The following is a 64,888-nucleotide window of genomic DNA, read 5'->3' on the forward strand; positions in this document are numbered from 1 at the left end:
GGAACTAGCTGCGAAATAACACGGAGACATCACCACGCGCTTTGCACAACAATCAATCAGTGCACAGTTTCTAGACAACCAATCCATGCTCAGAATAATCTCCAAGTTGGCCATCGGTAATCCTATCAGATCCACCGAGAACTCACGGTCGTCCCACTGAAACGCTACATCGCGATGTACAGTGGTAGAATCACATATTTCTCCGGTGGCGGTAGTCACCCGCAATGGTGGAGAAAGCACAGACATGGGCAACTCAAGCCCCAAGGCAATTGAGGTAGCAACAAACGAATGCGTAGCCCCGAAATCAAACAATGCATCAACAGCAATACCACCAATAGACAAAGTACCTCTAACAAGGTTCGGAGCGCGGTCCGACTGCTGCCTATCCAAGGTGTACACACGCCGAACAGAAGGTGGCACCGCAGGTGCCGAAGTAGAAGCCACCGGAACCATCTGCAAAGGAACTGTCTGAACAGCTGCAGCTCTCGCCGTCGATGAGGGACAGTCTCTAGAGAAGTGGCCCTCCTTGCCACACTAGAAATAGTTCAACTGACCCGAAGCACAACGACCAGCATAGTCCTTTCCGCACCCCGCACATCTCGGAGTGGAGGGAGGCCTAGCAGAACTCCCCTGCTGTGAAGCAGCCCTCTTGAATAGACCAGGCGCCTGTCTAGTCGCCAGCTCTTTACCTTTGCCCTTCCCAGCAAACTTCCTGTCCTTCCACGAAGAAAGAGCAGGAGTGGAACTAACAGTCCCCTTGGTCTCGTCGACCTTGGCCCTCTTGGCCTTGCTCGCAATGCAGACATCCTCAATATCCTTACACTGCTGAACCAGTGTACCGAAAATCCCTCGAAGCAGCTCCAGCAATATGCTCAGCAATCACCTTACTAAGTCCTCTGCGAAACTTTGCAGCCAGAAACATCAGAGTAGGAAGAACCATCCAAAAGTGCACAAACTTCACAAGCTCATTAAACTTGGCCAGGTACTCGTCAACAGACATCGAGCCCTGAACCAATCTATCAAATTCCCCCTGCTTCCTCTCCTGTGCATCGTAGGGAAAGTACTTGCCCAAAAAGAATTCCTCGAAGAATGGCCACGTCATGACATGACCCTGCATCTCATAAGCACGAGAGGTGTTCGTCCACCACTCATGGGCATCGCCCTCCAGCATGTAAGTCGAGACATCAGCTTCTGCGGGTCTGTACACTGCATAACCCGAAATATCTTGTCCAGCGCCTGTAGCCATCTCGCTGCAGCAACAGGATCCAAAGACCCATCAAACACAGGTGGCTTATGCTTCCAGAAAGCATTCAGCCGACGATCAATCACATCATGATCTTCAGCAGGCCCCACAAGGGTCTCTATCGTCTCGGCGACATGAGTAGCACTGCCAATGTGACTCAGGCTCTCATCCTGAACACTAGGTGGTGGAGGCGGCAGCGGCGGTGGCGGTGGAAACTAACCTACAGCAGGACTAGCCCTCATCTCCTCCAACATGACTCTCATCATCGTCATGTTCGCCATCCTGTTCTCCTCGAGGACATCCTCAGTGGTCCTACGGTTCGCTTCACGAACCTCTTCTGCGGCTATCCGGTTCGCCTCGCGAACAGCGTCCATCATTGCCGCGTTGGCCAATCTAGTGGCCTCCTGATCGACTAACCTAGCTGCCTGCATCTCAGCCGATGCAGTCAGGATAGGATCGAGTTGATCCTCAGAAGTCTCTCGTGTTCTCCCGGACCTTACCATGACTCTGCACAAGTTACACAAATTATGAGTTGATCAGGCTCACACAATGTGATCACATATGCATTATCAGAATAAAATTTGACAGAGTAAACACACAAGATAGACGCAACCAAACATCCTAGCTATTGCAATACATACAGGCTTTTCCCTCGAACCATTGATCTGATACCATAAATGTAACACCCCGTATATATCCGGTAATGTTATCATACTATCGTATTAAGCTGCACTTAATTAAAAATGTGGAATATCTTTTTCTTTTCAATTATGATGTCATTATCATTACCAGCTTGCTTATTGAATCGATTAATAAAATATTGCCTGTATGTAGATTGCAAAAGACAGCTAACTGAAATACCTCATAACATAAATAATATAAGTATGTCTCTAGACACGGAACTACAACACGTAGATCGGTCCAACTAGCAGTTTATACAACTCCAACTATAAGTACTAACATCAGTGACATGGACAATCCCCATGCTCACACAAATAAGGCAACAAAGTCCACATCGTCTCAACAACATCAACATAATAAAAGTAAGCTAATATATCAAATTAGCAGATATAACCAATATCCAACATGTCAGCATAAATAACATCAATATCATCAACTAAGCTCTGGCCTTTTGCCGCCAGAGACATCAGCCCCCAAATTACCTGAACCTGAAATAAACGCCCCAAACGTGGGGTGAGATCTCTAAACAAGAAATCTCAATAAGACAAGGGGTCCTCAAGGATCTTCCACCCCAAGCTCACTTACATGTGCAATATAAGTTCAAAAGCAGTTCATCAATATCATTTCTAAAACAGTGCAATGCAATAGATAATCATGACATGTGTGTCAATACTATTCTATTGGCCAGAGAAATACATGATTTATATACGCCAAATACCCACACATAGTGCAAGACGCCACTTGCATCCACCCCGGATCACCGTTTTGTATGATGCCACATACTCAGGCTTACCGTCAAGATGGAACAACACATGCATATTAAAAGCCATTACACATAAAGCTCAACAGCATTCCAAATATATCAAAGCATGTAACACGGCATGCATATAACCATTCCTCCATGGGGCACGGTGGAACTACACAATGGCTAAACCGAGGACACGAAAGCTTACCTTGCAAGCTAACACTACAAGCCAAGAGTCCAACCAATCCTTTAAGTCCAAACACAGCAGAATCACAATCTGATATGGACCAATAATAAATCAATAAACATGCACTACAAGCGTCCATCATAAAGACAACGCCTTTCTTATACGTTTTACGTCTTGAGGCTTCACACAAAGCCATAAGCCCTTAATCACTTGATTCTGACTTAGTCCAATTAATACAGAAGTTCAACTTCCTCAATCTAGGGTCCACAAACCCCCAAACATCAGTTCAGGATGAACAGTAAACTACTGTTCCTCGCAAACCCAGAATATCCAGATATATGTCGGGAGCATATCCGGATATCAATATCCAGATATCTCACTGGCAATATCCAGATATCAATATCCGGATATCCAGATCCCCATATCCGGATATCCATATCCAGATATCCATATCCGGATATTTCACAATCAAATATCCAGATATTTTGCGACAGAATTCAGTTTCTGCATTTCGCGAAGATATCCTTCCAAGGTTCTATTTTTACCGATTACAGAAGCCTAAACATGCATTTCTAGGTGTGTTTAACCTTACCCACCCTTAAGTTGTCAACTTAGCTCATTACATGCATCAAGGTTCCATTTTTAAGCATTAAACTCATTATCAAAGGTTGGTACAACATACCCAAGCTTCAAACTCAGAACAAAAGGCTCTTGGAGCTCACTTGACACTCCCAAGGTTCAGACTTCCACTGCTCACGAAAATGCTACCAAAGCTTGGCCCTTTCCTCACAAAGGAAGCTTCTTGGTGCCTCCACACACAAGACAAAGGCCCTAACCTCACAACTCAGAAGACTCAGCACCTTAACCTCACAAGGCAGCTCACTCAACTCAGAAAAGAAGGCTTAACATTCACCCCAAGACTCAACCACACTCAACCAAGGTGTTTAGATGAAGAAATTATGAAGAGAGGTGATGTCTTTGGAGGTTTCTAAGTAAAAATGAAAATGACCAAGAGAGGGGAAGGTGGCAGCAGCCAACTCACGCATACAAGGCTGGAGGATCAGCCTAGGGTTGTGTGCAACCCTCTATATATAGTCACTTAAGCAATAAACACACAGTATTAACTTTAATTGCTACGCTTAGCATTTTAATCCCAAACTCAGGATTCTTAACCTACTCAATTTTACAAGAATTATCATATTTTTCTTATATTTTTCGGAGCACCTTTCCGGTACGGGCTTTTCCATAGCCAGTATCAGTTCTTGCACCAGTTCTCATTATTTTAACTTGAAACTCGTTTTACAAGTCCTATATATTGTTTTAGGAATATTTATGCACTTATTATAATTTGCTGGGATACTTTGTCGGTACGCACTTATACCGACTAGCAGAACCGATATCTGCACTTTTCGTCAGGAAAGCGACTTTCAGCATTATTACTCACTTACTATAATTATTAGAGTCTTATAATAATTATTAGGGTCAATTATGGAATTATCTCATTAAATTCATAATTAACTGATTAATTTCCTTAATTAACGGTGCGAGTTCTTACACTGGAGATCAGGATTCCACTGAAGTTGAAGACCGTAGATCATTGATTCTTCATCTTCTTCTTCTTCTTTTTCTTTATTGCTTTTATGAATTCTTTTTATTCTTTTAATTTGTTTAAGTCAGCTATGTCTGGCTAGTTTGTTTTGAAGTTGGGATCACGGACCCAATGTGAATCCTTTATATTTCCTATATTGTTTTTATAATTTAATTAGTTAGTTTGTTTTATTCTACCTGATTTAATTTTTCATATCCTGTTTAGAACTGATCACTCTAAATTATAGGACTTTGAGGGTTAGAATTCACAATAGACATATTGGGGTTTTAATTTGGACAAGGGTATAATAACAATTTGTGTATGATCTAGACATAAGCTTACATAGATTGCAGACTCATAATTCATTTGCTTAATGCTTAATTCAAGAGGGATTACTAAGACATTAGAATTCTGATTGGGTTAAAGGGTTGAAATCACTAAGACATTAGGGTTCAACTATTTTATAGGGAAATAATGAATTGTCTGAACAAACGAATTAATTAATTATAAAATACAATATAGGAATATAAGGGAGGATCGGAGGTGAAGTGCATCCTGGCTACAGTCTTTTTACAATTCCAATCAATTTCATATTTTCTTGATATTCTTGACATTCTTGATTTTCTTGCATGCTTTTTAAATATTATTGTTTTTAAATTTATGTTTTAAACTTCCAACCATCAATTACTTTCACAACCAAAATCAATTTTATTTTCCAACTTAAGGGGAATAGTTAAACTAGTACTTGGTGCATTAATCATCGTGGGAACGATACTCTACTTGTCACTTTATTACTTGGAAGGATCGGTATACTTGTCATAATCGCAACACTCACCTCCCTAGTTTCCCAATCTACATGATGTTTTTCATGTGTCACAGCTGCGTTGTTATATTTTGGATGAATCACATGTGGTGATACCAGATGATAAATACGGGAGAATCTGAAGACTCCCGTAGGTCCTGTTGATAAACTTGACCACAGTGAAAAAAGACTGAGAAGTAAAATCATTCTAATGCTAAAGATTCAATGGGAAGGACGCACACTTGAGGAGGCTACTTGGGAGCGGGGGGATGTGATTCTCCAGCTATATCATGAGTTAACAGACATGTATGATTTAATTTTGCGGACAAAATTTCAAAAATGAGGGGTGAATATAACACCTCGTAGATTTAGAACATATAGTTATAGTTAATATAAGGATTAAAGGGAAGGATTAGTGAAAATCCTGAATTTAACAAAGGATAAAACGGTAATTTAACAAATATGTAACCCTAAACAGTAAAATGTTAGTAGAAGGTGTCAAATGGGAAAAACAACCCTGAAAATGGATTCAGAACAAAAATTTGAGTGATTAGGCAAGTTTTTGAAAATTTGATGAATAGTATTTTTACCGGGTAAAAATACAACAGTACAGTTGCACCAAAAAATGTGCCGAGTGAAAATTGAGCTCTAGGTTTGAATATAAGTTTGAAAAGATACATAGGACTACGAATTATAATTATTGATGAAATTTGACCTAAATTAGGATTTTTGGGAAAAACGTGCCAGCAGTGCACATATCGGGTTAAAATAGTGATTTCATCGAATGATCGAAAAACTCTGAATTCATCTGTCCAGGGAAAATTAAAGGACTTTGGTGAATGTTAAATTTTGGATTTTATGGATAGTTTATAAATTATTTGGAGATTAGTGGTTTAATGGGAGATTTGAAACAATTTGAATTGGGTGATGTGTCAAGTGAGACCCACCTAACTTAAACAACTAAGGCCACATGTCCATTTCACTAATCCAGCTCCATCTTCCTTCCCTTCTCCCTTCAAAACCCGTGGCCATTGTGCAAGAAAGGGGGCAAAAATTGGTTGCTTGATTTCTCCGCCAATCTTCCACCAAAATCATGAAAACTTTATATGAAATTGTAAGTAAACCACATAACAAATCTAACCCACGCCTCCTTAGCTCTTGAAACCCTCTAGATTTTGAGAAATTTCATACCCATGGCTACGAAATTTTGAGGAGTTTGGTGTTCTTGGAGTTGATTGCTTGAGCAATTGCTTGGGTACTGTTTGTAGGAGTCTTGTGCCTCGATTCTTGGTAAGTTTCACCACTTATTGTTGGTTGATCGGTTTATTTAGCTAAGTCTAGAATTGATGTATTTATTGCATTTCGAGTATTTTATTTGTAGTTATATTTGGAGAATTGTAATAAAAGTATGATAGACCTTGTGTAATCTATAAAGCATGTATGCAATGGAAGGACAATAGGCCTATTGTAGGTTATGATTTATATGTCAAATGATATGAATGCATGAATTGAAATTATGTGATTGAAATGAGTTTTAAGTTGTAAATGAAGTTAAGTAATTGATTATAAAGCTAATGATAATGATGTAAAAATGTTGTGGGTTGTAAGAGCACCAAGATTTGTTGATCCTTGTGTGCCACCCTTGTCAATTAGGTACATTTTGAAGAATTAGAACACACTTTAGTAAACTGGGATAAGTTAAATAAACAAAGGAGATGTTATCTAATTTTCAAATAAATAAGCAGTTTTTAGGCCAACTTTGAAAGAGCATATCTTTCTCTACAGATGTCCAATTGGACGAGCCATATACCATTTTAATGGTTGAGATGTCAGGTATGTTGTATCAAAATTTGGTACCATTAGGAGCAGTGTAGCGTCTTGTAGGTTCGAATGTGTGAGGACTGCCCATATTGGTCGGGTGCAGGGGCTTTTCGGGTCCCCTGCTTGCAAAAATTGTTTCTTCCTTAATTCTTACTCAAATTAGGATTATGATACATCAAATTAAAGCTCAAGGTATATAGTATTCTGTATAAAAATTTGAGAGCAATTGGTTGAGTAAATTGTCCAAAATTGCAAAAATAGTGAAGGAGATTTGACACTCTATTTGGGGTTGGCTGACAACTTTGCTTATCCAACTTCAAACGGTTATAACCGAAGTTAGAGAACTCCAATTGAGGTGCGTGATACGTTATTGGAAAGATAATTGAGTCTAGTTTAATATACTAGAAGATGAGAATTTCATAATGTGTAGAGCACTCACAATAATGGAAAGACAAAAGCATACTCAGTTATAGGAAAACCATAAAAGTGAGAATTATGCTAAGTGAGTTTATGGTAACCCCTTAGTAACTTAAAATAAGTAATGTATGATAGCTAAACATGTATTATATTAATTTCGCGTATAGATTTCAGTTATGATCACAGTTTATATCATTAAGTTTTATGTTATTTTCAAATGCTTACGTAATGAAAAGGAAAAAGTTTACTCGTATTTTTAAACAAACGGTTGTGATTATAACTGCGCTTAATATCAAAATTAATGTTAACAATACTGGTGTATAACGGGCTGTTACACATATAGTCAAATAGAACATGGTCAAATATAAAAAAAAAAAACTATTTAGAAATCAAGCCTTAGGCTTTTTTTTTACATATCATGCATATAAGCCTACAAACTGACATATATTATATTATTTATTTTAAATAAAATAAATTCATTATTATTTAATTATTTTGAATAATAAAGTAATATTATTTTAATTATTGAATGTCTAATAGGCTTAAACAGGCTAACAGGTTTAGGCAAAAACTTTTGATTTTTAAATATATACCAGACCAGACGTATAATTTGGACCTACACAAACTAACAGATCAAGGCAGGTCTAAAGTATTTTACACAGGTCTGATCTATTTAAGCCAAAATCTAAGCCAGTCCAACCTATTTAATCCCTTAGGTACGAAGCCTCTCCCCCACTCCACATTGTAGATTGAGATGATTTTCGAAACTGACGGTTCTTTAATAAAAAAAATATCATGGCGAGATTAAAATCTTAATGGCTAGAAATAAATAAATACAGTAGGCTAATACAATTAGTCGTTACTATTTAGAAGTTTAAGTTAAAAAATTTCAATCTTTTTTTTTTCCAGTAAAGCGCAGTTGATAGATAACTAATTTTTTTAAATATGCTGATAGGGGTTTGATCCATAGTCGTGTGTATGAAGAAAGTTTTGTTGGAAGAGATTTATCTATAGCTGGTCTTCAGATGTCGGCTGGAGAATACCTTAGAAAAAAAAAATCAATGTGTTTCACAAAAAATAAAATAAAAAATTCAATGTTAAAATTGATGTATCATGGGCTTTCCTTACTGGCATTAAGCAGGGACATTATGTGGCTTCGGAATATGGTTGTTAAGTTATGATATGTGAGCATATGAACATAACTCTTCAGATGCAGGGGCTCCTATAGGGCAAGGCTGAAAAATTAAAGTTCGTACCTTAGGTTTGAACTTGTTTTTGATCTTATAATTTTTTTTAATGTTATATTAAGTGAGGAAGAATATTTTTACTACCAAAATTTTTTACTATTAACTTACTACCTATCTAATCACCATTGAATCAAAGAGAGAGAATGTTAAAAAGTTTTTGAAAAAAGAGAAAATGTTGATCCAATGGTAATTAGATAGGTAGTAAGTTGGTAGTAGAAGATTTTAGTAGTAAGAATATTCCTCCTCATATTAAGTATATACTGTATCATATATTTTAGAAAACAACATTATATTTTTGAATGGTAATATTTAATTTAGGGCCTTATATATTTTTATTTTCTTGATATTAATGAATCTTTTTTATTTTTTTCTTCCTTCTTATTAATTGGTTTCCAGGTAGTAATTTTTTCTTATATTTTTTATTTTTTCACTCTCATTTTATCCCTTTACTATTCATTATCAATTTTCATCCTTTTGAATTCTCATTTATTTCATTTTTGATGGTATTCTTTATCATGAACATAAAGTTATACAGACTATAAACTTTTATCAATAAAAATATTTTTTTTTAAATGAAAACTTTAGCATCTATTCCCTTGTTACGTTCTTTTTTTATTCTCAAATTACAAGATTGATTTTTGAAGAAATTTTAATTGCAGTTACACACTTACACAAATATAGGATAGAATATTTTACTTTTTTTTTTTTTATGCCAACTCTACATACTACTCTACATATTTATTATAAAAGAATATTTGGAATGAAATAGGACATATATTTCTTAATAAATATGTCGTTCATAAGAAGAAACATGACTAAAATATTGATAATAAAAAGAAATTTTAAGAACTTAATTAATAATATTACATATATGTACAAGTTAGAAAATAAAGTTTTATGATAAATACTTCCAGGAGCCTCATGTTCTGGCTGATGGTTATGCTGCTAGTTTTTCTAGCTTGGGCTAATATTTTGAACTTCCCTCCTTTCTTTCTTATATACCAAACATATTATGTCAATATAGTCAAATTCATAAATACGATTAATTACGAAAATTGTCCCACCTTAATGGTATTTTTAAAATATTGTGGTGTGGGCACATTAAATGCCAGGTTAAAAGGCATTAACAGTGAAAATGACATAATGAATTAATGTGATTTGAAATGATCGTTGCTGCATAAAATTTGAGTATCGCCTCCCACCACTGTGGAACTCGTTTTTTTCTTTTCCCCAACTAGATGGGTCAAAGAGCCAGCACAGAAGAGCAGCGATAAAAGGCTTCAAAATTTTCTCTTTAAACCAAAATACCTAGTTGTGCTGACAATATGAAGGTCTATTGCTCATTTTTCGAAAACACAAAGGGCCAATATGGAACTGTGAATTGGGCACTAAAGGGCATTTTTAATAGCAGACAGATCACAGAAAGCTATAAACTACAATAAGTTCGTAAGTAGTGTTGTGTCACACATTTCGTGGAAATTAAAACTTCTTGCAAAATGAGAGTCTCAATGTTTGGTCATTGTCTCACTAATTACTAAAACAAAAATTGATTATCGTCTTAAAGTTTGTATACAGGGTTTTTTTTTCTCCAAGCTCTTAATTAAGACAAACAAAAAGTCAAAAACCTGCAGTGTGTCTGTTTAATTTTCGGGAAAGGGTGGGGGAAAATCAACAATTTTTTGTGTGGCTAAATCAATTGATTTTAAAAAAGTAATAAGATTACAACAATGTTCCATGTTCTAAACCAGTTGGATAGTTTTGGATTTTTATGACGGAGAAAAAAGGAAAATTAAACTTTTGGTACCAATAAGTTATTATTATTATTATGTGATGCTTATTTTTAATATGAACTTTTTTTAATCGATCCTTATACATAAATCATTTTCAATTTGGTTATGTCATTTCATTTGTAAATGGCATTATGTACTCGTCTTCCTTGTATAACAAAAAATGACATGATAATAAGTTTTATGGTTAAATTATATTTTTGTTTTTTCGGTAAGTTTCATTTGATTATTAGACGAAAAAATATTGATATATCTGTGGTTGAAGATGCATGAAAAAGCAATATTAGAAGTTGATCTAGAAGTTATATAATACTATCATCAAACACTACTTGAAAATAGGCAAATAGCAACGAGTTTTTTGCGACAAAAAAAAAATCAAACGAAACTTGTGATGGAAATTATGGCGGATTAAGTTTTGCGATGGTATTGGGCCCTTTTTCTCGTCACGAAAAAAACAGACGCACACACAGTCACATTGTCGTCGCAAAATGCGATGGATTAATTTTCCGTCGCAAAAAAGGAAAATTTGCAACAAGTATTTGTGATGGGTTGTTTTACGACAAGCGTATTCATCACAAAAATAGGGAGCACATTTTGCGACGTGTGTCCAATTTTATCTGTTATAATTTGCGGTTGTTATTCTGACGATATTTCCAATTACACTTTGCAATGGATTCTACAACAGTATATTGTGGTAATTTGTGATGGTACTAACTTCCATCGCAAATTTTAAAATATAATGACATGCATATAGTTATGCACAAAGTGCCAGTGTCAATCTCTAGCATAATATGATATGCAATTAAAATAAATGGATCACATAAATTACATAGAGAAGATGACTGATATGCAATTAGCAACATATATAATACCGATCAAAGTAGAATGAAGCAGCAACAAATGAAGAAATCTTTCATAAATAATCTTACATGTATCTTCTACAAATGAGACATAGACAATTGACAAGATCCTTGGTAATGGTACTTCATCTTTAAGAGTATAGTTCTAGGTTGACTTCAAAAATGCAAAAGGAATAGGGAATTTAGGAAGGTGTGTAGCTATATGCGGGGGACGACATATATTAATAAGCGAAGTAGGCGAAAAAGCTATCCTAGCAACATATATTTTGAAAATTATGCATAAGTAGTATGACACAACCATAGATTTGAGCTCAACAAATAACTTGAAGACATCAAACTTTCATGATATGGAGTTTAGATATTGGTGAAGGAGCAGGCACTATACCAAATAAGTGATCCATCCATTTAACTTGGTAGCAGAAGCTCGATAGCAGTCTTCAACAAGTCATCATAATTTGATTAACAACACAATCTCCTATGTCGATGGTCGCATGATAACCTAACATAATATATATTATCAGTGGAACCTCTGAAGTAATCATTCTCAGCATATCCTACAACATGAATGGGAATATCAATAGTCTCTTCACATGAGGTTAAAGAGTTGGTCTAGTACCATTTCGGTTGATACCATGATGTGTCATTTCCATCTAATGCCCCCGATAAGTCACGGTATCACAAAGAATAGGCAGATGCTTGAAATTGACACAATGATATAGAAAGAAATGACAACATGCAATTCGTTCACTCTTAATATAATTTTTTCATCAGGCATGTCATAACAAGACATCACAAAATCAACATCCTCATCAATTACTGCAATGATTAGGTCTTCTGTACCTGAAGCCACACTTTTAGTGAGACTTCTTCATTAAGGATTTCATGGTAAAACTTCACAGAAATAAGATTCTCATCAATTAATGCACTAATTTGGTCATTTGTACCTCCAGCCGCATTCTTAAGAGTTATAAATTTCTTAATATTTGCAATGGAAGAGGTATTCCATCACAACTTGTGACGCAATTGCAACAAAATTGAGAATTTGCGAGGGTGCATAAACCCATCGCAATTTGTGACGAAAATTTTCGTCTCAATATAGAAATAAAATTAAAGGCTTTTTAAAATTTAAAAATATTCGAATTTAGAGGGATGTTGTCCACCGATGCTTTACAACGGATATTTTCGTCACAAATACAACAACATTTTTGAAATTTAAAAATTCAAAAAAGTGCCAAATGCTGTGATGAAATTATTATTTGTCGCAAACTACAACGGAATTTGGGAGGATAGTTGGGTTTGTTGAACGGCTGTTAGGAAATTGAATGATCATTAATAGACTACTTGCGTCGGGTTTTGTTACGAAAAAAGATGGAACGTTTACCATCAAAAAGTGAAACGACTTGCGACCATTTTTTGCGATGAAAATTGATGATTTTTCCATCACAATTGGTAAGTTATGTTGAAAAAAATAACTTTTCACTTTCATCTCTCACTTTTTTTTTACCCTATATGTTTTGCCCTTTTCTTTAACGGTCTTTCTGTGTGTGTGTGTGTGTGTGTGTGTGCATTTGTTCTCATCACCGCCGGTCGTTCTTCCCATCATATTGTCTCTCACGGGCGGCATTTCTTGCAATCACCCACGACTGTTCTTCTCATCATTTCTTCTCTTCAATTCTAAAGGCGTTTCTTCTAGATTTCACCGACGATCGTTCTCGTTCAGTTTTGCCATCACTGACGATCTCCGGCTCCAATCATTACATTTCCAATGGTCTCATAATCAACAGTCGAAGCTCTAATCCTTACTTTTCCATTGCCGATCCCCAAAGCTACAGTTCCATTGAGAAGGTCAATTTTGTTACATCTTCCTCTCTATTCTTATCTTTGATACTATTCCCGAACATTATCGTTGCTCGCAATGAGCTTACTATTGCTAGACAGGTATAAAATTTGAGGTTAAGAACTTATTGTCTTCCCTTGGAAGCTAACTGAACCGCTAAATTTGGTGATTTCCTAAATTTAGGGGAAATGGAACTAGTAACAAATGATCCCTTAATTTGCGATATAGATAGCTTTTGTAAAATAGAGTATAGATTAAAATTGATTCTTGCTATATGACGGTTATTATAATTATGCGTTGAATATGGTCCACTGTTTCTTTATTTTTTAATTTTGTTATCTCTATTTTTTTACCTTGGTTACTTGTAAAAAAATTTGGCCAAGTGATATTTAGGGGTGTGCATGGGTCGAATTGAACTGAATTTTTTGAAGAGCTGAACTGAATTAGTTGAAACAGTTCAGTTTAGATTGAAAACAATTCAGTTTGGTTGGAAATCGGTTCAGTTCGGTTTAAAAATTGTTCGGTTCGTTTTGAAATCGGTTCGGGTCGAACCTATTCTGAAAAAAAAGAAAAAGAAATAAAATTAAAGAAATAAAAAGATAAAATGATTCGGTTCAGTTCAGTTAAAACTGGTTCGGTTCGAAAACGGTTCGGTTCAAAAGCAGTTCGGTTCTTGAACTTGTTCTTTAAAAACCAATTTGTTTCATGAACTAGTTTTCAAAAATCGATTATTTTAAGAGCAGTTCGGTTCAATTCACAATTCATGTATTTAAGTTGTTGTTTTGGTTCATATATTTAAGTTCACAAAACATTAAGTTTCATCATGAAAATGTTAACTATATTGATACTTCTAAAAGGAAGTTTTTTTTCCTCTGTTTTCATGCTTGATTGACTCTCCATTTATCTAACTAGTTTTTTCCCTCAACTTAAGAAAAATTGCTTTAATTTACCATGTTGATCCTTACTTTTTTTTCAATATGCAGCCTATGATTATGCTATTTTAGTTAATAGGCAGGACATCCTGATTCATGCTTACTTTTTATGTCTTATTTTTTAGTCTTTAGTCATGCCATTTTATTGTTGAACCTCCTCCCCCCCCCCTCCCAATTAAATTGGGTGCTCATATTCTCTTAGAAGTATCCATTATGTAGTTACACTAATTACTTTATCATCAATGTTTATATTATGGTTAGACCCACTTCTTGCTATGTAAAACCCAAAAAATAAAAGTACTTTATAATACAATAAGTTAATAATTATAATAAATTATAAATTAGTAGTAATAATAATAATAATGTGTGTGTGATATATATTATTAGGACTAATGATAAATTGTGATTAATTGAATTATTAATTGATTGGTCATTTATGCAATAAATGTTTGATTGATAATGTGATTAGATATGATGAGTTAGTCATAGTCAGCCTTGAGTTAATAATGAATTAGTTATGAGTCAGCAATATAATAAGCTATAAGAAATTAAGAAGAAAAAGAAAATAATTGTATGAAGTCCATATCTGAACCTAAGACTTTAGCTATAAATAGAGGCCTAACCTAACCCTAGCCATCCCTTAGTATTTCTCTTCTTCACCTTTTCTTACCTCAAAATTTTATTTTACTTAATTTATTTTTATTTTATTACTATTTTTAATTTGTTACCAATTGCTTCTCTGCTCAAATCATTATTTCCCCTTTGGTTACAACCGCTTCTTTGCTCAAATCACTTTCCATTCTAGAGTTAGCAAACACGAAGACCAGGTAATCCTAGTACTTAGAAATAGGTTAATTATATGAATATTATTGAGAACATCATTGAGTTTAATTTTTAGGTTAATTATATTTTAATTATACAATTATTTATATTAAGTATTTGATCTGGAAATTATGGTAATTGATTTGAAAATTGTACTCTTGGATAATTGATTTAGAATTATACTCTTGAATATTTAATTTTGAAATTATGATATTCCTGGATTTGGAAATTATGATGGATTTGGAAAATGATATTCTTGGATAATTGAATTTGGGAATTATATTCTTTGTAAAATTAACTTTCCAAATATATGATTATGCGTGATTAATTAGTAGTAATCTTAATCCCTAGGTGTTGTAGGTTTATTGTGTATGACATTTTATTGGGTGTGTCCTAATCCTCTAGGAATAATAGATTAATTTTTTTATATGAAATTTTGTCTAATGTAATCTTGACTGTAACACCCTCCCTTGTATGCATCCAAGAGAGTTGTTTGCTAAGCGGATTAGAGTTCTTTAATCATATTTTAGAGACTGAAAATCACTTTTACAATGCCAATTAAAATAATTTTATTTTTGAAATCGGGTTCGTCACAAAAATCCGAGTATACTTTCAAAATTTCTCAACTACTGAAAATATAACTTTCCTGGCAGACCTTGCTGTCTTTAAAAATTCGTATAGAATTCACTTCAACGATTCAAAAAAATATTCTTTGTAATATAGAAACTAGACATCCGGGGCTTCGCGTTCATATAAGATAATAGTAATTTGAAGTTCGTTTGCCCCTCGAAACATAACTCGCAAAATAAGAGAGAAAGTAGTGGAAATATCACAAATGTCCTGGCTGGTAAAATTCATAATAAATCGATCTTTCAGAATTTCTTTGCAAGGTTTATATATAATGAAACTAGACACCTGGGGCTACGCGTGCATATAAATTATAAGAAAATCGGAGGTCCATAGCCCCAGTACGACAACTTACAAAGTGCTCGCAAAGACTTTTCAAAACTCAGCATTTAGATAACATGTCAAAATCCTTTTCGCAAACGTTTCAACATCTGTTTCCAAAATACTTGCTGGTAATAAAATCGTAATGCAATAATGAAATCATAGTTCACAGTAATAAAAGCTTCTCAATTTCATACAGTCATCCATAAAATATCACATCAATAGCAGCATGCCCAAACAGTAGAAGCCAACAGCAAATATCCAAGTCCTCAAAAGCTTTTACGTCGTCCTGCCATTTTGTAAAAATAGCAGCCCCAAAGGGGTGAGAGAAAATCCCAATAGTGTGGCAACAAAACCATAATGCAACAATATTAACTAGGCACAAAATCATAAATAGTCACTTCAAACATTTAATCCTTTTCATCATATATCATAACGCGTATATAACGCCCTTTTTTCCTTTACGCTCATAGCACCGTCGTGCGCGTAGCATCACAGTGGGTATTCCTAATGGCTCCCATGAAGGTGAATCCCACTGTGGAACCTATGCGGACTGAAGCCAAGTGTCCCATCTCCTGGTACCAGACATGCCTATATGATGCATGCTCAGTCACATGTTCTCAATACAAATATATATATTCAAGATGTCATGAATCAAGTATACATGCCATGTTATGCAATCGCACTCAACAGAAAAATGTATTATGATGTAAAATGCATGCATATATCATATCATCCTTTCATATTCTTACCATTGGCTCATCATCATCATAACATACATAGGACAAATGTGAGCAACACATCACAATTCCATACACTAGCCAATAGTCACATTAGGTAATACCGCCTACACATACCTTGTGAGTCCAAGCATTATTCCGACAGCCAAATATCAATCAAACAATCCAATGAGCTAGGATCTTGCGCACCTAATCAAATAGATATATATATATTCAATCAGAATTTATTTCATGACACCATATACATCACATAGAGTTCCCCGAGGTTTAGAAGTCTTTGCACCTAATTAAATCAATTACCAAACAGAATTTCGTTTTATTATTTCCTATACAACAAATGTAATTTCCACGCTGCCAATTCCTAAAGTTCCAACTGAAATGCCAAGCTTCAAATACTAAATTAATTCCTTACTTGATTGCTTTAATTTTTCCTCCATTGTTAATTAGTATCGAACTTCAAATTCCTTATGCATGTACCCTGGTTTTATGACCATCTCCTAGAGGCTACTAATTTATCATGTACCTCAATTGCCTATACGGTTTAGGGGTCATTAAGTGGCCTAATTCAAGCTGTCTACCCCTGCTATGGTACATAGACAGTTTGGTGTCAACCAGATATAATGCTTCCATTTGCTTATTATGTTACTGCCTACGTTTTATCCTAACATTCGTTAACAAGTGACAAAACTTCCAAGGAACCTACACATGCAGATTTGGTTTTAGGCTAGTAACTAGGTGCATAAAGTTTATTTACTAACATGACCCCTTTTCCTCAAGCTCAAGGGTACTTTATTAGACCTTTACATGTTGTCTACAAAATTATCAATACAATCAAGATAAAATTCCTTAATCTAGTTCCCTAATTGCTAATACTTGAAATTTTCCAAGAGTTCACCAACCAATTCACGTTATCATTTCTAAGATAGAATTTCCAGCAAGCCATTATCCAATTCAAGTTATTATATCCCAAAACAGAATTTTAGTCTATTCTTTGTCCAGAATTCAAGTGCATAAGATTTGTTTATTTCCATAGCATTTCCTATAGGGCGTATAAAGGCAGGGACAAGGTCTTACACAAGCTATACCTACAATTTTAACATCAGTAACGTTTAATCAGCCTTCATTACCCAAGGACCGGTTTCAACCATATTAAGGGATTAGGTTCCCAAGTTCCTTAAACATCAACTTCTACTTACAGAATAATTTCAAGGCCGTCCAAACAGAATTTAAAACATGCAGTGTTGTGTAATTATCTTTCTAATAACAGGGCAGCCAAACAATTTTAAGTGGCTAAATCCTAGTTCACAAAATTCTGATTGGGATTAACATGTACCACTCCTAGAACAGTTTATGGACAGAATCAATGTAAGAGAAATTACCAAAATGCAATGTCCTCCTTGTTAACCGTGAGTGAACCGAAAGGTGAATGGAGGATGATGCAGAGTTATTATAGGTGTTCCTCCTCCAAGCAGCTTGCGGTTTTGAGGGGGAAGGAGGCTGAGTTTGGTCTAGAAATAAAATGATAGGAGTGCAGCCTTGAAGTTCCACCAATATCGCACAAGGTTGATGAGGCTGGCTTCAAGTCAGCGAATAGAAGAATGAGGAATGAGAGAATATGGCTCTTGTGTTGTTGTGTCTCACGGTCAAGAGGACAACAGGGGCTGAGTTACGTTCAAAGGGAATAGGAAAGAGAAGGCAGTGTTTTACTCCTTCAATCAGCGCATAGAGGAGTGATGTGTGAACCCAAAATTCTGATTCAATAATGCAAGCAAAGAGAAAGGAACCAAATAATGATAATGCAGCCTTTGCCCTCATTGGGCGCAGGGTAAAGTGGCCGCCCTTGGGCCAATAAGATCTCATGCAAGGAGATCTCTCTCTATCTATTGGGTGAAAGGGGTGGTTTGCTTGGGATACTATTACAAGTAGTCTGAATTCTTTACTCCACACCATGCGTATGACACGAGATAAAAATTTGGATAAAGGTTGTCATGGGTTTCTCTTTGACCAATAAAGATTAGGTATGCAGGAAGATTTTACTTGAGTAATTGGTGATGAGACTTAATGAATATAGAGCTGGACATAATTTTTCTAAGACTTGGGCCATCGCCCTCTTGGGCTAGTTGGACCCTAATAACTAAGCCACATTATTTCATGTAATTGACTAAATGTCATCTAGAATTTCATGACATGTTGCACTTTAACTATTTTCCTAATACTTATTACTTCATGTAAGGTTCACTTGTCACATAAAATATGTATATATATTAATTATTAACTCATGTTCCCACTAGGTAGTAATTAGAATTCCTACCTAAGTTATAATTAATAATGATCCTACCCCTTTGTACTAGTGCCATGAATCTTTTAAAGTATTCACAAATGCTCGCCTATGATAAACACAAAATAATTTTCCTACTTAAATTAATCCCAGTCTACACAAATTAAATTCGAACATTAAATCATGTTTCACATTCTTAATTATAATTTATACAAGTTCCTAATTATGCGGGATGTTACACTCTCCCCACCAAGTTTGAAGTTTGTCCCCAAACTTCGTCCTACCATCTCTGCTAACCACTCAAAACGAATGCCAAACACACATGCATTCATGCAAGACATTATATCACATTCAGCTGGACATCTATAAAAATTATCAATTAATTCAGAGTGATACAGTTAACTTGTTCTTCACCTATTACCCAGACAATATATGACAAAATTTTACTTGCATGTAGGGGATAAAATTTTCCTAGGGTTATTCACAACAACAATTTTCTGGTTTCAGTTTAAATAACTTTTAATACCACACTGCACAAAGATCAAATAAAACTACATATCATCTTACTAAGCAAGAAATTTCCAGCTATCCATTATTTCATTACTTAAGTTCTTCGTTTCTTTATGTGTGTTAATATTATTAACATGCCATACACTTACTGATACCCCTGCTATACTTGTTGTACTTAAAATGCATGTGATTACCTACAATATGACCCTAAAATTTTATGCATGCTACGTTGAGAGTCAACAATTTAATTCACTAGGTCGTTTCACAATTGATAACATCACAAACTTTTATGATTCCGATTTAGACAAATTTTAAAATACCCAGATATACCTGTTTATCACTTGTACAGACGGAAAACTAATTAACTGTGACCCTCACTAATACTCATTTGATCTATGCACTTTACAGGTTACAGATTATAATTTCATCCACTTCCTACTTATTCCTTACATATGCTAAAATTCAATTCAATGCATAATTCATAACTAATTACCTAACTTGACAACATTACGTGCATAATTTTCACGATTTAATTGTCCACAGAAAACTAGCAAGTAAACAGAGGTATCATATTCCAATTTATACTGTAGAAGGGTCTTCATAAATTACGAAGTTTCATCACGGACAGAATTCCATTAATAGTTTTCATTTTCTAACAATCTAAGTCCATTACTATTGGGGTATATGAAAATATTCAACAGCATCAATTAATTTAACAATATATTACTTGCTACTATCTTGCGGAAAAGGAATTCACATTGCTAGGTAGTGTTTTTGTCTAGAGCTTAGAGCTTAGGAGGCTCCTCTAATTAAATTCTGACTACGAAGCTGTATAAAGACACAAGTAAGTGTACTAAGATTCCCATGTTCTAACTTCTAATTGTCATGCTTACAAGAGATGTTAAGTTTGTTCATTTATTCTGAGCTATTTTCTAATATTTTTCTAAAATCAATTGTAACCATATCTATCCTTTTACAATGTACTCCCAAATCAGAAGACCCAGCAGTCATGTATGCAGCTAATCAATCTTAACATACCCTTTGTACATATCACGTCAGGTGGTACCTCTTATGCAGTTCGTCAAAACACCCCTATGAGGAAACTTCCTCGAGCTTTCCGCTGTCCTAGGTACCTCGGATGTAATTGACTCCACTGATCAGAGGATCCATGAACTATGATATGAACTTTCCAGTCATCAAGCACATTATAATTTAAAACCGCTACCAATCATAATTCATCAAATAAACCAGACTTTCATAATTCACATACACAATACCAATGTTCAACATCTTAATTGCAGTTAAATATTCTCTTTAGAGTCATAAGTAATACTATTAAAATACTATCACTGACAAAACTGTACTTTTCACATCAAACTCAGTTCCAATACTCTTGCTAGGATATACCCCACATAAATTTCCCAACTTCCAGCATAAAATAAAATTCACTCAATTCAACTACTCAAGACAGAAAAATTAACTCAACCAGATTCACCAAAATAACAGTGTCTCACGTAGCAATTCTATTATAACAGAACATACGTATCCAGATCAGGAAACACATATAACTTCTTGGGCACATCACCTAAACCGATTTTTCTAAACATCACTGTTATAGAATCCACATCCCAGGCAGTTAAAATAATTTAAGCGACTCATAAACTCACATCCTGATATTTTACCAAAATCAAATTTCAAATATTTCTTTTCAATTGCTATACCCAACAAGTTGATACCCAAAGCAAATAATATATTTCATAATTTCAATTTATCAGACTGATGACTCCTCATTAACTTTCTATCCAGACAAGTCAATTCCAAGATAAGGTTTTCACATATTCAATTTATCAAACACAGATCACTCACCTTGAACACAACTTAAACATCAATTCATTACTACGTCCACTCCTAGGGTTCTACCAAATTTCAGTTTACTTGCTCCAATTGTTCAAGTCATTCCCTAGATTAAATTCTCACACAATTTCAAACATCTGTACCAAAACCACCAAACAAAACTTTTTCATTAATTGATTCTCGGTGTTTGACAGTTTGATACTACCGTGTTACCGGAGAATGTGTTGGCCAGACCCATTCCCAGTTACAGCTGGAGCATCACCTCATCACACACTGGGAATCGTCACATTCCATACTTCGTTATTTATTCTTCCTTTAGGCATTATTCAATTACAACCTACTACACATCAGACTTCTCTCTTGAGGAGGTTTTCGTGTCTCATAAATGCTAATTCTACTTTCGTAATGTCAAACAACGATCGGATCCAACACACTGCATGACATACACGATAGTAGTCTTAAGATTGAGGCACGGTTCCCACTTCAGGACAGAATCTCAAAAAATCACTTACATCATCATACTATTCAAACAATTCAAGTCAACTGCAATATAACACAACCAAACTATTTTTGCACAATTTAGTGCCAGCAACTATTCAAGTCAATTATTTCAAGGCATAATATGAACAACACAACCAAATAGAGCTTAAAATAAAACAATACATAGTAGTCAACTACTCGAACAACATCTATAAAATCAACTGCAAAACAGATCAATCCACTATAATAGATCAAATTCAATTATTTAGTCAGATTACACTTATCACTGCATAAACCGACCTCTACATATTAAGTCAACAGCAAGATACGTCCTTACAACACAGCCTACACTTCAGAAATTCAAGCAGTACTTTATAAAATTCTCAAAACTCAAAACTGCTCTGAGTAATCAACGCCACAAAGTAATTTCAGAATATCTCAGGATGATTCTAATATTTCAATTATGCTAACTTTCACAATCTAACAGAATAATTCAACACGTGCCAATCATAATGCAAGCAATTCAGGAAATTAATTCTAGTATGCAGCAGCCAGCACAGTTCCATAGTTATTTTCAAACAACAAACAGTTCGGAGATCATCGAACAGTTAATTTCAAACAACAGTGATTAAACAAACATATACAAACAGCAACCAATGCAGCACTCATACACAAACACCTTGAATCAAAACTGCTCTGATACCAATTAGTGTAACACCCTCCCTTGTATGCATCCAAGAGAGTCGTTTGCTAAGCGGATTAGAGACTTACGTTAGCGTGTGAAATTCTCTTTATGAAAAACTTTTTAATTTAATTATCAACAAGAAAAGCTTGCTTCAAAACTGACTTGGAGAAATAAAACGGCTAGAAAATTCAAAAGAAAACTTTCGCTGCGAAACTCTGAATTTTTCCCGAAAACGCTCTGTCTTGAAAATATTATAAAAATCCGAGTACAAAAATTTACAAAAATCTTCTTTGCTACTAAGAAACTAGACATCTGGGGCTTTACGAACATATAAAATAATAATGATTTGAAGTTCGTTTGACCCTCGAAACATAACTCGCAAAATAAAAGATAAAACAGTGAAAATATTACAAACGTCCTGGCTGGTAAATTTTATAATAAATCGAGCTTTCAGAATTTCTTTGAAAGGTTTATGTAAAATGAAACTAGACACTTGGGGCTACGCGTGCATATTAATTATAGGAAAAACGGAGGTCGGTAGCCCCAGAACGACAACTTGCAAAGTGCTCGCAAGAACTGTTCAAAAACTCCGAAGTTAAATACATCAGAAATTGGTTTCACACTTTAATTTTCAGAATCACCTAAGTTCAGACGTTATAAAAATACCATATCACAACTCATTCCAAGACAGAATTCACATCATGAAATACCATCCTTACAAGGCTACATCAAAGCTGAATACACATTATACGTCCTACAGAACATCATTTAAACAGTAGGATATCCAAACAGTAAAACTCAATCAGATCATTTCCATGCAGTCACATCATCAAATACATCTTCACATGCTTCTAAATTCTCCTGCAATTTATAAAAATTGAGCCCCCGAAGGGGTGAGAAAAATCCCAGTAGTGTGGCAATAAAACCAAATGCAACAGTATTAACTAGGCACAAAATCATAAATAGTCACTTCAAACATTTAATCCCTTTTCATCATATATCATAACGCGTATATAACGCCCTTTTTCCTTTACGCTCATAGCACCGTCGTGCGCGTAGCATCACAGTGGGTATTCCTAATGGCTCCCATGAAGGTGAATCCCACTGTGGAACCTATGCGGACTGAAGCCAAGTGTCCCCTCTCCTGGTACCAGGCATGCCTATATGATGCATGCTCAGTCACATGTCCTCAATACAAATATATATATATATTCAAGATGTCATGAATCAAGTATACATGCCATGTTATGCAATCGCACCCAAGAGAAAAATGTATTATGATGTAAAATGCATGCATAAATCATATCATCCTTTCATATTCTTACCATTGGCTCATCATCATCATAACATACATAGAACAAATGTGAGCAACACATCACAATTCCATACACTAGCCAATAGTCACATTAGGTAATACCGCCTACACATACCTTGTGAGTCCAAGCATTATTCCGACAGCCAAATATCAATCAAACAATCCAATGAGCTAGGATCTTGCGCACCTAATCAAATAGATATATATATATCCAATCAGAATTTATTTCATGACACCATATACATCACATAGAGTTCCCCGAGGTTTAGAAGTCTTTGCACCTAATTAAATCAATTACCAAACAGAATTTCGTTTTATTATTTCCTATACAACAAATGTAATTTCCACGCTGCCAATTCCTAAAGTTCCAACTGAAATGCCAAGCTTCAAATACTAAATTAATTCCTTACTTGATTGCTTTAATTTTTCCTCCATTGTTAATTAGTATCGAACTTCAAATTCCTTATGCATGTACCCTAGTTTTATGACCATCTCCTAGAGGCTACTAATTTATCATGTACCTCAATTGCCTATACGGTTTAGGGGTCATTAAGTGGCCTAATTCAAGTTGTCTACCCCTGCTATGGTACACATAGACAGTTTGGTGTCAACCAGATATAATGCTTCCAATTGCTTATTATGTTACTGCCTACGTTTTATCCTAACATTCGTTAACAAGTGACAAAACTTCCAAGGAACCTACACATGCAGATTTGGTTTTAGGCTAGTAACTAGGTGCATAAAGTTTATTTACTAACATGACCCTTTTTCCTCAAGCTCAAGGGTACTTTATTAGACCTTTACATGTTGTCTACAAAATTATCAATACAATCAAGATAAGATTCCTTAATCTAGTTCCCTAATTGCTAATACTTGAAATTTTCCAAGAGTTCACCAACCAATTCACGTTATCATTTCTAAGATAGAATTTCCAGCAAGCCATTATCCAATTCAAGTTATTATATCCCAAAACAGAATTTTAGTCTATTCTTTGACCAGAATTCAAATGCATAAGATTTGTTTATTTCCATAGCATTTCCTATAGGGCGTATAAAGGCAGGGACAAGGTCTTACACAAGCTATACCTACAATTTTAACATCAGTAACGTTTAATCAACCTTCATTACCCAAGGACCGGTTTCAACCATATTAAGGGATTAGGTTCCCAAGTTCCTTAAACATCAACTTCTACTTACAGAATAATTTCAAGGCTGTCCAAACAGAATTTAAGACATGCAGTGTTGTGTAATTATCTTTCTAATAACAGGGCAGCCAAACAATTTTAAGTGGCTAAATCCTAGTTCACAAAATTCTGATTGGGATTAACATGTACCACTCCTAGAACAGTTTATGGAACAGAATCAATGTAAGAGAAATTACCAAAATGCAATGTCCTCCTTGTTAACCGTGAGTGAACCGAAGGGTGAACGGAGGATGATGCAGAGCTGTTCTAGGTGTTCCTCCTCCAAGCAGCTTGCGGTTTTGAGGGGGAAGGAGGCTGAGTTTGGTCTAGAAATAAAATGATAGGAGTCCAGCCTTGAAGTTCCACCAATATCGCACAAGGCTGATGAGGCTGGCTTCAAGTCAGCGAATAGAAGAATGAGGAATGAGAGAATATGGCTCTTGTGTTGTTGTGTCTCACGGTCAAGAGGACGACAGGGACTGAGTTACGTTCAAAGGGAATAGGAAAGAGAAGGCAGTGTTTTACTCCTTCAATCAGCGCATAGAGGAGTGATGTGTGAACCCAAAATTCTGATTCAATAATGCAAGCAAAGAGAAAGGAACCAAATAATGATAATACAGCCTTTGCCCTCATTGGGCGCTGGGTGAAGTGGCCGCCCTTGGGCCAATAAGATCTCATGCAAGGAGATCTCTCTCTATCTATTGGGTGAAAGGGGTGGTTTGCTTGGGATACTATTACAAGTAGTCTGAATTCTTTACTCCACACCATGCGTATGACACGAGATAAAAATTTGGATAAAGGTTGTCATGGGTTTCTCTTTGACCAATAAAGATTAAGTATGCCGGAAGATTTTACTTGAGTAATTGGTGATGAGACTTAATGAATATAGAGCTGGACATAATTTTTCTAAGACTTGGGCCATCGCCCTCTTGGGCTAGTTGGACCCTAATAACTAAGCCACATTATTTCATGTAATTGACTAAATGTCATCTAGAATTTCATGACATGTTGCACTTTAACTATTTTCCTAATACTTATTACTTCATGTAAGGTTCACTTGTCACATAAAACATGTATATATATTAATTATTAACTCATGTTCCCACTAGGTAGTAATTAGAATTCCTACCTAAGTTATAATTAATAATGATTCTACCCCTTTGTACTAGTGCCATGAATCTTTTAAAGTATTCGCAAATGCTCGCCTATGATAAACACAAAATAATTTTCCTACTTAAATTAATCCCAGTCTACACAAATTAAATTCGAACGTTAAATCATGTTTCACATTCTTAATTATAATTTATACAAGTTCCTAATTTTGCGGGATGTTACACAGTCTGACTAGCCTCTTTCTCCTTCTGTCCTTCTGGTACCCTTGTGGTCCCTTTCGAGGAAGAGTTGACTCTGTCCACCGGAGTATTCACCGGAGTGGGCTTGCCTTCTGCCACATGAAGACTATTGTTTCTCCGGCCTTTAGCCGAGCGTTTGACCACCATCCAAGGACCAAAAGCCTTGTCTACCTCCTTATCCTTTTCTGGATTGACTTCAGCACTTGACGTGTTAGCACAGCTCACCTCCAGTTGATCAGTGCTCTTCGCTTCACTTTTCTGCAGGGCTTCCGAATCATTCTTTCAATCCAGCTTGTAGTCCGGACCCCCATTACACTCTTCCTTCCGACGACCATATTTCCCACAAGAGAAGCAAATGAGGTGCAACCCCTCATAACCGACGTTCAAGATAACCTCCTCGTTATGTAAGTAATCCCAGATTTTAAACCTTGACATAAAGCTCCTTCTCAGGTCTACTTCCACACAGATCATAGCATACCTTGGTTTGTCTGTATTGACTCCTTCATCCTTGTCTTCTTTATTAAAGGAGGCTTTAGCTACTTTAAGGGTTTTTCCCAGCATATTACCTACCCCAATGATGGTGCATTGTGTAGAACTCCAAGGGAAGACCTGGGATTCTAAGCTAGATGGCTAATTTCTTTATCTTCTCATTATAAGGATAAAAAATGGTCTCCACCTTTGGACGGTCACATAATGGTCTGCAACTACCCACGTGCCTTCATGCAGCACATGGTGGTAATCACGTTCATCAACAAACTTAATAAGAGAGTAACCATTGTCCATCTCTGTCAGCTTGTAACCTCCCATGAGATTCCACAGCCTTTGAAGTCTGACTTGAAATAAAAGGGTATTTGAAATATTATTGAATCGTATTTGAATCTGTACATAGGGGTCTCTATTTATAGAGACTTCTTGACCTAATTTTGACCTAATGGGCTTGGCCCAATATACAAGTAACGGACTAAATAAATACAAATAAATGACTACATAATTACTAATAAATGACTACATAATTACTATTTACAACAGCAATAAATGACTACATAATTACTAATAAATGACTACATAATTACTATTTACAACACTCCCCCTCAAGCTGAGGAATAGATATTTATCATTCCCAGCTTGCTAGCAAGTTCTTGAAATCTATCTGAAGGAAGCCCCTTTGTCAATAGATCAGCTAATTGACGCCCAGTGGGAATGTATGGAGTGGTAATCAACCCGCTATCAAGTTTCTCTTTGATGAAATGGCGGTCGACCTCAATATGTTTAGTCCGATCATGTTGAACTGGATTATGAGCTATACAAATAGCGGACTTATTATCACATAGCAGCTTCATAGGTCCCTCACATTTTATTTTTAGATCATCAAGTACAATTTTCAGCCACAGTAACTCACAAATGCCTTGAGCCATAGCTCGAAATTCAGCTTCTGCACTTGATCTGGCGACCACATCTTGTTTCTTACTTCTCCATGTCACCAAGTTACCACAAAGAAACATGCAATAACCAGTGGTAGAACGACGGTCAGTCACAGATCCAGCATAATCAGCATCTGTGTAGACTTCTAAAGATAGATTGCCATCACGTCGGAATAACAACCCTTTACCAGGAGTACCTTTCAGATACTGAAGAATTCTCTCTACTGCCTGCATATGTTTCTCCTTTGGATCGTGCATAAACTGACTGACACTCTAACAGCATAAGCTAAGTCTGGTCTAGTATGGGCCAAATATATCAATTTCCCAACTAGCCGTTGATATTGTCCTTTATCAACTGGAGGACTCTCCTCTTCATAGCCCATCTTGTGATTCTGCTCAATAGGAGTATTAGAGGGTTTACACCCGAGCTTTCCTGTTTCTTTGAGAAGATCAAGAACATATTTCCTCTGGCTGATAAAGATTCCTTTGCTCGAATGAGCTACTTCTATCCCTAGGAAATATCTCAGTTTCCCAAGGTCTTTGACTTCAAACTCAGAGGCAAGCCGTGTTTGCAGAATCTGTCTCTCCACAAAATCATCACCTGTGAAAATAATATCATCAACATATACAAGGAGCACAGTAAGCTTCCCATTTTGGGAGTGTTTGAAAAAAAAGAGTGTGATCTCCTTGACTTTGTTTATATCATAAGGTCATCATAACCTTAGTAAACTTTCCAAACCAGGCACGAGGTGACTGCTTCAATCCATACAAGGCCTTTTTTAATTTACAAACTTTATTTTCTCCCTTCACAGAATCAAAACCAGGCGGAATTTCCATGTAGACTTCTTCTTCTAACTCACCATTGAGGAAAGCATTCTTCACATCAAATTGGTTTATATCCCAATTGTAATGGGAAGCAAGGGATAACAAAACTCTCACCGTATTCATCTTTGCAACTGGAGCAAATGTTTCTTCATAATCAATGCCATAGGTTTGAGAGTAACCTTTGGCAACTAATCGAGCTTTGTATCTCTCAAGAGTTCCATCAGAATTATATTTCAGGGCATAAACCCATCTGCACCCTACTGCTTTCTTTCCAGTAGGTCTATCAATAACCTCCCATGTTTTATTTTTCTCCAATGCATTCATCTCCTCTTGCATGGCTTGAGCCCAATTCCTATCTTTCAAGGCTTCATGTACTGATTTTGGGATTGCAATAGAGTCTAGTGCTGAAACAAAGCTTTTGTGCTGCACAGAAAGATTAGCAGAGGAAACAAACTGGGAGATAGGGCATTGAGTACAAGAGGGACATGAGGGACAAGATTTCTTGGGACAAGTTCTTTTTCCTTTTCTAAGAGCAATGGGTAAATCATCAGAATCAGTAGTAATGGGTAAGTCATCATGATCAAAAATATGAGATTCAGGACTTACCAGTGGTTCAGACGATTGAGGTTGCTGCTGAGACAATGTGGGTTGTTTCCTTCTTTCAGGTGTCATAATCTTTCGTATCTCTGGTGTACTTGATGCATCAATCACAGGAGAATCGGTCACAGGAGGATTACTCACAAGAGGATCAGACACAGGAGGAACAGCCAAAGGAGAAACAGACACAGGAGGAACAGGACCAGGTGGAGGATACACTGACATAGGTAAAGGAGTAGACACTGATGATTCAAACTCAAAGAAGGGAGGAGATGAGATTTCTGGTGAAGGATTCTCCCCCTGAAGATGAGGACCTTGGAAAAAGGACTCAGATTCCTGAAATGTAACATCCATAGAAACAAAAAATTTCCTACTACTAGGGTGATAGCACTTGTAGCCCTTCTTATCAGGAACATAACCAAGAAAAACACATTTAATAGCCCTAGGGTCCAACTTACTGCGATGATGTTTATGAACATGAACAAAAGCAACACACCCAAACACTCGTGGAGGAAGACTCATCATAGTTGGAATAGAAGGAAAAAAGAAGTCATAGAGTGAATAGGACTTACATGGTCAAGTACCCGAGTGGGTAAACGGTTGATCAAGAATGCTGCAGTAAGAATAGCATCTCCCCAATAGTATTTGGGTACATGTGTCTGAAACATTAATGCACGAGCCACTTCAAGAAGGTGACGATTTTTTCTTTCAGCAACCCCATTCTGTTGGGGGGTGTCAACATAAGTAAGTTCATGAATCATACCGTTATTTCTTATAAATTGGGAAAAGCTATGATTAACATATTCAGTACCATTATCTGTTCTAAGTCTCTTGAGTTTTTTACCAAACTGGGTCTCAATCATTTTATAAAATTGAAAGAACAGTTGTGGTACCTCAGACTTTTCACGCATTAAGTACACCCAAGTTACACGAGTGCAATCATCAATAAAAGAAACAAACCATCTATTTCCAGAACCATGAGGGACTTTAGAGGGACCCCAAACATCAGAATGAATAAGATCAAAAGGTTCAACATTCTTAGTAATACTAGAAGGAAAAGACACACGATGATGCTTAGCAAATTCACAAACATCACAATGAAAAGACTCAACAGATTTAGACAAAAACAATGACGGAAATAAAGATTTGAGTAAACTAAATGGAGGATGACCTAAGCGCCTATGATGAAGCCAAATCAAAGAATCAGCAGTTGATTGACCATGAGACATCAAGATGTGATTTGTTACTTTATTTGCAGGAGATTGTGACACCAGATAGTACAGCCCACCTTGCTCTTTAGCACTACCAATCGTCTTCCCCGTGGCGAGATCCTGAAAAATACAATGGGTAGGATAGAAGGTTACAGTACAATTCAAATCTTTTGTAATTTTATGAATAGAAAGAAGATTCGTGGAGAGTTTAGGAACATGAAGAACATCCTTAAGATGTAAGGACTGCTGTAAGTTTATGTCACCAGAACCCGCAACTGATGTATGAGAGCCATCAGCTACGGCTATTGTATGAGTTCCAATGGTCGGATGATAAGAGGTAAAGGAGTCAGCACAACAAGCCATATGATCAGTAGCACCAGAATCAACAACCCAAGAATGTTTAAAATCATTACATGAAGAAAGGAAAGAATAAGTTTTGGAGCTCATACCAGTCATAGTCAAAGCACTAGTATCAGATGGCTTACTCATAGAATCAAGAATGGTTCGGAGCCGTTCCAACTCATCTGGACGAAATGCAGGTTGGGTCTTATTAGGTGTAGGAGTTATTTCAGAGGAAGTAAAATGCGCTTGACCACGCAACTTTGCCATCTTTTCTAAGACAGATTGCTTTCCATAAAGGCGAAAGCATAAATCCTTGATATGACCTGTTCTTTTACAATAAGAACACCATCGATCATCTCTCTTAGGTCTAGAAGAGGTACCATCATAAAATTTTGAAAAAGAACTCCTTTGAGAAGAGGCCATACTGCACAGAAAATGGTCAAAGAAAAGCTCGAAGAAGCCAAAAAATCACAAATAAATACCAAACGATGTCCGATCAAAGAGAGGAGCACAGATCCAGAAAGAGGATGAAAAACCACCGGGAAAGGGTCCAATCGTGATGAAAAGATGCTGTCTTGTGATGAAGAATAATGGAGACGATGAACAGTAACAGAGATCCAGTATAACAGAGATCTTCTCGGTCCAAGAGGTCCCCGGAAAAAATCCGGTGGCGGCTGATGGCAGCGAGAGACTAAAAGAATAAAAGGTTCTTGTTCTAAAGACAATAGGCGCGGAAGCAGAGCCCTCAGGATCGAGAGCTCTGATACCAACTTGAAATAAAAGGGTATTTGAAATATTATTAAATCGTATTTGAATCTGTACATAGGGGTCTCTATTTATAGAGACTTCTTGACCTAATTTTGACCTAATGGGCTTGGCCCAATATACAAGTAACAGACTAAATAAATACAAATAAATGACTACATAATTACTAATAAATGACTACATAATTACTATTTACAACAGCAATAAATGACTACATAATTACTAATAAATGACTACATAATTACTATTTACAACAGTCTGGTTATGAGGATTCTCGATGGTATATTTTTACCCATCAGCTTAATGATTAAAGCATTACTCCATTGTTTACAGTCCACCTTATGCTGTTCTCGGGAAAAGACGTAGGTTGGGCACAGAGGGTCTCTCTCGCCCTCTGCTTGACTCCGGTTTGATGGTCCAGAGGCCCATTCATCCTCTTCGCATTCAGTAACATCATGGTCTCCGTTCAAACATAGTACTTTGTCCATATAGGACACACGATTTCTGTCAGTACCCTTGTCCTTAGCCTTGGCCTCCTTCAGGGTTAGTTCATAACCAGACAACTCCAAAGGTCCTTCCCTACCGTTTTGGCCATGCAAAACCAAAGGCAACTTGATAGTGCCTGTGTTGTCTACCTAGATCAAAACATTAGGATCCTTTCCAGAAACAACCTCTCCCAAACTCTTGACACTACCCGAAGCTTCCGAAGAACCCCCACTCCCCATTATCACGCAAGAAAACTTTTGATGCATGATGATTCCCTACCTTCAAGAAAGCACCGTTTCACTCCCCACTCCCCATCTTAATTAGACCTAGTCTTTTCTGCTAGTGTATCTGGCGAATTGTATGGTTCTCGGCGGGATTCATTTTATAACTCTTTCTTATCTTCTCCAAGAAAAACCCTCTTCTCTTCTCACCCTTCAATCAAATCACAAAAATGGTTACCTTTTCGTTATCATCTATTCCTTCTGAACGATTTATTGAATCTGACTTGAATGTTTTCTTCTAGCTTTCTTTCTTTCTTTCGATCAAATCAATGACTCCCCCCCAAAAAAATAAAAAATAAAAATAAAAATAAAAATAAAAAATAGAAAAATAAAAAAATAAAAAATAAAAAATAAAATATATATATATATATATATCTATAGTTTATATATATATATATATATATATATATATATATATATATATATATATATATATATATACCAAATTAAATAATAACACTAACTTAATAAAAAAATATAAAACCATTGAATAACCCATTAAAATGAAGTTCGAACTAGATAGGCATAGATATCATGTTTTGTTTTTTCACGCTGTTGTGTTGATCACTAGCAGCATTCTGGAAGAAGAATGTTGAAATTCAAGTTTCTGTTTCTGATTTTGATTCTAACGTTTTTAGTGCCCGTGTCACTGTCTAAGTTTGAAGCCATAGAACCTTTGCTTCGGCGTTTGGATTCCAAAAGGGCATCTTCATCGGTGCAAGAAGCAGCAGCTCGTGGTGTTCTGAAAAGACTGCTTCCTACCCATTTGTCCAGTTTTGAGTTCAGTATAGTTTCTAAGGTGTTTTTCCTTTTTGATTTGAATCTTTTGAGTTGAATCTTATGTTTGACTTTGTGTTAAGAGTTAGTTATTTCACAGTTTTTGTTAAATTTTGGTTTCATAGATATGCAGAAAATGAAGGAATCCAGTGATATCTTTCCGTTTCTCTGATTTTGAAAATGGAATTTTTCTTCTGATTCTGGTGGTGTAAATGTGAAAAAAAAGAAAAAAGAGTGTGTGGAGCTTTATATTTACTTATTTTATGTAGAAGTGACCATTCTTGTAATTTTGTTTGTTAATGTGTGGTTTAAGCTTATACCCTTGTTTTTAAGTGAGACTAACTCCTTTATGATTGATTCCAAGTCTTAACTGTTTAATTTGCATGTGCTGATTGATTATTACTATTTTCCTAGTATTATGATACAAAGTAAGAAAGGAAAAGAGTTGTCATTTTTTTTTTCTCTTTACCTGAAAGTTTGTATTACTTGTACACTAAGTTGCATAGTATAATTCAATCAATCAATGTGATGATATTGTGATAGTCACTTTACATACTAATTTTGTTGGAAGCAGCAATGACTATTTATTTATTTTTATTAATTATGATTTGTGCTTTAACCTAACTGTACTATTATGTTATCCTTCCAAAGTAGTTGGTGTCTGCATCTTCTCTTATTTTTCATGATTGAATGTAAAAATAAGATTTTTACAATTTTCAGGATGCCTGTGGTGGAGACAGTTGCTTTCTGATAAACAATCACAAGAATGCAAGTCAGAGTGGGCCTGAGATTATGTATGTAATGTGAAAATTATGCTGTCGATTATGGTTAATATTTCTTTGTTATGAGTTCTTGGTTTTCTTTGAAATTATGAGATGCTTGGATTTCTTTTATTTATGACTTTTTTTATTCTTCTTCTCTTGCTTTTCATTTATTTAAACTTGATTTTCAAGTAGAAAATGCTGATGAACTTCTTGACAATGTATTTTGAAAATTTTAAATTGGTCAAGTGTGTTTTGATCTGTATATCACGTGGTAAGAAAATTCTAGCATTGTGTTGTGGTATAATTATGCAAGGTTCTTGATCTGTTGGTCAGTTTTCCACCATCATTAGTTATCTGTTCTGTTCTTGGAAGGATCAATATTAAGACAGAATAGTTAGTACCAAGAAAAGGAGAGGGTTTTTTGTGAAGGTTGAAGCCGAGTTTAGTCCTTATTGGACTTTAATCTAAGGAAGAAATGATCAAGTCTCCCAATAATTTAGACTTACTCCCTTAAAGTTGGTTTCTGAAAAAATTCATGACTGTTGCATCACTGAGATTTTCATTTATCCTTGTTGAATTTTACTATTACCTCTTTGTTGGTCCCATGCTACATGTTGTAGTCTCACATATGTTTGATGTCTTTCCATTTCTAAGACTCTTCAAAATTTAAGAGACGTTTAGGCTTTTTGTGCAGAATTACATGCAAGCCTTAATGGCTGAATGGAACTTAGGCATTTAAAAGTATCGAGTACCTCCTCCCTTGAGGATAAGATTTTGGAATAATACAAGATATCAGCTTAATCAAATGTCACTTTCTTTTATAAATTTCTCAAACATGAAATTCTTTTTGTAACATTGCATTTCAAGAACTGAAATTAGATTAGATCATGACATTGTGTAAGGAATATTTTGACGTATCATAGAGCAAATTAAGGATTTTCTTCCTCATTTAATATTATTTGACGTTGTCATGGATAAATTTCACAGCATTGGAGGAACCACAGCTGTTGAGATTGCATCTGGCCTCCATTGGTATCTTAAGTATTGGTGTGGTGCTCATGTCTCATGGGACAAGACAGGTGGCATTCAGACAGCTTCAATACCTAAGCCTGGGTCACTACCCCGTTTGAAAGATGAGGGTCTGAAGATTAAACGCCCAGTTCCATGGAACTATTACCAAAATGTTGTGACTTCTAGTTGTGAGTACCAAAATCAGCTTTCCATGAAACAAAACATTTCTCTCACCATTTTCTTTACTGTACCACTGATGGAGAATTTGAAGTGATGTAGTTCAGTATCTGAAAAGTGCCAATGCTCAAACTTTGTTTTGAGAAAGGATGATAATCTTGGGAGTCAATCATTACAAGGAAGTTGAATTAATTACTATTTGTAAAGCGGAAATTTTCAACTAAATAAGTCAAAGGCTTGATTTGGAAAGGGAAAAAACCTACTTGGAAAAAATGCAGTTTGTTCTCAAAGGTCAGATAGGTATTCTATAAAAATTTCAGTTAGGAAGATCCTATGCTTATTTTATCCCTGAAAAAAGCTGCACTAGATCTTGTAGAGATTTAAAAATTATACCGAAGCTAATTTTTTAGGTATTGCTATCTATCCTTAGATTAATACGAGTAAACATCCTAGAATTCCTCCTATTGCTAAATGTAAAACTATCAATCTGGGTGAGTCGGTCTTCCCAAGTCTGCTTTTGCTAACCCATTCAGGTTGACATGAATTTTCTCACGAGGGGAGGGGAGGGGTGCCAGTACAAGCAAAGGTCATAAGCTAAATGTTAGGCAACATACATATTAGGGACACAACCTGTTGCTTCATTTGTGTATATCACATTCTTCTTGGTTCTTTGCAGATTCATATGTTTGGTGGGACTGGGAAAGGTGGGAAAAAGAGGTTGACTGGATGGCACTTCAGGGTGTGAACCTGCCCTTGGCATTTACTGGGCAGGAAGCAATCTGGCAAAAAGTTTTTAAGGTGAAGTGCTATTTTAATGTTTATGTGCATCCATAAAGCTTGGTTTAAGAAAAATGAATTCTATAGTTTGATGTGATGATCTGTATCAAAGATTGGCTCATAGAATCAATAGATACCAAAAGATTTTTAGGTCAAGTGCTATATAATAGTTTTTTCTCCATATCAGATATTAGTTACTTGTAAGTTTGTAACGTGCTATTTATTATAGACTTTAGAAATTTAATGTTTTCTTTATGCTGTCATTAATGATGTGACTTTATTAAAATGTGAGTTCTGTTGCATTTATTCTACTTTCTTTCTTTCTTTGCTGTCCTCCTTTTCGAACTTCTGCTCACTTTGCTACTTCAAATAGTGTGTAGCTTGTTTCATTTCGATTATTTTATGTACAATACAGCTTATCGTTGGCAATTGTTTTATGTGCTTAAGCATAGATGGATAATAGAGCATTGCTATTTCTTTGGTATATCTTTGAGTGTATGTAGGTGATTATGATAGAACTGGACTTGATATAGATGAATAGTAATGTATTATCACTGAAATTTTGCTCCTGATATCAGTAACAGAGTCAAGTTTGTACAGAAAATAGTAGAAACTCTCTTCATCACTTCTTCTTAACAGAACAGAAAAGAAAATACAGATATCCCAGACTTCTTGAGGGTCCTGGACTAAAATCGATTGGGTCAATAATATTTGATAAAATGCTAGAAGTTTCAAGAATAATTTTTGTCGGATCAGCTACCAAATTTAGATGCTTTGTTTCATTCTTATTGATGTCATTTATACTCATAAAACATATACTCTTTCTTTTCTCTTTTATTAGCAATTTGACTAGTATATTCTAACTGTAGGATTTTAACATTAGTTCAGAAGATTTGAAAAATTTATTCGGTGGACCTGCTTTCCTTGCTTGGGCTCGCATGGGAAACTTACATGGGTACGTAAAAGCAGTATTCAAACCTCGTTGGTGATTGTTAATCTGTATAGAAAGCCAAGAAAATGGTCTTGCAAATTGAGTAATCATGTGTTTAAAGTTCATTATTCATTCATATTTCATATTGTAAAAAGGAGGGTAGTTCATGTTGAATATTTTATCCTTTAAAGAACTCTTTCAACCTAAAAGCTTAAACTTGTAAGTGATGTCTTCATTAATGATTTTATATTAGACTTCTCTAATACACCTCCTCACATAAGAGCCTATTGGGTTTGAAGAGTAGATAATGAACAAGATCACCTCCCTGTGCTTGAGTGGGGATGGTGAGCATCAAACTCGTGACCATTTGTTCAGTGGCTCTGATACCGTGTAAAAGACCATTTCAACCTAAAAGTCTAAGTTTGTAAGTTATAAGTGATGTCTACATTAATGATTTTTATATGAGATTTCTCTAAAATTTCCAATAACAAAGATATTATGAAAATTGTAATGCTTAGTGTTGAGATATATAGTCCCACATTGGTTGTATGTTGAGATATATAGTCCGACATTGGTTATATGTGCAACTAATGTGAGGTTTATAAGGTCTTGGGCACTCCCACCCTTTGAGCTAGCTTTTGGGGTGGTGTATCCCAAGGTTCTTTACATGGTATCAGAGCCTCGCCGCCTCCCACTTTCTCTTGTGGCGTTTCTTAGCACAGGTAGACTGGGCCTGTTGCATTGTCCACTCTTCAAGCCCAATGGGCTCTCGCATGAGGGGGCGTGTTGAGATATATAGTCCCACATTGGTTGTATGTGCAACTAATGTGAGGTTTATAAGGTCTTGGGCACTCCCACCCTTTGAGCTAGCTTTTGGGGTGGTGTATCCCAAGGTTCTTTACACTTAGGAAAAAAACAATGAGAAGAAGAAAAAGAGTTACTATTGTTTTAAGTGACTTTAATTATATGTGTTATATTGTGCCCCTTACAGTTTCATTCCAATGTAGAATGTTAGCTAAAAATGGTTTTATGACAGAGTGTTAGGGAGCAGTACTTCTTTCATGTATAATCTTTTTTCATAGATGGAATTTGAATTTTTATTTTTCATCTGTCTTCATGATTTACAGCATGGAGGTGGCCATACAGTTGCAACAATCAATGTCTATAGTTCTCTGGTCTTTAATTATGTAGTACAATTGGTTATAAATAAATCTTTATTCTTTCCTTACATGATCCACTGGGTAGTAATAGTAGTGATATCACTTTTCATTCTCTATCCATCTTTATATATTATTGAAGGTGTGTCCTCGATACCAGAATTTTTTTTTCATTCTCTGATTGCCTTGATTAAAAAGTAATTGTTTTCTTATCATGTGCTTTGGTTTATGTAAAGAACCAATTTAACCCAAAAGCTTAAGCTATTAGGTGAAGGTCACATTAATGGTTTTATATTATATTTCACTAACATGTCTCCTCACGCAAGAGTTCATTGGGCTTGAAGGGTGAATAATGCAGAGGTTCACCCACTTTGTGCTAAGAAACTCAACTATATTGAATTTTATTAATAGAATAGAGGCGGTGAAGATCGAACTCGTGACAACTTGGTCATGAAGGCTCTGATATCATATAAAGAACCAATTCAACTCATAAACATAAACTAATAAGTGAAGGGCATATTAATGGTTTTATATTATATTTCTCTTACAATTTGTAATGAGATATATCTTTGCACAGCTGGGGTGGGCCTTTATCTCAAAATTGGTTAGATCAACAGTTGGTCTTACAGAAACGGATACTCTCGCGAATGCTAGAGCTAGGGATGACTCCAGGTATACTTGCATAAAACATGTAGATTTGTTTTATGAGTTTCATTCTGTTTGATACTGAAAAACAGAGATATTGCACACTGTTCTATATTATTTATATGCAAATGTTTACAATATATATACTAATTTTATTACAAATGTCAAGAGTTATTGGTACAAGAAAATCATCCGATACCAACAAAGGTATTTTTATGAGGGAAAATGGTTTTACAGCCTTAAAATTCTCTGCTACATTTTCTAAATTTACTGCTCTGATATTACACTAGTTTTTATATTCTAGTGTTGCCAGCCTTCTCTGGGAATGTTCCAGCTGCTTTGACAAAGATATTCCCCTCAGCAAAAATAACTAGACTTGGTGACTGGTATTTCCCTTCTCTTTTACATGATTGTTCATTTCTCAGGAAAGTCTTGTTTCAGTGTTAATTTTTTTCAATATTTATTGCATGAATTTGTATGACCTAGGTGAAGAATTCCAAACATGTGTACAATGTTTTTTCAGTAATTGGCTTGTTTTGAATATTTTGCTCATATTCCAGTTTATAACCTCTTTTTGAGTTTGAAAGCTTCATCTCTCCATGTTTTTGTCATCTGAAGTGTTTCATTATAATTGCTTCCAGGAACACTGTTGACGCTGATCCTCGCTGGTGCTGTACATACCTTCTTGATCCCTCTGATCCTCTATTTGTTGAAATTGGGGAAGCTTTTATCAGGAAACAAATCAAAGGTGAGCCTAATTTCTCTCTTTTTCCTTTTTTTCTGACAAGGATTGATGGCCTAGATGGGCCTCCAATTTGTATTTATTAGTGGAAGAAGAGAGGCAGGGAAGGAAGGGCCAGCAATGGAAATGTGTTGGAGAAGCCTGTTATGGGGGAAAGGGGGGAGTCTAAGAGAAATGATATGTGGCTGCAGGACATTGGAGAAGGGGGCGTGGAAAGGATTGGGAGAGGTGTGAATATGTAGGAAGGGGACGACTGGGGGTTGTGGAATCTGTAAATTCTGAGAGGCTTAAGCCTTGGGGCAGAGTAGCATCTAGCTTCTCTGAGTTTTTCTTTTCTTTCCTTCATTATTGATGAAGGAGCAGGTGGATAAGGGAAAAAGGGAAGTTGAGTTTTAAGTTGGTAACATGATTATGCAGAATTGGGCCTATAATCTACCAGTCTTATATCACTTTCTTTTTTGCTTTTTTATTTTTTTTGTTGTTGAATGTTTTGGTAAGAAAACTGCTAGTCTTTGAGTGATGACCCTATTGTTTTTGTGTTTTTGCCCCTTCCTTTTCCCCCTCACTATCTATATCAATATTTTACATATTTTCTGTATTTCTCTCTATTTTTTTTTTTTTTTGTTTTACAGAATATGGGGATGTAACAGACATTTACAACTGGTAGATTCACTTATCCTCCATACTTTATTTTTATTTCTTAGAAGTTTTGGTTGCAAGTTGATGATCTTCCATATCAAACTATCATTCCATTTTGTTGTAAATATGGAAGATATTTGTTATTATTTGTTTCCTTTATTGGCCAGATTATGTTTCCTTATTTCTTAGGATTTGGGTTTATTCCTTTTGGCCCATTAGTTTCTCTAATTGTAACCCTTTGTACCTATGTTTTCACAAAAGCAATAATATTTTACAAGTGTTTCTCTTTTCAAGTCATTTTTTTTTCTCTTTCATGACATACACACATATTATACTGTATCTGGAGTGGAGTGAATTTGTATTCTTGATTAATCTTGGTTGCTCACAAATTATATCAATGACTGCAGTGACACGTTTAACGAAAACTCCCCACCTAAGAGTGATCCATCCTATATATCAGCTCTTGGAGCGGCAGTATATAAAGGCATTTCCGAAGGTGACAAGGACGCTGTGTGGTTAATGCAAGTATGCTTCAATTGACTCTGGATCTTTCGGTTTCCATTTTTATTCCTTATATACCATGAATTCTCTAAATTCATTTTCTCTCTTTATAAGCATCTCAATTTCTTAAGTTAGACATACCAGCTTGACGCTTCTGTTGTCTTCAACAATATCCTTCTTAATCATAGTCATTCCAGATATCTTATTATAAATCCTGTTTGATGTGTTATATTGTATGTAAATTTCTTGTAAATCTTGTTTTTGTATTGAGTCATTTTCATTAAGGAGGGAAATCACAGAAAAAAGTATGAGCGGATAAATAAATATAATGTAGTTAACCAGAAAATTTTGAGCTACATGATAAAGATAATGCTTGCCTTAACTAGACAGTAATTCTGAGTCATGAATTATTTCATTGATTTATAATTTTCTTCACTCACAGTGTTTTTTCCCCCCCTACTTTCTCAATGTCGAATTGTATTTCCAGTCAGATGATTGTACCTATCTTTGTGTTTCTTCTGCTGTGGATGCTTTTTATCTTCTTGTTGCTTTGGAATATTTAAGAGTTACGATTATCCTCTTTACCATTTGTTGAGATATATAGTCCCACATTGGTTGTATGTGCAACTAATGTGGAGTTGATAAGGCCTTGGGCACTCCCATCCTTTGAGCTAGCTTTTGGGGTGGTGTATCCCAAGGTTCTTTACATGGTATCAGAGCCTCGCCGTTCCCCACTTTCTCTTGTGGAGTTTCTTAGCATAGGTAGGCTGGGCCTGTTGCATTGTCCACGCTTCAAGCCCAAAGGGCTCTCGTGTGAGGGGGCGTGTTGAGATATATAGTCCCACATTGGTTGTATGTGCAACTAATGTGGAGTTTATAAGGCCTTGGGCACTCCCATCTTTTGAGCTAGCTTTTGGGGTGGTGACCTCAAGGTTCTTTACACTATTTTTTTCATGAATATTTTGGTGCCATTTGCACTGTGATTTGCAGCTAACAAATATAAATGAATTTGCAGGGCTGGCTTTTCTACTCTGATTCATCATTTTGGAAGCCACCTCAAATGAAAGTATGAAATTCAAAAACAAACCAGATATCTTCAGTCTTCTTTAGTTTTATTTTTTATTTTTTTATTTTTAGCCACCAGTACATCATGGCATCATAAAGAGATCCTGTCCATTTTGTCAAAATTATATATGTTAGAAATAATGTTAGAAATAATATTATTTTATTATTATTAGAATAGTCTAGAATAGTCTAGATTGTGGGCTTGGCCCATTAGGTCATCCCATTAGGTCTTTTTAGTCTCTATAAATAGAGAGCCTCCTTGTACAGACTTACACACTTGAATATACAATATATTTCAGATTCAATTTAGTATCAGAGCTCTCGATCTGAGGGCTCTGCTTCCGCATATATATTTTTTTCCTTTCGTTGTACTGTCGTGCATCATACCGGCAAACCTTTTTACCGCCGTGCATCATACCGGCAACCTTTTTCAACCCTCCGAACATTGTTAGACCCTTTTTCGATCTCAGATCGTCATCCTCCTTCATTATTTGACCAGAAAACACTGTTCACATCGCCAGAAACACTGTTCCGTCACTGTTCATCACTGTTCCGGCCACCTTTCCGGCGAGAAACCACGCGATCAGGATCCCCTCACGCCGGCGACCATTTCTGTCCAAGACCCGTCCCAAACGGCCGCCGCACGCGCCTCCACGTGCCACCACAGCTGTCTGCGCGTGGGCCTCACGCGCCACCTCTCTCCGGCGCGTGTGCACTGTTCCGGCCACCTTTTCCGACCAAACCAAGGCAGACAGGCTCGCCTCTGCCTCCTCCTTCCAGATCCAGTGACCGATCGTTGTGGGTCTCTTCCGTTCGAGGGTTTCCAGTGCAAAAGTCGCTACTTTGTTCCTTTTTCGCGTAATTTTTACAGTTTTTTGGTTGTCTGATCGCTGTTCCTGATGGAAGGAACCAGTAAACATTCTTCCGGCATCATTTCAAGTGCTATTCCATCTATCACAAGTCTGAAATTGACCGGATCTGCCACTTACAAGACCTGGTCTACCTCCGTTAAGATCTGGTTTACCGGTCAAGGCCATGACAAACATCTCACCACTAAGAAGATTGATATTTCCCAAGATCAGATGACTGAATGGGAGAAAGTTGATGCTCAGCTCCTCAGTATTCTTTGGCAATCCATTGATTCATCTCTTCTCAATATTTTCATTCCTTTTGAGACCTGCTATGATGTGTGGACGGAAGCCAAAAACCTCTACACCAATGATATTCAACAACTTTATTCCATTGTCTCCCAGATGATGGATTTGCGCAAATCACCCGAAGCTCGTATGGAAGTTTATGTTGGTAAGATTCGTTCTTTGATGCAGGAATTTTTGGCTATGTTACCTCATGCTGCGGATGCTACAGTGTACAGGACGCAAGTGGAGCGTCTCTTTACGGTTGTGACTCTCTCTGGTCTCCCTGACGGATTAGAAAGTGTTCGTGAGAACATTCTAACCAGTACTGCGATTCCCAGCATATCCCAGACCTTTCAGCGCCTTCTGAATCTTCAAGATAAGGTAGCTCCCGCACACGTCACAGCTACTGACTCTACTGCTCTCTTGTCTGATTCTGCTGCTTTAGTCTCTCGTGGTAATTGGAACAATGGTGGACGCGGTCGTGGTCGTGGCCGCGGACAAGGCGGGCGCGGACAGACGATGTCGTATGGACAGGGTGGCCGAGGACAAAGGCCTCGATGTAATTATTGCCAATATCTGGGCCACATTGAAGAACGTTGTTATAGAAAGTACCCTCACTTGAAGCCACCACATATGAACTTTGCTCAAACAGATGTTGTGCCGCCCTCTACCGGATCAGTGACTATTTCCGCTGCAGACTATGAGGCCCTTCTCCAGAAGAGTTCTTCTCAGCCACCTGCTCCAGATACTGGTAATCATGTTGCTTGTTTTTCTCAATCGTCTCTTGGACCCTGGATAATAGACTCAGGTGCTACTGATCATCTTTGTGGTAATAAGGATCTTTTTACTTCCCTTACCTTTTCTAATAATCTTCCCTCTGTTACTCTTGTTGATGGCACCATGGCTCCTGCTCGTGGCATTGGGCAAGCCAAACCAACTCCCTTCTTGACTTTAACCTCTGTTTATTACATCCCTGGCATTCCTTTTAATTTAATTTCTGTTAGTCAATTGACCCATTCTCTTTCTTGCTCTATCACCTTTTCTAAACAGTCTTTTTCTATGCAGGATCCGGGTACGGGGAAGACGATTGGAGCGGGCGGTGAGTCACGAGGTCTCTACTATCTGCATGCACCCTCTGCTCCAGTTGCATGCTCTCTCACAGAGTCTCCTGAGCTTCTCCATAGCCGTCTGGGTCATCCAAGTCTCTCGAAGCTTCAGCATATGGTTCCTTTTTTGTCAGGTCTTAAGTCTTTGAATTGTCAGTCTTGTCAGCAGGGAAAGCATACTCGTTCTTCCTTTGCTAGTAGAGTCAATAAAAGAGCTGCTGCTCCCTTTTCTACTGTTTATTCTGATATTTGGGGTCCGAGTCGGACTATGTCAGTTTTGGGTTTTCAGTATTTTGTAACCTTTATTGATGATTTCTCCCGTTGCACTTGGGTTTATTTAATGAAAAATCGTTCTGAGTTATTTTCAATTTATCAAAAGTTTTGTGCAGAAATAAAAACTCAATTTGGTGCTTCTATTCAAATCTTGCGCAGTGATAATGCAAAAGAGTATGTGTCTCTTGAATTTTCTAAATTTTTGGATACACATGGGACGATACACCAGACTACTTGTCCCCACACTCCACAACAAAATGGAGTCGCTGAACGTAAAAATAGACATCTAGTTGAAACTGCACGTACTCTTCTCATTCATATGAACGTCCCACTTCGTTTTTGAGCAGATGCTATTATCACCTCATGTTTCCTTATCAACCGCATGCCCTCTTCTGTGCTAAATAATGATGTTCCCCACAGTATTTTGTTTTCCGGAGCACCTTCTTATCCTCTGCCTTTACATATTTTTGGCTGTACTTGTTTTGTTCATGATCTTACTCCAGGTAAAGACAAGTTGACATCCAAGGCCTTCAAATGTATTTTCCTTGGGTATACCCGTTTTCAAAAAGGGTATCGTTGCTATTCACCTGATCTCAAACGTTATATCGTTTCTGCTGATGTCACTTTCCTTGATCAGCAGCCTTTTCACTCTACTCCGTCTCCAGTGTCACAAGTTGATCAGGTCCTTCCTGTTCCTTTTCTTGACTTGTCTTTACCAGCTGCAGGTGCCCCTATTCTAGAGGAGCAACCAATTACCTCCATTCCTGCAGATCGTCCTCTCCTCACATACCAGCGTCGTCAGCCTGCACCTCCTCCGACTTTGCCTCTTGATGACTCATCGCCCTTTCCCGTCGGCTCTTCTCCTCCGGATCCTCCATCAGAGACTCCTCCCATTGCCCTTCGGAAAGGTATTCGATCCACTCGAAATCCTCATCCCCTTTATTCTTTCTTGAGTTATGACAGGCTTTCTTCACAACATTTTACTTTTGTTTCTAGTCTCTCTTCTGTTTCCATCCCTAAAACCACAGGTGAAGCACTATCTCATCCAGGGTGGTGCCAGGCGATGCTTGATGAAATGCAGGCACTTCACTCTAATGGCACTTGGGATCTTGTTCGTGCTCTTCCCGGGAAGTCTGTTGTTGGTTGTCGATGGGTGTTCACAGTTAAAGTTGGTCCTGATGGCACTGTTGATCGCCTTAAAGCTCGCTTAGTGGCCAAGGGATACACACAGATCTTTGGTCTTGATTATGGGGATACCTTTTCTCCTGTTGCTAAGATGGCTTCTGTTCGCCTGTTTCTTGCCCTTGCCGCCATTCATCACTGGCCTCTTCTCCAACTTGATATTAAGAATGCTTTTCTACATGGTGACTTGCAGGAAGAAGTTTATATGGAGCAACCACCAGGTTTTGTTGCTCAGGGGGAGAATTCTGGAATGATATGTAAACTTCGGAAATCTTTATATGGCCTGAAGCAATCTCATCGGGCCTGGTTTAGCCGCTTTAGTTCAGTTGTTGAATCCTTTGGCTTAATCAGAAGCAAAGCCGATCATTCTGTCTTTTACCGGCATAGCTCTTCTGGCCAGTGCGTTTATCTCCTGGTCTATGTTGATGACATTATCATTACAGGCAGTGATCAGATCGGGATTGATCAGTTGAAAGGGCATTTATTCAATCAATTTCAGACCAAAGATCTTGGCAGACTTCGATATTTCTTGGGGATCGAAGTTGCACAGTCTAGGCGGGGCATTTCCATCTGTCAGAGGAAGTATGCACTGGATATCCTAGATGAGACTGGAATGTTAGGCTGTAAACCCATTGATACACCTATGGACCCCAATGTTAAGTTATTACCAGGACAGGGGGAGCCACTGCCAGATCCTAGTCGCTACCGCCGACTAGTTGGAAAATTGAATTATCTTACTGTGACAAGGCCAGATATCTCCTTCGCAGTGAGTGTTGCAAGTCAATTTCTTGATTCTCCCTGTGACTCCCATTGGGATGCAGTTATTAGAATTCTCCGATATATTAAAAAGGCGCCAGGAAGAGGTTTATTATATACAAATAAAGGGAGTTCAGAGATCTCTAGTTATTCAGATGCTGACTGGGCAGGTTCTCCTTCAGATAGACGATCCACCTCAGGGTATTGTGTTCTTTTCGGAGGAAATTTGATCTCTTGGAAGAGTAAGAAGCAAACTGTGGTCGCCAGATCCAGTGCGGAGGCAGAATATCGGGCAATGGCAAATGCAACCTGTGAGCTCATCTGGCTGAGACAATTGCTGAAGGAACTCCATCTCTGTGAACAAAGGCCTATGAAGCTCATTTGTGACAACCAAGCCGCTTTGCATATATCCTCTAACCCAGTCTTTCATGAGAGGACCAAGCATATAGAAATTGACTGTCATTTTGTTAGAGAAAAGATCCAGTCAAGGGAGATCGAGACAGCATTTGTCAATTCAAATGATCAACTTGCGGATGTATTCACTAAAGCTCTTAGAGGTCCCCGAATAGATCATATTTGTAACAAGCTGGGAGCTTTTGATATATACGCACCAGCTTGAGGGGGAGTGTTAGAAATAATATTATTTTATTATTATTAGAATAGTCTAGAATAGTCTAGATTGTGGGCTTGGCCCATTAGGTCATCCCATTAGGTCTTTTTAGTCTCTATAAATAGAGAGCCTCCTTGTACAGACTTACACACTTGAATATACAATATATTTCAGATTCAATTATATATGTTGTGATGTCTCCTCTGATTTAGGGGGAGATATTGCGATATGTTCTCTGATTTAGAGAGATATTGTTTGCCGTTATTCCCTCTTTATTTTCTGTTTATTCTCCTGTGTTTTACTTCACTGTATATTGTAGATTCCTTTTCTTATCTACATTAGTCAACTACCATTAATTAGGTACTCATCTGTCACCTTAATTATGGCAGAATGAATAGTGTACATCTTGTATATATATATAGGAAGCTTGCCTGCAAGGAATGCAAAACAGTTTCTGTTTAAAACCTTTATCATCCATGCCTCGTACTGTATTTACATTTTGGTCTATATCTATATGGATTTGTTAAGAACCTTGAGGTCACCACCCCAAAAGCTAGCTCAAAGGGTGGGAGTGCCCAAGGCCTTATAAAGGCCACATTAGTTGCACATACAACCAATGTGGGACTATATATCTCAACACGCCCCCTCACACGAGAGCCCATTGGGCTTGAACCTTTTTGTGCTTTTCTTTATTTTAATTCCACTTTAAAGTGGGGGCGGTGAGGATCGAACTTGTAACCTTATAGTCACTCAAGCTCAATGGGCTCTCGTGTGAGGGGGCGTGTGGAGATATATAGTCCCACTTGGTTGTATGTGCAACTAATGTGGAGTTTATAAGGTCTTGGGCATTCTCACCCTTTGAGCTAGCTTTTGGGGTGGTGTATCCCAAGGTTCTTTACATAATGACATTATAATTCGAGGGAGTTGACTCCTCTCTGATCCAACAACTAATTTCCAGACTTCACTTTATGTTTGTTCTCAAACAGCTGGATACCCTTGACTATGATTTTATGTTGACTTTATCCATTAAGATTCTTTGTTTTGCATCTTCTGTCTTGTAGCAATCTACGTGGAACGTCGTTTAATGCAAATTCTGCTTCTTCACATTGATTTTTTTAACTATGCATGTATTATTTGCAGGCACTTTTACATTCTGTTCCATCGGGAAAGATGATTGTTCTTGATCTATTTGCTGATGTAAAACCAATATGGAAAGCTTCCTTTCAGTTTTATGGTACTCCTTATATTTGGTAATTATCTCTTTGGTAGCTCATGTTACTAGTTTCTCTACACAAATGCGATATTCTAAACAACAATTATGCTATATCAATCTTACTCTGCTTCAGGTGCATGCTACATAATTTTGGTGGTAATATTGAAATGTATGGTACTTTGGATGCAATTTCTTCAGGGCCTGTTGATGCTCGTATCAGTGCAAACTCAACAATGGTACTACCAGTATTTCTTGTATCACATATTCATATTGCCAATTATGATATTGACAATATTTACGATTTTCTATTTGTTGGAAGCCTAAATGACACAAGCAATGCCGATAATACCTATTTTCATTGTGATTTTATGTGCATATCTCATGGCTTATGTATTATCTATGCTTCATTTCATTGGCATAAAATATCTTCAGATTTGAAGCTGAAAAATATGTAGTAATTATTTTTCTTGATTTATTGTTTCTACATTAACTCCGCCTATGCGTGCTTGCATGCATGGCCTGTCCCAAGCCAGGATAAAGGAGGAGGGTTGGCATCAGGTGTAGCCAGCCAGCCGTAAAAACAGCTATATTTATGAGATGAACCCTTATGATATTTCGTTGGGGCGTACACTTCATAGCGACACGTTGCATCGGACCCCGGGTGCAGCGAAAAATGGGTCAGGGTCTTTGCCCCAAGGCAAGGCGCCAGGTCTTCTCCCGGATTTGGTGAAAAGTAGGTCAGGCTCCCAACACGTAGATGGGCGAGCGTGGCGAACAAGCACCACCTCACCGCCCAGGGGTTAAGGATGCATTGGGAAGCTGGAACATAGAAAATTTAACGGGTAAATTGAGGGAGCTAGCAGATGTTTTTGCTAGAAGGAAAGTGAATATTGTTTGCTTTCAAGAAACTAAGTGGGTTGGAGAAAAGGCCAAGGAAATGGATGGTACCGGTTTCAAGTTGTGGTACACAGGTATAAATAAGAGTCAAAATGGTGTTGCAATTATGATCAATAGAAGTTTCAGAGATAAAGTCGTTTATGTAAAAAGGAAAGGCGACAGGATTATTCTAATTAAGCTTGTAGAAGGCGAATTAATTTTGAATATCCTCAGTCTGTATACACCCCAAATTGGTATGCAATCAAATGATAAGAACCAATTTTGGGAAGACTTGGAGGAGGTTTTGAGAGGTTACCACGAGAGGATAAGATTTTCTTGGGAGGAGATCTAAATGGTCATGTTGGTAAAACCGTAAAAGCAGTGGAGGTTTTGATAGAATTCATGGAGGTTTTGGCTATGGGACGAGAAACGAGACTGGAGAATATATCTTTAAAGTTGCACTAGCCTACAATTTGATGCTAGCAAACACCTTTTTCCAGAAAAAGGAGTCACATCTTATCACTTTTCATTGTGGCCAAAATCGTAGTCAAATTGATTTCTTCATGGCTAGAAGAGAAGATAGAAATTCTTGTGTCGACTGCAAGGTCTACCCTGGAGAGTGTGTTGCTACGCAATATAAGCTGGTAGTTCTAGAGGTTCGGTTCAACAAAGTACTTAAAATGAGGAAGATGGCTCAGAACCCTAGGATAAGATGATGGAAGCTAAAGGAGGAAAAACAATTAGAGTTCAAAGAAAGAATGTTGCATGAAGGACCATTGGAGTTTGTTGGAGGAGCTAATAAAATATGGAATGAGATGGCTATGTGTATCCAAAATATGGGAAAGAGGGTGCTAGGAGAAAACAAAGGAATTGGATTCCATACAAAGGAAACATGGTGGTGGAATGGAGAGGTGCAAGAGGCAATTACATAGAAAAAGGAATGCTTTGGATCTTTGCATAAAAGTCCCAATGATAATAATTTGCAAAAGTTTAGATTGGCGAGAAAAAATGCAAAGAAAGCAGTGTGAGAAGCTAGATGTAAGGTTTTTGCCGATTTGGATAGAAATCTTTGGAGTAAGGATGGTGAAAAAGGTATATACATCCTTGCAAAAATGAGGGATAAGAAAAGTAAAGACCTCACCCAAGTTAGATGCATCAAGGATGAAATCCAAAAACTTTTGGTAAGAGATGAAGATGTAAATGAAAGATGGATGAACTACTTTAACAAGCTTTTTAATGGGGATGGTGATAAAAGCGAAGTGGGCTTGGAGGATGCTTATGATGATCGAAATAGAAGATTTGTGCGCAGAATCAATACACATAAAGTCAAGGAGGCTTTAAAGAGGATGAAGACTAATAAAGCTTTGGGACCCGATGGCGTACCTATTGAAGTGTGGAGAGGCTTAGGGGAGGTGGCAATAAATTGGCTGACCAATCTTTTCAATAAGATTCTTCAAACAAATAAGATGCATTATGCTTGGAGGAAGAGTGTGCTTGTGCCTATTTACAAAAACAAGGGAGATATCTAGAATTGTTCTAACTATAGAGGTATTAAGCTTATGAGCCATACTATGAAGTTGTGGGAAAGAGTTATTGAACATCGTTTGAGGCGAGAGACCAAGGTTTCTGCAAATCAAATTGGATTTATGCCAGGAAGATGTACCACAGAAGCTATTTTCTCGTTGCGTCAATTGATGGAAAGATATCGAGAAAAAAAGAAGGATTTACATATGATGTTCATAGATCTTGAGAAAGCATATGATAGGGTTCCAAGAAAAGTTTTATGGTGGGTTCTTGAAAAGAAAAAAGTACCCTCAAAGTATGTAAATGCAATCAAGGATATGTACGATGGGGCTACAACATGTGTGAAAGCTTATAATGGAACATCAAGTTATTTTCCTATTACAGTAGGTGTACTCCAAGGTTCGGCTCTGAGTCCTTATCTCTTTGCCTTAGTGATGGATGAACTAACAAAAGACATTCAAGAGGAAGTGCTGTGGTGTATGCTTTTTGCTGATGATATTGTACTTATTGATGAGACCAAAGACGGTGTTAATAGGAAACTTGAATTGTGGAGAAGCATTTTGGAGTCTAAAGGTTTCACATTAAGCCGGAGCAAGACTGAGTATATGAAGTGTGAGTTTTCTCTAGTAAGAGATGGAGATCAAGACCCCATGCATCTACTTGGTCAAGAGGTACCCAAGAAAGATGCTTTTAGATACCTGGGATCAATTTTGCAAAAAGGTGGTGAGATTGATGACGATGTAAATCACAGAATCAAAGCAGGAGGATGGATTAAATGGCGGAGTGCATCTGGGTTTTTGTGTGACCGCAAAATTCCCCTTAAGCTAAAAGGAAAATTCTATAGAACAACAGTAAGACCGCAATGTTATATGGAGCTGAATATTGGCCAGCACATAGGCAACACGAGCATAAAATGGGAGTAGCAGAAATGAGAATGTTAAGGTGAATGTGTGGTTATACGAGGATGGATAAGATAAGAAATGAAGATATTCGACGAAAGGTAGGAGTAGTATCGGTAACTGAAAATATGAGGGAGCATAGATTGAGGTAGTTTGAGCACGTAATGATACGGCCCCTAGATGCTCCTGTAAGAACAAAAGTTTGTTACCAAGAGCTCGACACAAAGAGAGGTAGAGGTAGATCGAAACTTACCTTGCGAAAGGTAGTTAAACAAGACTTAATGGAGTGAGATATAGATTGGCGGACAACGTGTCTTAGGACGGAATGGAGAAAAACTCTAAGCAGGGTGGAAGGTTAAATCCGTTGTTGTTCCAATGTTCCTGATGATCCCGTTTTAGTCTTTTTCCTCTTCAATCCCTCCTATCTTTTTTTTCCCCTTCTTGTCTTTTATCTTATTTCCCCTTTCCCCAATTTTTATTTTTATTTTTATTTATTTTATTCTATTGTTATTTTTTATTTTTTTATTTTATTTATTTATTTTGTTCTATTGTTATTTTTATTTTTATTTTATTTTATTTTTTTTTATATATATTTTTTATTTTTTTATTTTTTTATTTTTTTATTTTTAATCTCCTCTTATCTATTATTAGGTTCATCTACCACCGACCTCAATTAACTTGGGTTAAAGGTGCTGTTGATGTTGATGTATTGTTTCTACATTCTGAATTTTAAACTTGTGTGAAATCTTTATGCAGATAGGTGTCGGTATGTGTATGGAAGGAATAGAGCACAATCCTGTTGTTTATGAGCTGATGTCTGAAATGGCTTTTCGTGATGAGAAAGTTCAAGTTCTGGTAATGTAGCTCCTAAGCTCTCTCTACTTAGAGTACAAACAGTGTCTTCCCATTGGTTGTGTTATACGCGTTATAGATATGATGCTAATATATAAAAGTAGTTGAAATATGGATGTCAAAAAGGGTACTAGCTTCAATATACTTAGTCTTCTTGCATTGAAATCCAGTTTAAAAATTGTTTTTAGTGATGAACTAGATCACGTTGATCCAATTTAGACTGCTCAGGGCGAATCGGAGTAGTGGTAAAGCTGTTTCTTTGTGACTAAAAGGTCATGGGTTCAAATCCGGGAAATAGTCTCTTTGCAATTATTTGCAAGGGTAAGACTGCATACAATGATTGTCCTCATCCCACAGTCGCTAGTCGGGTTTAATTGGGGAGTGATTTATTTATTTATAGAGGTGAGACTGACCTGAATGAGGTTTTCGGTGGACTATTAGAGACTAAATTCCAAACTAAAATGTATGGAATAGAGAATAGCGGAACAAAATTTTAGTTCTCAAGATAAGGCTCTTGATACCATAATATAATTTGATAATTGTTGAAATTATAGGGATGTAAATATAAAGAGAGGAAAACATATACTTAGAATAATATTATATTGATATTGTTGTTAAAGATGTCATAGAAAAGAGAATAACCCCTATTTATACTAATAGTAGACTCTTAAAATAGGGAAACAAATCGTGAAATATAAGAAAATATGAAAACGAAACCTAAGAGATCATATGAGATAATCTAAACTATTTTAAGATATAATCATAATATTATTAGATATCTTATAAATATTCTCACAATCGCTATTCAGGAAAGTGTGGGAAAGTAAGTGTGAGAAGAGAAAGAGAGATTGAAAAAGTTCTGAGAGATTATTATTCTTCTGTATGAAAACTGAATGATCTATATTAGAGATAAAAGGATACTTGTTTAGTTTAGGGTCATATCAGTAATTGTATCTTTGCTGATATGGTTAGTTGTTTTTCTGATTTGTACAGCTGTTAAGAATTGTTCGAGTTTGTTATTTTTCTCCTCCTTTTACGGATAGGTGAGGATAATCCTGATGGTCAGTAAGATCCCCTTTAGGTGTTATATATATTACCTTTTTCTGTACTGCAATTTAATTAATGAGAATTCTTCTTTTCATTCCTTATTTGTAATATGGTATCTAGAGCAATGCGGTTTCTTCCTTGCGTTCTCTGACACCCTTCAGCCATGGCCAAGGGTGCGACGAACAAATCAACTGTTGGAGGTTCTTCTTCCTCTCCCATCGAAGACACCTCAAGCCCCTATTATCTCCATAGTGCTGACCATCCTGGTCTAGTTCTTGTCACTCATCTTCTCAATGGAACCAACTACCATACTTGGAGTAGGGCTATGTCTATGGCACTTACTGCCAAAAATAAAGCACAGTTCATTGATGGCACCATCCTCCAACCTGATTCGGATGATTTGCTTCTCTCTTACTGGACTCGATGCAATAGTATGGTGACTTCTTGGTTACTAAATTCAATGGTGCAAGAGATTGCAGATAGTCTTCTCTACACACCTTCTGCTGCAAATATATGACTCGATTTGAAAGAACGCTTCCAACAGGGAAATGGTCCACGAATTTTTCAGTTGAAATCACAAATTACCACATTAGTTCAAGGTTCTCTTGATGTCAACTCTTATTACACTCGTCTGAAGATCCTATGGGACGAATTGAAGGAGTTTGAACCAATTCCCACTTGTCACTGTGGAGGTATGAAACCCTGGATTTTGTTTCGTGAGCAGGAACGATTGTTGCAATTTCTCATGGGCCTGAATGATTCGTTTGCTTCTACCCGAGCACAAATCCTATTGATGGAACCTTTGCCCTCTCTTGGCAGGGTTTTTGCTTTGGTCATACAAGAAGAACGTCAACGAAATATTCAAACCAGTTTCCCAGGCGATTCGATTGTGAATGCTTCTCAGGCGAATCCAGGCAGCTTCAGACAACCTCAATGGCGACCTTTTTGTACCCATTGCAACATGAATGGACATACTATTGAGAAATGCTTTCAGATTCACGGGTATCCACCCGGTTTCAAGGGAAAACGGTATCCATCTGGGTCAAGCTCAACCCATAATTCCACAGCCAATGTGTCCACTGATGGGCATGTTAATTCTATTAGGCCAACCAGCCCAAACCATTCTTTGAGCCCAGGCCAAGTATCCCAATTGCTTGCTCTCCTTCATTCGTCTTCATCACCGTCTTCCAAGTCGTCCAAGTCGTCTTCCTCATCACAAACCACCATGGAGTCCGGATCTGGCAATTTTGCGTCAGTATCCTCAATCGCTCATGTGTCAGGTAAGTCTTCTCCTCTTTCTGTTTCTTCTTGGATCTTGGACACAGGGGCAACACATCATGTTTGTTGTGACTTGAGTTCTTTCCACTCTTCTCGTCCTCTTCATGACTTTCGTGTAAATCTTCCAAATGGTACATAGATTCCTGTCCTTCGTATAGGTTCTGTCTGTCTATCACCTCATTTGGTGCTCTCAGACGTTTTATTTGTTCCTGAGTTTCAATATAATCTCTTGTCAGGGAGCTGTTTAACATCTTGTTTTCCACTTACTATTTCCTTCACTTGTACATCTTGTATTCTGCAGGATCCTATCACAGGACACAAGATTGGGACTGCTGACTGTCAAGGGAATTTATATGTGTTGCATGCATTACCTCTTAATGATACAGCTCGTGTTTTGTCAATCGATGGTTCTTCCCTTTGGCACCAACGTCTTGGTCACCCTTCTTTTTCACGTTTACAATCTTTAAAAAGTGTATTGGGATTACCTTCTGTCTCAGATGCGTCTGAATCATGTCATGTTTGTCCTTTATCCAAACAGAGGCGTTTGCCTTTTACTTCTAATAATAATATTGCTGATTTTCCTTTTGACTTGGTACATCTGGATATTTGGGGCCCTTTTTCCACTGTTTCTGTTGATGGATTCCGTTTTTTCTTGACCATTGTTGATGATTGCAGCAGGTACACTTGGGTGTATTTTCTCCATGCTAAGTCTGATGTTTTGCGCATTTTTCCTGAGTTTTGTACCATGATTGCTACCCAATTTCAGAGGACAATTAGAAGTGTACGCTCGGATAATGCTGCTGAGTTTAATTTCACTGAGTTCTTCAAACAAAAGGGGATTATTCATCAACACTCTTGTGTGGATAGACCTTAGCAAAATGCGGTTGTCGAACGGAAGCATCAACATTTGCTGAATGTTGCTCGATCCTTGTTCTTCCAGTCCAATGTTCCATTAAATTACTGGACAGATTGTGTACTTACTGCTGCTTATTTGATTAACAGGTTGCCAACTGAACTCCTAGCTGACAAGTCTCCATTTGAAGTCTTGATGGGTAAACCACCTTCTTACACTCATCTTCGTTCGTTTGGTTGTCTCTGTTTTGCCTCAACATTGCCTCGTGATCGCCACAAATTTTTTGCAAGAGCCATACCAGTGGTGTTTCTTGGCTATCTTCCAGGGTACAAGGCTTATAAGGTTCTTGATATGACCACGAACCGGGTTTTTATCTCCAGAGATGTTAATTTCCAGGAAACAGAATTTCCTTTTAAACATTTGCCATTTCCCACTGACCCCTTTTCTGATTCTGTTTTTCCTACACACACCTATAACTCACTTCCCTTAAAAACATCCACTCGCACAATTCAACCACCTTATCTTAAAGATTATTTTTGTTCTTCCATGACATCCAATACCACACATCCTTTACATTTTGTTTTGTCCAAATCACGCTTATCTCCTTCCTATGATGCTTATATCAATTCGGTTACTCTACATTCTGAACCCTCTTCTTTTCATGAGGCTATCAAAATACCTTCATGGCAAACTGCAATGCAATTTGAGATTGCAGCCTTGGAAGATAATAAGACCTGGTCACTGGTTACCTTGACTCCTGGAAAAAGACCCATTGGTTGTAAATGGGTGTACAAAGTAAAGCTCAATGCTGATGGTTCTTTGGAGAGATATAAAGCTCGTTTGGTTGCTCAAGGGTTCACTCAACAGGAAGGAATAGACTACTTCGACACTTTCTCACCAGTGGCTAAAATCACTTCTGTTAGGATGCTTCTGGCCTTATCTGCTATTCAAGGATGGTCTTTTACTCATTTGGATATCAACAATGCGTTTTTGCATGGTGACCTCACCGAGGAAGTAGATATGCTACCGCCTCCGGGATATCACCATGAGGGGGAGTCTGTATCTAATCTTGTTTGCAAACTGCACAAATCATTGTATGGCCTTAAACAGGCATCAAGGCAGTGGTTCATCAAGTTCTCAAATGTTTTAACCGACAATGGCTATCAACAATCAAAGGCTGACTCTTCTCTTTTTATCAAAAGACATGGTGATTCTTTTCTAGCTGTTCTAGTCTATGTAGATGACATAGTAATAGCCAGCAATGACAACATACTGGTTGAGTCCTTAAAGGTTCTTTTGAGTAGTTATTTTAAGCTCAAGGATCTTGGTGATTTGAAATATTTTCTGGGAATTGAAATAGCTAGATCATCTAAAGGAATTAGTATTTGTCAACGTGGTTATGCTTTGCAAATCCTTTCTGATGCAGGATTGACTGGTTGTAAGCCGAAAAATCCACCAATGGAAGCAAATTTGAAGCTGTCTCAAGAGGAAGGAGATCTGGTTGATGATCCTTTGATTTATAGAAGACTAATTGGTAGATTATTATATCTAACCATCACAAGACCTGACTTATCTTATGCAGTAAATAGCCTAAGTCAGTTTTTAGCTAAGCCTCGAGTTCCTCATCTACAAGCAGTCTATAGGGTACTTCACTATATTAAAGGAACTATTGGTCAAGGACTGTTCTATCCAAGTTCAGGTGATTTGAAATTAAAAGCCTTCTTAGATTCAGATTGGGCATCTTGTGTGGATACCAGAAGATCAGTGACTGGTTTTTGTGTGTTTTTGGGAAATTCCCGTATCAGCTGGAAGTCAAAGAAGGAACCAACTGTCTCCAGATCTTCAGCAGAGGCAGAATATAGAGCAATGGCAAATGTGTCTTGTGAGTTAATTTGGCTTCGCACACTGTTATCAGATTTCGGTGTTATTCATCAGGAACCAGGATTGATTTTTTGTGATAACCAAGCAGGCTTGCATATTGCAGAGAATTCTGTTTTTCATGAGAGAACAAAACACATTGAGATAAATTGTCACTTAGTGAGAGAAAAGATCTTGAATGGAGAAGTAAAGGCCTTGCATATTCCTTCACAATCACAGTTAGCAGACTTACTCACTAAGCCTTTATTTCCAACTCAGTTTGGATCTTTGTTAAGCAAGATGGGAATACACAATATTCATACTCCATCTTGAGGGGGAGTATTAGAGATAAAAGGATACTTGTTTAGTTTAGGGTCATATCAGTAATTGTATCTTTGCTGATACGGTTAGTTGTTTTTCTGATTTGTACAGCTGTTAAGAATTGTTAGAGTTTGTTATTTTTTCTCCTTCTTTTACGGATAGGAGAGGATAATCCTGATGGTCAGTAAGATCCCCTTTAGGTGTATATATATTACCTTTTTCTGTACTGCAATTTAATTAATGAGAATTCTTCTTTTCATTCCTTATTTGTAATGTTAATGAATAGTCAAGGTCTGATGTATTAGTACTACCTGACATATGTTAGAAAAGCTGTTCTAACAGTGTAGCCGTGTTGACTCAGCACAGCTAGTAGTTAGTACTTAGTAGTAGAAACGTCTAGCTACATAGCATACTCAGTTAGAGTCTGGTATTCAAAGCAAGTAGTAATACTCTAATATATTCACCAAGCACATCACTTCGTGTTGTTTCCCGAACAACATCTGCATCCGTGTAACCTTATATATTTGAGTCTAATATCATGTGAATAAAAGTAGTAGATCCCTTCTTACTCTTATCTCCTATTTTTCCTTATCTTTGATTTTATTTTTCCATTTCCCTCTTACTATATGTATGTATATGGGTGTGAATCAGGCTAATCATTTCATTAAGTTTATGTTTATGCACATTTGATGACATATTCGATATGATGTGTTGAAATACTTTTGTCTATATATGATTGAACCTTTTGTAAGTGGGTTGAACTTTATTTCTCTTGCAGGAATGGCTCAAGAGTTATTCCCATAGACGATATGGTAAAGCAGTTCATCAAGTTGAGGCAGCTTGGGAGATTCTTTATCATACAGTTTATGATTGTACTGACGGAATTGCTGTATGTATTCTAGTCTTTGATTTCTGCTTAAGATCATCTCGTAATATCTTAATATTGTATCTTAGGATATTTTAAAATATCTTAGTTGATCTCTAGGAATGGCTTCCAAATTTCATTATATTTCCTAATTTGTTTCCTTATTTAGTTATGATTAATCATCTTATTGTAGTAGTGGGCTTGGCCTAATAGTACCCTGTTAGTAGCTGCCCCCTATTAGGAAGGTGTGTGTGAGAGGGACTGTTGGTAATTGTGATGAACATGTAAATATTATTTTGTTGATTATATAAATAGGTAGTCAGAATTATGTAATCACGGTAATAAGGATAGTTAGGATGTTTATATTTATTCCATATTTATCATTTTTTCGGTTATGTTATCCAGACCCTGTTGTGTAGTTGAGACACCCAGATTTCACCAAAATCTCTCATTTCCTCTTCAGTTAAAAGTTCCAGATGGAGCCATGATGTTGAAGTTGTTGTTTAGGTAACCCGTAAGAGGCTGATTGGCATTTTCTGGGGTGGTTGGTGTGTCATCCATAAGGCTGTACTGGGTTTTCATCTTCCATGATGAAGAACCAGCTCTTGATACCATAAGATCAGAGTTTGGGGAACTTATTTACTCCCTTAGTTTTATTCATATGATCAAAGATACATTACATAGCAAAGACATGTAGAAAAGGAAACACACTTTGCAAGTCCTAGGCAAGTCCTAGAATTAACTAGGAATCCCCCCCCCCCCCCCCCCCCCCCCCCCCCCCCCCCCCCCCCCCCCCCAACAACACCACAAAAAAAGAAAGAAAGAATAGGTTTCCACAATCCTTCTAATTATGAAATGTTGTGATTCTCGTAATATTTTGGGATTGCTTTCCAACAGTATCGCATTAAAACCTTTTGCTGGAGCGTGGGGTGTTGAGGAGATGTTAGGTCTTGATTGTGATGGGCATTCTTCAAAATTACCTTTTGAGTTTGAACTGTCTGTGTGCATGTGGGGGGTGGAGGAAGATCTTAGGGCCATAATAGCAAGGGAATAGAGATTTCAGTAATGTAGTTTTACACCCATTCTGGAAGGGACTTGTGAATTTTGAGGAGGGAAGTAGCCTGCGAGAAGTATTCCTTTTCTAGATAATTAGTATTAGTATTACTCTTTGTCCAAGACTCCAAGTTGCATGATTTCCCTTTGTTTTTTCCGTAGCTGTAAAACACTTATAATATATATATTTTTGTAAAACGAAAGAGTATCCCACTTGATTAGGTTGATTGACTATTTTACCATATTTTAATTTTTTTTTTATCGTTTTATCTGTCTTCCCAAACTATATCAATCTGCCCCTCTTCTCATACTATATACTAATATTCCCTTGTTTGACCAAATCTTAGTCCTTGGGAAGTCATTTACTCTAGTAAATGTCAGTTAAATAGGGGCAAATTGGTATATAATTTGAGAAAACGGATATATTGGTATATAATTTGGGAAAAGGGAAAGAGTGGTAAAATAAAATTTAAAACAAGGACAAAATGGTTAATCAGCCGATTTGATTATATAATTCTGGCGGATTAATAATAAACTTTGTACTAGTAGTATGAATACATGTTGCATTTCCGTTTGCTGTCATCAGCATCTGCCCTGGATACTGATTGGGACAACTCTTCAATTTATGGCAGGATCATAACAAAGATTTTATAGTAATGCTTCCGGACTGGGATCCATCAACCAATTTTAAATCTGGCATATCAAACCAACAGAAGAAGATTTACTTCTTGCCACCTGGAAATAGAAGATACTTCTTCCAGGAAACATCATCTGATATGCCTCAGGCTCATTTGTGGTATCCCCCTGAAGACGTAATCGAGGCATTACAACTATTCCTCACAGGTGGGAAGAATCTTGCTGCCGGAAGTCTCACATATAGGTAATGTATTGAACTTAGTATATGCTATTTCATTATGCATTAATCACTTTTCAATTATCATGAACTACATTATCCATGTGAAATTGATCTTTGTAATAAATCACTTATTTTCTGGTTAAATTTCAGCCTGAGCCTGCCCAAGAGTGCTCCTATGTAGTTCCTTGTAGACACCCATCTCCCATATTTGACTGAGGAGACCCGTTCTCTGCATAGCAAGATACCTGATTCTAAAACATTCTAAAACACTTCCCGTTAAATCTGACTAGCGAGTGTGGGGTGGAGGAAAATCTTTATACGCAGCCTTACCCTTGCATGATTGCAAAGAGGCTGTTTCTTGGATTCGAACCCATGACCTTGCAGTTATGAAGGAACAGTTTTACCACTGCTCTGGTTTGCCCTTTTAGCAAGATACCTGATTAATCTTTTTAAATTACTTTTTTCAATAATGAGTCAGCCCAGGCACCTAATGGAGAGTAATAGTCAGGACAAAAGTTTAAGAGCAAAAGTTGTATGAAGTACTACTTCAGAAGTAATGTTGTCTATATGTGTTCTGCAATGAAAATGTCATATCAATCTCTACTAAATAAAAAGTTCTCAATATCAGTCCAGTGAAATACATATTTTATAACCATATGGTCTTGTCTTGAGCTACAAATAAAATGAGGTATATGCTACTCTAAGAAACCATAATACTCGTTTCAATTGATTTATATTAAAGTCCAAATAATGTAATCAGGTCAATCACTTATGATGGATGAATGGCGATATTTAGTATAGAAAGTTTGAATGATGGAACCAGTTTTTCCATTAAAACTAAAAGAAAAAAAACGTACAATAAATAGACACCAGAAATATTCCAGTGCAACAAATCCCTATAATCAGGGAAAGAGATAAAACTAGAAAACTGAATCCTATTTTAACTAAACAGGAAAAATATCAGAAACAAACTAATCCTAGGAATTTAAATAACAAATAACGAAACAAACTCCTAAGATTAAGGAGGAAAAATAAAACATTCTAGATGCTGAAAACTAGGGATTGCAACACTCCCCCTCAAGCTGGGTGGTAGATGTCCAGCATTCCCAGCTTGGAAATTAGTCCAAATTTAATTCTTGATAAAGACTTGGTTAAGATATCAGCAATCTGGGACCCTGTGGAAATGTGACTTAGATCAATAATATTTGCATCAATTTTTTCCTTGATGAAATTTCTATCAAGTTCAACATGCTTGGTACGGTCATGATGGATTGGATTATTGACAATTCCAATGGTGGCCATGTTATCACAGAAAATCTTCATAGGATCCTTGTATTCGAGGTGTAGCTCCTTTAGGACTCTTAAAATCCACATTCCCTCACAAGTGCCTAAGGACAATGCCCTGTATTCGGCTTCAGCACTGCTTCTGGCTACCACAGACTGTTTTTTACTCCTCCAAGTGACCAAATTTCCCCACACATATGAGCAATAGCCTGTGGTTGATCTTCGATCGATAATGGATCCTGCCCAATCAGCGTCCGTGTAAATCACAATATCACGGCTGGAATTTTTCTTGAAGAACAATCCTTTACCAGGAGTCATCTTTAAGTATCGTAGGATTCTGTAGACGGCTTCCAAGTGCTCTTCATTTGGGCTGTTCATAAATTGACTGACCACACTCACAGGGAAACTAATATCAGGCCTAGTGTGGGCTAAATAAATGAGTTTTCCAACTAGTCTTTGATATCTCTCAGTGTCTACCGAAGCACATTCTTGTTTGAGTCCTATCTTGTAGTTCGCCTCCATTGGTGTATCAGAAGGTTTACATCCCAACATCCCTGTTTCATTCAGCAGATCAAGAGTATATTTTCTTTGAGAAACTGAAATTCCTTCCTTAGTTCTTGCCACTTCCATTCCAAGAAAATATCGTAATTTTCCAAGGTCCTTGACCTCAAATTTGTGAGCTAACGTCTCCTTTAATTGCTTTATCTCATCCTCCCAATTACCAGTAATCACAATATCATCAACATAGACAATTAATATTGTAATTTTCTGATGAGGTGCAGTTTTAACAAACATAGTATGATCAGTTTGACATTGGGAGTACCCTTGATTTTTGACAACTGCAGTAAACTTATCAAACCAAGCCCTTGGAGATTGCTTCAAACCATAAAGGGATTTTAATAATCTACATACCTTTCGAGATCCTTGACCATCTTCCACTCCTTGGGGAATTTCCATGTAAACCTCTTCTTCTAAGTCACCATTTAAGAATGCATTCTTCACATCCATTTGCCAAAGGGGCCAATCTAGGCAAGCAGCAATGGACAAAAGAATTTTAATTGAATTAAATTTTGCTACTGGAGCAAAGGTTTCCTGGTAATCAATGCCCTGTGTCTGAGTGAATCCTTTGGCCACAAGTCTTGCTTTATGGCGATTAATACTCCCATCTTCATTATATTTGATGGTAAAAATCCACTTACAGCCAACCACTGATTTTCCTTGTGGTAAGGTAACTATCTCCCAAGTGCCATTTTTTTTGAGTGCATGCAATTCATCCTGGATAGCAGAACACCATTCAGTAGTCTTAGATGCCTCAAAGTAGGATGTAGGAATGGTTTCCTTGTCAATGTTCTTGACTAGATGCTGCATCCTGGAGGAAAGATTAGCATAGGATATAAAATTACAGATGTAATGACTTGTACATGTCCTTACCCCCTTACGAAGTGCAATTGGCATGTGCAGAGCATCATCAGAACTTGGCAGCAAGGATTCAGTTTGGTCAAGTGCAGGACTAATGGTTTCTTCAGTTGGACCAGGAGCCAAGGTAATCTGTTTGTCAACATGTTCAAGCATCTCAGAAGCTGTTCTGTATTTGGGCCGTCGCGTGTAGACTTGCAGGGGCTGCTGTTCAGGCGGTTTCTGGAGCGGGCCGGAAGAGGATAAGCCATTAGATGAAGTGTCATTTTCCTGAGATTCACCTAAGACCGGTGTAGGGGCTGTTGAAGCAGAGTTTTCTGGAGTATTAGTCACAAACAACCATTCCTTGGAATTAGGGATCTCCCCCTGAATGGCGGTTTGGGAAAAATAAGGCTGATGTTCAAAAAAGGTGACATCTTTAGTAATGTAGAATCGATGTGTGGCTGGACTGAAGCATTTATACCCCTTCTGAGTAGGGGAATAGCCAAGAAAGATGCCCTTAAGAGCCCGAGGATCCAATTTACCACCTTGAGAGTTATGAATGAACACGGTGCAACCAAAAATTTTTGGTGGGAGATTTGGGGTTAAGGTCAATGAAGGGAATGCAGTGAGGAGTGTTTGGTAAGGTGAGGAGAAGTGTAATACCCGAGATGGCATGCGGTTGATAAGGTAAGTGGCTGTAAGAATAGCTTCCCCCCAATAATTTTTGGATGTATTTGAGGCAAAGAGTAGGCTACGAGCAACTTCAAGTAAATGGCGATTTTTTCTCTCAGATACACCGTTTTGTTGTGGGGTATTGACACAAGAGCTCTGGTGGATGATGCCATGGTCTTTTAGGTAAGCTGAAAGGTCCAAGTTAAAATAATCACGTGCATTGTCAGATCTAAGGGTAAGGATTTGGGTTTGAAATTGGGCAAGGATCATTTTGTGAAAGACTTTAAAGGTGGATGTGACTTCAGATTTATTGGCTAATAGGTACACCCATGTCATTCGAGTATGATCATCAATAAATGTGACAAACCAACGAGCACCCGTAAGGCTTTTAACAGTTGCAGGTCCCCACACATCACTGTGGATAATGGCAAATGGTTTAGAAGGAACATGCATTTGTAAGGGATAATGAGACCGAGTTTGTTTTGCAAGTTGACATATATCACATGAAGGAAAATTCGAATTCTCATTAAATAAAGAAGGGTACATCTTTTTCATATATTGAAAGTTTGGATGCCCTAATCTAAAATGCCATAAAAGAGCCTTATTCAAATTGCTAGTTGCTGCAAATGTGCTGTCTTGAGTCTTCATAACCGCGGCTGTGTAAAGTTGATATAAACCATTAGAGACCCTAGCACTGCCAATCGTCCTCCCCGATGCCAAATCCTGAAAAATACAATCAAAAAATACAATCAACGTGGGTAAAGATATTTGACGATAGGTGAACAACACTTTAAATCCTTGATTTTGCCTCGAAAATTGAAAGTAATAGAAATTAAATTGCAGGAATCACATTTATCAAGATCGGATTGGAGAGCTGTATGGAATGTACCTGATTGATGAATGAGGGATTAGATTTGTTCTTATTGCAATCTTGCAGCATGCGTTGTATGGCTATCACTTGTTCCCTTGTAAATGTATGGCCTTCGGATTTTGCTTGAACAACACCAACTGCAGCAACATGATTAAAGTCTCTGTTTTGTCTTGGCTTCCAATCAGCTGGCTTGCCATGGATTTTCCAGCATGTATCCCGAATATGCCCAGTTCTGATTGTTGCCAGAATTTTAGGAGTGAATTATAATAGCTGGTGACATCCTTGTCCTCCTGTTTGAGATCACGAAGAATCCCCTTGATGTGAAACAAGGCAGCTGTGTTATCTTCCTTAGAGAAGGCTTCCTTCACGCCATCCCAAATTTCCTTGGCTGTGGAGCACAACATGTATGTTTCAGCTATTTCAGGCACCATGGAATTCAGCAACCAAGACATCACAAGGTTATTTTCAATGGACCACTTCTTGTATTGTGGATGACTGGTTTCCAGAGGAGCAGCATCACCCGTACCGGTGAGATGATCTCCCTTGCCACGGCCTCCAATGAACATACGAACGCTGCGTGACCACAACAAATAATTGTCTCCATTGAATCGATGACCAGTGATGACTAATGCTGGACTATCGTTGGTAATGACAGCTGCTGAGTTGTTGTTGGTTTGG

The 64,888-nt window shown here is 37.1% G+C and overlaps 1 protein-coding gene across 2 annotated transcripts; it reads left to right on the forward strand.

The window, feature by feature from the left end:
• The first annotated feature begins 32,810 nt into the window (after positions 1–32,810).
• On the forward strand, positions 32,811–60,262 carry LOC133294039 (alpha-N-acetylglucosaminidase-like). Of its 2 annotated transcripts, XM_061492686.1 has the most exons (17): positions 32,811–33,041; positions 33,740–33,813; positions 34,771–34,982; positions 35,648–35,769; positions 36,618–36,703; positions 38,414–38,508; positions 38,786–38,867; positions 39,123–39,229; positions 39,856–39,886; positions 40,270–40,387; positions 41,379–41,429; positions 47,632–47,741; positions 47,838–47,940; positions 51,760–51,858; positions 57,990–58,100; positions 59,762–60,009; positions 60,136–60,262. In XM_061492686.1, the coding sequence occupies exons 1-17, from the start codon at positions 32,832–32,834 to the stop codon at positions 60,164–60,166; spliced, it is 1,890 nt and encodes a 629-aa protein (XP_061348670.1). In that variant the 5' UTR covers positions 32,811–32,831; the 3' UTR covers positions 60,167–60,262. The 2 variants fall into 2 exon arrangements, with proteins under 2 accessions (XP_061348670.1, XP_061348671.1); XM_061492687.1 differs by having other exon boundaries at positions 59,762–60,138.
• The last annotated feature ends 4,626 nt before the right edge of the window (positions 60,263–64,888 follow it).

Source organism: Gastrolobium bilobum, unplaced genomic scaffold (genome assembly GCF_033153095.1).
Source record: "Gastrolobium bilobum isolate Gb01-03AN ecotype WA unplaced genomic scaffold, APGP_CSIRO_Gbil_v1 utg46591, whole genome shotgun sequence".
Lineage (NCBI taxonomy): Eukaryota > Viridiplantae > Streptophyta > Magnoliopsida > Fabales > Fabaceae > Gastrolobium > Gastrolobium bilobum.

Coding starts and splice junctions, on each gene's coding strand:
- LOC133294039 (XM_061492686.1), top strand. CDS start 32,832: ATGTTGAAATTCAAGTTTCTGTTTCTGATTTTGATTCTAACGTTTTTA. Junction 33,042..33,739: donor AGTTCAGTATAGTTTCTAAG/GTGTTTTTCCTT, acceptor TACAATTTTCAG/GATGCCTGTGGTGGAGACAG. Junction 34,983..35,647: donor AAATGTTGTGACTTCTAGTT/GTGAGTACCAAA, acceptor GGTTCTTTGCAG/ATTCATATGTTTGGTGGGAC.